Source organism: Nerophis ophidion, linkage group LG16, assembly GCF_033978795.1.
Source record: "Nerophis ophidion isolate RoL-2023_Sa linkage group LG16, RoL_Noph_v1.0, whole genome shotgun sequence".
Lineage (NCBI taxonomy): Eukaryota > Metazoa > Chordata > Actinopteri > Syngnathiformes > Syngnathidae > Nerophis > Nerophis ophidion.
In genome coordinates, this window is record NC_084626.1 from 11,710,960 (window position 1) to 11,783,048 (window position 72,089).

The 72,089-nt window shown below is 41.5% G+C and overlaps 3 protein-coding genes and 1 long non-coding RNA gene across 9 annotated transcripts; 3 read left to right on the top strand and 1 right to left on the bottom strand.

Annotated features, from left to right (window-relative positions):
- Window positions 1-428: 428 nt before the first annotated feature.
- fbxo42 (F-box protein 42) lies at window positions 429-22,564 on the top strand. Of its 5 annotated transcripts, none has more exons than XM_061874239.1 (10): window positions 429-627; window positions 4,698-4,983; window positions 5,057-5,173; window positions 10,309-10,458; window positions 11,479-11,629; window positions 11,703-11,825; window positions 11,943-12,039; window positions 12,118-12,174; window positions 19,919-20,035; window positions 21,034-22,564. In XM_061874239.1, exons 2-10 carry the CDS (start codon window positions 4,707-4,709, stop codon window positions 22,084-22,086), a joined length of 2,142 nt encoding a protein of 713 aa, XP_061730223.1. In that variant the 5' UTR covers window positions 429-627; window positions 4,698-4,706; the 3' UTR covers window positions 22,087-22,564. The 5 variants fall into 5 exon arrangements, with proteins under 5 accessions (XP_061730223.1, XP_061730225.1, XP_061730226.1 ...); XM_061874241.1 differs by having other exon boundaries at window positions 431-627; window positions 11,479-11,632; window positions 11,715-11,825; XM_061874242.1 differs by having other exon boundaries at window positions 431-627; window positions 10,309-10,443.
- A 1,721-nt stretch (window positions 22,565-24,285) lies between these two features.
- Window positions 24,286-39,769, top strand: slc25a34 (solute carrier family 25 member 34). Of its 2 annotated transcripts, XM_061874245.1 has the most exons (7): window positions 24,346-24,395; window positions 28,138-28,236; window positions 31,356-31,888; window positions 31,956-32,021; window positions 37,400-37,552; window positions 37,639-37,773; window positions 38,859-39,769. In XM_061874245.1, the coding sequence occupies exons 3-7, from the start codon at window positions 31,457-31,459 to the stop codon at window positions 39,045-39,047; spliced, it is 975 nt and encodes a 324-aa protein (XP_061730229.1). In that variant the 5' UTR covers window positions 24,346-24,395; window positions 28,138-28,236; window positions 31,356-31,456; the 3' UTR covers window positions 39,048-39,769. The 2 variants fall into 2 exon arrangements, with proteins under 2 accessions (XP_061730228.1, XP_061730229.1); XM_061874244.1 differs by lacking the exon at window positions 28,138-28,236 and having other exon boundaries at window positions 24,286-24,395.
- On the bottom strand, window positions 28,181-37,782 carry LOC133534922 (uncharacterized). The gene is made up of 2 exons (XR_009802099.1): window positions 37,446-37,782; window positions 28,181-32,018 (listed from the first exon to the last, which is right to left on the bottom strand). It is a non-coding gene; the product is annotated as an uncharacterized LOC133534922 (long non-coding RNA).
- A 16,755-nt stretch (window positions 39,770-56,524) lies between the features above and the next one.
- On the top strand, window positions 56,525-68,159 carry LOC133535714 (transmembrane protein 82-like). The gene is made up of 5 exons (XM_061875653.1): window positions 56,525-56,559; window positions 57,150-57,327; window positions 57,384-57,801; window positions 62,776-62,960; window positions 68,024-68,159. Exons 1-5 carry the CDS (start codon window positions 56,525-56,527, stop codon window positions 68,084-68,086), a joined length of 879 nt encoding a protein of 292 aa, XP_061731637.1. The 3' UTR covers window positions 68,087-68,159.
- The last annotated feature ends 3,930 nt before the right edge of the window (window positions 68,160-72,089 follow it).

The window sequence follows — 72,089 nt, forward strand, 5'->3', positions numbered from 1 at the left end:
AAGTTCATGAATCTAGATGGATCTCTATTGCAATCCCCAAAGAGGGCATTTTAAGTTGATGATTACTTCTATATGTAGAAATCTTTATTTATAATTGAATCACTTGTTTATTTTTCAACAAGTTTTCAGTTATTTTTATATATATTTTTTCCAAATAGTTCAAGAAAGACCACTACAAATGAGCAATATTTTGCACTGTTATACAATTTAATAAATCAGAAACTGATGACATAGTGCTGTATTTTACATCTTTATCTCTTTTTTTCCACCAAAAATGCTTTGCTCTGATTAGGGGGTACTTGAATTAAAAAAATGTTCACAGGGGGTACATCACTGAAAAAAGGTTGAGAACCACTGTTGTAGAGGACCCACCCTAACCGGAGATGGGGCCGCACGGAGCCCACCCACCCACCGGCTGTGTGTGTGTGTGTGTGTGTGTGTGTGTGTGTGCGTGTGTGTGTGTGTGTCTCTGTGCTGCTGAAAGACGCGCATTTGCAGAGTGCAAGATGGCGACTGTTCAGTGGCTGCCGAGGACCCACCGGAGCTGATAACCGTGGACGAGCGGACCTTTAACACGCCACCACGGAGGAGCACGTCTTTAAAGGCAGACCCGTCGACGCTCCGACGGTACAAAAGGGGCTGAAAGTGACAACGTCACGCTAAGAAAGCTCGTCTAAAAAAGAGCGAGCTAATTAGTAGCTAACGGTAGCGTACATGAGCTGAGCGGAATGAAGGAAGGGAGCGTCCGTCTACTCGCTCGCTAGACATCGCCATGTCATCGACATCAGCGAGTGGTCAGAACATCGCATTATTAACTTATTGTGAAATGTTCATATTTTGTTCATGTTTGCGCGGATACTCCCAGCTGATAGCTGCGATGCTCGGCAGGCTAGCCATCTCAATTAGCATAACACTAGTGGGGCTTTAGCCTTAAAAATACTTATATGACGCCACCCCGCACGATTTCGTAATTAACTGAAAACCTAACAAAATCAACCGAATAATCCCTGCAGTTGTGTTTTTTTGTTGGCTCATTGCAAAGGGCACCCCAACATACCCGTTATGATACTATAGGCTAGGCTAATGTGGCTAACTATATAGTAGAATGGATGTGAAAGACAGAAGAAGGGCGTTTCGAACAATGAAAACATTTAACATGATAGCGAAAGGTTATTCTGAGTCCAAGATGGTTGTTGTCATTTAATATAGCAATGTATGTTACGTTATAATAAAACGCTTAAAATGGTTTGTTGCACCTGTGCTGGCTTCAATGATGCCGATGCAGCCTGTACTGTTAACACACCACCAACATGATTTATTTTACGATACCGGTCCTTGTAGCGTCAATAACATCAGCTTCAAATACAGTGAGTCTGGTTACATGCTAGGACTGGGCGATATGGCCTTTTTTAATATCTCAATATTTTTAGGCCATATTGCGATACACGATATATATCTCGATATTTTGCCTTAGCTTTGAATTAACTCTTGATACATATAATAACAGCAGTATGATGATTCTATGTGTCTACATTAAAACATTCATCTTCACACTGCATTAGTATATATTCATGTTAAACTTTCATGCAGAGAAGGAAATCAGAACTAAGTCAATTGACCAAAACTGTATTTATTAAACAGTTATTAGCGGGTAACTTTTGAAATTATGCTACTTTTGATAGCAATGCTTGTGCCCCACACTTGACAAATTAAAGTTGTCTATTCGACATCTTCCGGCTTGAAGCCAAACCACCGCCAGACGATGTTTTTTTTGGGAATTAATTTTTCCTTCATTTGTTACCAGATTTCACACCTTCTTTCTCTCGTATTACCACTCGCACGGCTTCGCTAACATCACAGCTAACGTTATCCATGCTGCTACCTCTCCGCTCTGCGAGGGGGTATACGTATGTGACGTATGACATGACAGTATGTGACATATGTAAGAACCTGCGCCTGGTGTCTGTGAGAAGGAGACACAAGAAGGAGTGGGAAGAGCCTGTAGTGTAATGCCCGCAGCTAAAAGCAACTGCGTGAGAACGTATACTCGAATATCACGATATAGTTATTTTCTATATCGCACAGAGACAGACCCGCGATATATCGCCCAGCCCTATTACATGCACATTTCCAAATGTTTTTGGTCGCCTGCTTATGTGCGGATGAACCGCTTTGTACTGCTGGGGTACAACTGTCCACAACCGTTTAAACACGCATGTATCCACCAGAGACCTATTTACTCTTGACGTCAGATGGAACATCATCCTGTTTCCGGGATTACGGCGAGTGACACTTCAACAGTGGGGCGGGAGAGACATGAGAACGAGGAAGAAGGACAGATAAATACAAACAAACAGCATGGCGAGCCAAAGTCAGCATTACTGGTGTGACGAGAGACTACAATCTACCATAGCATTCTTAACATTATGGCGTGTATAGATGGACAAAAGCACAGGACCGGTGACATTTATAAAAAAAAGTGTGTGAAGACTTGCGCGATACTGGCTATGTTCGGACAATCGAGCAGGTTACGTATCGTTGGAAGACGCTCAAGACGGCATACTATGAGGCCAAAAAACAGAACAACACCAGCGGCTGTAATCCTGCCGGTTTTGTCCATTACCACCTAATGAATGAATTATTGGGGAATAGACTGCTGACCGGGCAGCATGGTGGAACAAGGGTTAGTGCATGTGCCTCACATTACTAAGGTCTTGAGTAGTCCTGAGTTCAATCCTGAGATCGGGATCTTTCTGTGTGAAGTTTGCATGTTCTCCCCGTGACTGCGTGGGTTCCCTCTGGGTACTCCGGCTTCCTCCCACCGCCAAAAAACATGCACCAGGGGATAGGCTGATTGGCAAAAATAAATTGGCCCTAGTGTGTGAATGTGAGTGTGAATGTTGTCTGTTTATCTGTGTTGGCCCTGTGATGAGTTGGCTACTTGTCCAGGGTGTACCCCGCCTTCCGCCCAAATGCAGCTGAGATAGGCTCCAGCACCCACCGCGACCTCAAAAGAGACAAGCGGTAGAAAACAGATTAATGGATAGATGGAAGAAAGCATAGGAACGGTGACATTTATAAAAAAAAGTGTGAAGACTTGCGCAATGCTGGCTCTGTTCGGACAACCGAGCAGGTTAAGTATCGTTGGAAAACGCTCAAGATGGTACACTAAGGCTAAAAAACAGAACAACACCAGTGGCTTGAATTCTGCTGGTTTTGTCCATTACGACTTAATAGATGAATTATTGGGGAATAGACCGCTGACCTTGGCAGCAGAGGAGTCACGCGGATTGGATGTCTGCTTCGACCCCTACTTCACATGTAAACGGCATACGCTAGTTTGCATGCAAATACCGTAAACCTAACAATTGGAAAACTGATGACCTCTGAGGGAAAACTGATCAGCAGGGGACAAAAAATGTTTGGAAATGCCAATCTAACCGCAGTGACTGATTTAGTCGACAAGCCATCCATGTTGAACAATTCATCATGTCCAGTTCCACAGAGTTGTTATCATTAAAAAGGGCCCGCTTAAGTCTACATACATGGTCGACCGCCTTTGTGGACATCGAAATTCAGACCCATAGGGATCATCATTCCTGTAAAATAAATAATCTGTATGTCGATAGGGGCAGCACAGTGGACCAGGGGTTAATGCATGTGCCTCACAATACGAAGGTCCTGAGTAGTCCTGGGTTTGATCCTGCGCTCAGGATCTTTCTGTGTGGAGTTTGCATGTTCTCCCTGTGACTGCGTGGGTTCCCTCCAGGTATTCCGGCTTCCTCCCACCTCCAAATACATGCACCTGGGGATAGGTTGATAGGCAACACTAAATTGACCCTAGTGTATGAATGTGAGTGTGAATGTTGTCAATCTGTGTTGGCCCTGCGATGAGGTGGCGACTTGTCCAGGGTGTACAACGCTTTCCGTCCGAATGCAGCTGTGATAGGCTCCATCACCCCCTGCGAACCCAAGTGTTAGAAGATGGATGGACAGATGACATGTCGATATGTGTTATATTGTTTTAAGCTTCCAAATCATCAATCATTGTTTTCTGTGACAATGTAGCTACTGTCTCGTTGCTCAACGTTAAAACATACTAGGTGACTTTCTGCTCAGTGCAAAGTAAGCTTCAAAATAAAAGAATGATCAAATTAACCTTGATTTGACACAATTTTATTACATTTTTTTGATTGAAAAATAGATTTGTACAAAAGCTAGACCTACAAGCAAATTAGTGCAGCACATCAGTTCGACAAGGATATATAATTTTGTCATGTTGGCAAAATGATGACAAGGAAGGATGACTGCACAAATCAGCATTTCATTGACTTGCACAGAATAGATCTTTATTTACCTTAAAAGCAAATCGTATTCCAAACCTTGGTGCGGCCAACGCAGCTCAGTCACTCTTCTCTCTTGATCTGGTGCTAACTAGCAGGCAAACATCTCAACTACTGAGAACCATACACAATACTTCCGTCACTACAATATCGTATTCAAACAAAAGATTGTTCTTAAAAATGAAAATCCTCTATCAGCCATTCTCTTTATGTCTCTGGCCAAAGGCACCGTATGTGCAAACAGGTTAGTTTCAGTTTCTACGACGACCTATGTCAACGTAAACCTGTCAGCTCGAGATGTGTGTAGATCAGTGGCTTTTACTGCATCACCCATCTTGTCTTCTGTCCCAACAGATAACAATTATGTCCCATACAACTGACCATGATGATGGTTGTTTCGTTGCCATGGATACAGAAGACAATGCTGCAGATCCTGCTGGAATAACACAGGTGGCTGAAGCAAAGATGGGGTCCTATGGAGAAGGAGAAGGCAACATGGACACTTGTGCCAAAGTTGGAGGGAGAACCATGGTAGAGCTGCCAGAAGAAGTTCTGGAGTACATTCTGTCTTTTCTGTCACCTTACCAGGAGCACAAGACAGCTGCGCTTGTATGCAAGCAGTGGTATCGCCTCATTAAAGGTAGCTGCTTGTTATTTGAGCTATACTGTACTTGTTAACAAATTGGATATTGACCTTTTTCCCCAATGACTAGGTGTTGCTTATCAGTGCTACCATGGCTTCTTGAGAGCCGTCCAGGAGGGAAACATCCAATGGGAAAGTCGGACTTATCCATATCCTGGAACTCCCATTACTCAGCGCTTTTCACACAGTCAGTATACACGCACATCAGTCATCCATGACAACTTAGTTGTTCATTTGCAAAATGCAACCAGCAGATCATAAGGTCAAGCACATTCCATTCGGGGGTTCTGGTTGACCTTTGATTTGTTCATATTGTAAAACGCTTGCCATAGGAAATTATGTAAGGTGAATTATCCCGTTCCAGGCTTGTGATCACCGTAAAATGTTTATTAAGGGAAGTCACATTTTAACGTTCTTAACTGTCATACATGTGTAAGGATAAATTAACCATTTTAGAAAGTTGTATTGCTAAGTTGATCTTTTTTTTTTTTTTAATTGCTGGGATGTTACTGACGTCACGTCTATCTCACGTACCGCCCAATGAATACATGTGGTAGTCAAACTAGCTCTTTCAATGGGTACTAGGCACCATTTAGCCTTTCTCAAAGAAGAAAATGAACATGTGCTTGTGTTGTTTACGGCTGTACAAATCATTTAAATCGCTAAAAGGATTAAAAAAAATTCTGAGTTAGTTCCTCAAGAGATAAATAAAAAGGGAGGAAAGGTGCCAACATTTTACGAAACGACTATGAAAAAAGCATGCAGCTCACATTTCAGTCCAAGGGAGCAGAGTCGAATAATGCATGAGTTTGCAGTGATCATTCCGTTTAAGGTTCGTTTGATATATTTTTATTGTTGATTTCCCATTTAAGTATTATCTTAATAGCAGTTGTATTTCTTAAACATGTTTTTCCTAAGAGTGTTTTTAACAGCGGCCCTGCGATGAGGTGGCGACTTGTCCAGGGTGTATCCTGCCTTCCGCCCGATTGTAGCTGAGATAGGCGCCAGCGCCCCCCGCGACCCCAAAAGGGAATAAGCGGTAGAAAATGGATGGATGGATGGATGTTTTGAACAGCACCAACTTAAGAGTTAAGCTTTTATGAAAGACAACAACCATGAATGAAGCTTTCAACACATACACAATGTTGACATCTATAGTTATATTTTGATAAAGATGGGGAAAATACGCTACTCATAAACGGCGCGTAAAACAGCATTAGTAGACGTGAAGTTAAATTATGAAATGCGACCATAGACGAGCAAAAACCAGGCATGATATATGCGGGAGACTTTATATTACTTTCCTTGGCCCAACCACACACAAAGAAATTGAATTGTAGACCTGCATGCTTTTCCAAGTTTCCATCGGTTTTGTCATGTACAATGTCGTTAGGAGCACAATAGTTTGATATGTCTGAGAACGTGACCGATATATAATGCTTGATAACACTCAACATTTTTTTGATAAAGTATAGGGATGTATTCCTTTGCAGAGTTATATTTTTTGCTCGTATCTGCTTTTTGCAGGAAGATTTAAAGGCCTACTGAAATGAGATTGTCTTATTTAAGCGGGGTTAGCAGGTCCATTCTATGTGTCATACTTGATCATTTCGGGTTATTGCCATATTTTTGCTGAAAGGATTTAGTAGAGAACATCGACAATAATGTTCACAACTTTTGGTCGCTAATAAAAAAGCCTTGCCTGTACCGGAAGTAGCAGACGATGTGCGCGTGACGTCACTGATGTGAGGGCTCTTCACATCCTCACATTGTTTATAATCATACCCACCAACAGCGAGAGCGATTCCGACCGAGAAAGCGACGATTTTCCCACTAATTTGAGCGAGGATTAAATATTCATGGATGAGGAAAGTTACAGTGACGCAGCAAGAGCGATTCAGATGTTATAAGACACATTTACGAGGATAATTCTGGAAAATCCCTTATCTGCTCATTGTGTTAATAGTGTTTTAGTGAGATTATAAAGTCATACCTGAAAGTCGGAGAGCTGCGGTGAATGCCAGTGTCTCAGAGAGAAGTCAATGGAGGAGCCAAGATCACAGCTGCCTTTTTGACAGCTGCAGGAGGAGGTCACATAATCCGCTGAAGTCTCCGGTAAGAGCCGACTTAATATCACAATTGGTTGACATGTGGTAGAGAAACATGTTCGCTTGACCGCTCTGTGTTTTAGCTTCACAACAACAAAAGACACACCGGCTGTGTTTTGGTTGCTAAAGCCAGCTGCAATCCACCGCTTTCCACCAACAGCATTGTTCTTTATAGTCTCCATTATTAATTGAACCAATTGCAAAAGATTCAGTAACACAGATGTCCAAAATACTGTGTAATTATGCGATGAAAAGAGACTTTTAGCCGTCAGTGGTGCTGGGCTCAAATGTCCGCTCCAACCAATAACGTCACAAGCACGCGTCAACATAAGCGTCATCATTCCGCGACGTTTTCAACAGGATACCTCGCGGAAAATTTAAAATGGCATTTTAGTAAACTAAACAGGCCGTATTGGCATGTGTTGCAATGTTAAGATTTCATCATTGATATATAAACTATCAGACTGTGGTCGGTAGTAATGGGTTTCAGTTGGCCTTTAAGCCTGTTTTGTACTCCGATAGCTTGTGTGATGATTGCTGTACAACAGCCACCATAGCTTGGTTGTCCACCACTGGTTTTCACTTCCGAGAAGAAGTCGCGTGTCAAAATACAACCACTAATACTCTTACTGGTACAACATCCACGATGATGATTTGGTACTCTGGGTGCATCTGTTAAAACTGGATTCAGAAACCTTGGGGTTGTGTTCAATCAGTCAATGTGTCTGAAGGGTCACTGTTGTCAACTGACCAAAAACTGCTTTTTTCACCCGAGAAATATCTCTCAAGTGAGAAATTTTTTGTCAAATTCGGATCTCTAAATTATCATTCACATGTTCATTTCGTCTTGTATTGACTATTGCAATTGTCTTTTCACTCTGAACAAGTAAACGCTTAAGATACTTGCTTTGCATGGTGGGGCTCCTCAGTACATCACTGATACCTTATGTCCCTACACTTCAGGGTGCAGCCTTCAGTCTTCAGTTCAGGTTCTGCTAAAGATTCCAAAAAGTCATTTTCAAACCCGTGGAGACCTGGAATTCCATGCTGTAGTCACCATACTCCGGAATTACTTGCACCAGTCCCTCCATTAGCTTGACTGTGTTGGCACATATAATAAAACATTTGAAGACTTATTTTAGTAAATGTTTTAGTCAGTGAACCTCCATCCATCCATTTTCTACCGATTGTCCCTTCTGGGGTCGCAGGGGGTGCTGGAGACTATCTCAGCTGCATTCAGGCGGTAGGCGGGGTACACCCTGGACAAGTCGCCACCTCATTGCTGGACCAACACAGATAGACAACACTCACATTGACACACTAGGGCCAATTTAGTGTGGCCAATCAATAGCTAATGAACCTTTTCACTATCATTTTTAATCCACTTTTTATCATTTTTATGATGTTGCTCCTGTTGTTTTAATTGAATTGTGGTTTTAGTTAATCTGCTTTGTACGGCGCTTTGTGAATTTATCTGTGAAAAGGGCTTTGTAAAAATTTTTTACTTACAATTAGAGGCTGGAATCTTTGGGCTCCTCACGATTAGAAAACGATTACAATTCCTGTTCAGATTTTTGTTTTAGACTTCTTTTGAACCTTCCAGTTGTCTCTTTTTCACATTCTTTTTGATGTTCTTTCTTCCTTATGTCAAATGTCTTCCCCGTTTCTCCAATCTATGATATTTTTGCATGATTAACACAGGATTTCATAAATCACATTGCATATTTTGTTTTGTTTTATTATGTCCGTTGGTAGTACAAGTAACTGTTGTTTTTGTTTGAGGTTTAACTGTTGTGTTTATTTTGTGTTTTTTCATGACACACCGTATTGGTTCTGTCATTCTCCTAATGTGTGGTAAGGTTATGACCTTATTGTTCTTTATTTCACATTTTTCTCTGGGTTTTTTCTTTGTTTTTTTACTTCTCCCCCTTTTTCGATGGCCCAGTTTTTGAGTGCATTTTTTATGTTTCTCTTCTTTTTTGTCTTCTTCTGTTATGATGTTGGCCCGTTCATAGTGTTCTAACGACCGTCTCGTTTATTTCCTCTTTATGTGTGAATTTGATGTTTCCAGTCTTGTCAATACTGTTGAGGTGGTCTGCAAGATCCTGTGTGTGTCCCATTTTTATTTTCTCTGGAATATCCACATATCTTCTCCAATCTGCAGTGTACGGGTGCTGTGTTGTCAGCGGTATTTTCCAGGTCTTCCATGAAGAAACTCCTAATTATTGCTGATGAGTGATCTCCCTTTGCAAATCCCTCTTTTTGTCTGTATATTATTCCTTTGTATTGAATGTATATGGATTTTGCAACAAAATTGAGTAATATGTGTATGTCTTCGGGTATGATGTTTGTTCTTGATTTTAGAGTCCTGTTTTTTGTGATGAGTTTATTGACGATGTGCAAGGTGACATTTACTGGGGTTTTGGTGAACAATGAAATGACGTCATGTAAAACAAACGTTTCATCTGGTTCCAATTTTGTGTTGAGATCCCGTGCGAGTTTAGAATTTTTACAGTGGTATTCTGTGAGCCCAACGAGGGTTTTTTTCATTTCAATGAGCGCTTTTGATAATTTGTATGTCACGGAACTTAATACTGTGTACTATTGGGCTAGTGGGGTAGCCAACAACACTGCACCTATACACTGCAGACCCACCTTCTGGAGAAGATACGTGGATGACATTCTGGAGGGAAAAAAATGTGACACCACCTCAACAGTATTGCTAAGACTGGAAACATCAAATTCACAAATGAAAATTCACACATAAAGAGGAAATAAATGGGACCATAACTTTTTTGGACATGAAAATACACCATAAAGATGACAGCAGTCAAAACATTACTAGTATATGCTGTGGACCTCCGAACATCCTACAGCACACAGGCTATCAGTAGTGACACCCTATGAACGAGCCAGCATCATTACAGATGAACGGCATAGCCCATTGGATGTTTTTTAAGGCAGAACAAAACCATGAGTATTCTGATAATATCAGTAATAAGAATATTGTGCGTTTAAAAAAAAAATGCAAACGTGTGTCTAAACATATTGTGTGGGTACATACGCAAAGAAATATATTTCCGAGAGAATAACAATGTCAATTCTAAGCAAGAAAATTGCGAGAATCTTTTCAGAGAATGGTGCCGCCCTATTGAATCGTTCTTTTGATCATTGTGTCTTTAATTGTCTTGTTCTCCATCTGCTGTTTTTGCAGGTGCTTGTTATTATGACTCCAACCAATCCATGTACGTGTTCGGAGGATGCACCCAAAGTAGCTGCAATGCTGCCTTTAACGATTTATGGAGATTAGACCTGAACAGCAAAGAGTGGATTCGCCCTCTAGCTTCAGGTATGACTACTTCAGGTGCGGACACTAATAAAAACAAGATGTTTTTCTGTCCTTCCCTCGGAAAGTAAAACTGAAGGAAATGTTTTTTCTCCCTTAACAAACAATCTCATATGCTCAGGGAGTCGAGAAATACATTTTCTCTGCTGATTTAAGTTGAAACTAAGCAACTTGTGCAGTCTCTTAGCAAGCTGATGCTTTAGAGTTGTATTGATTTGCAGTTCCGGTTTCAGTCTCAGCCCCGACTCAACTACTTGTCTAGCAAAGAGGTGTATTCATAGTGTCCTCAACTATTCTGTTGCAATTTTACATGTTAACAAAGAAGGCAAACCTGATAGAAAACGCTCAATCATAAAAGTTCCACTTTTTAAAATGTGCTAGCTCGATGCTAATTTATTTTGAATATGCCATATTCATGCTACTGATTAGAATTAGTTTTTTTACAATTGGCATTTACATTTGATGTTACAATCAAACAGCTGGTGTTTAATAAGTACAATATTTGGCTCGACAAGACTGGCACGTTAAACTTAACAGCAAAGACTACTTCCGGACTACGCAATACACTGAGGACAAAATTAAATGAATGCATAGCTGAAAACAAGACTAAGATGTGTAAGAAAACAAAATCAACGGCACCATTATCATGATCATCTCTGTTAGATACTGAATAAAACAATAGATTCTATGATAAAAAAAACCACATTCATAACCACATGAACACAGACAAAAGTACTGAATATGGGAAACCTTGATTACCCGTATCAATTTCCAGGTACCAGTTAGTGGTAACATCGGTTCAAATGTAATCACGGGTAAAGCCTTTTTGCGCATGGCTCCTAAATGTGACATGCATTATTGTCGACTCTTTTAACTGTGTCAAGGTTAAATTCATGTGATGTTATTTGCTGCTTAGTTGGGTAGAAACAACTTGACCTTGTATCACATTGATGTCTTTCCCACTGCTATTGTCTCCACTTGCCTTGATTATTTTATAATCAAATGTGAGTTATCCTGGAAGGATTCTCCTCTCTGCAGGTTCTTATCCCTCCCCCAAAGCTGGAGCAACTCTTGTGATGCACAAAGATCTGTTGGTGCTGTTTGGAGGCTGGACCCGCCCCAGTCCTTACCCACTGCACCAACCGGAGAGATTTTTTGATGAAATCCACACCTACTCTCCATCTAAGAACTGGTGAGTTTGAAGAAAATGTGCCGTTTGAAATTAAGCATCATTTGACATTTATTTTTGTTTATCTGCATTGCTGCTGCCCTAGGTGGAACTGCATAGTAACCACACACGGCCCGCCACCCATGGCAGGCCACTCTTCATCGGTCATTGGAAACGTCATGGTGGTCTTTGGAGGCTCTTTGGTGGCACGGCAAATGTATGCAGTTACCTTGTATTTATTTGCCTCTTTCTCACATTTTACACCTCATCTTTGGTGTCTTTTACAACATGAACCTTTTCTTTAAGTATTATTATTTCCATGTGTACATTTTAGGAGTAATGACGTCTGGATCTTGGACCTGGAACAGTGGTCCTGGTCCAAACCAGCTATATCTGGCCCATCCCCACACCCGAGAGGTGGCCAGTCACAAGTAAGACATCCTCAGTTAAATAAAAAAAAATTCTTAAATGTAATATAAGTTATGTCTGCAATAAAAATTTTCCGCCAGATTGTGATTGATGATCAGACGTTACTCATCTTGGGAGGGTGTGGAGGCCCGAATGCTGTGAGTGTTTATTTCTCTATACTTGAATCACTTTCAAATTCAAAACTTTTATCCATTATCTCTTTGCTGTAAATTACACTTTTATTTCTCTCCCATTTGGCATTTAATTGATCATAAGCTTTCTTTTAAATACCAAATCCGAAAAAAATGGAAAACGTACTACAGTCTGCTCCCCACTTGCCAACACTAAGTTAAATATTTCAGAATATCTTAAAGGTATTTTATTGGGAACTACCATATTTTTCAGAGTATATGTCGCTCTGGAGTAGAAGTCGCACCTGCCGACAATGCATGATAAAGAAGGGAAAAAACATAAATAAGTCGCACTGGAGTATAAGTCACATTTTTTGATAAAACCCAACACCAAGAATTGACATTTGAAAGGCAATTGAAAAAAAAAAAAGAATAGTGAACAACAGGCTGAATAAGTGTACGTTATATGACGCATAAATAACCAACTGAGAACGTGCCTGGTATGTTGACGTAACATATTATGGTAAGAGTCATTCAAATAACTAAAACATATTTCACACACAAGTCGCTCCTGAGTATAAGTCGCAACCTATGAAAAAAACTGCGACTTATAGTCCGAAAACTACGGTATATACAATGTTAAACAAACTGCTTTAGTGGAGCATTTACATAGAATTTAGCCCAAAATGATTCATACCCTGACCAAATTTGGAGGATTGAATTGTTAAATGGGTATCTTTTCAATAGAAATGATACAAGACAATGGAAAAATACAACATTTATTAGCACAGGATAGATGTAATTAATCTCAGATTGAATAAAGTCCACATTTGCGGTGTAGAATTTACATGCAGCATGAAACCAGACAGCAGCAAACATGCCTTTGTAAAATTTGAGTTTTTTGCGCAAAATTAAATACAAGCATGAAAGGTAATACAATGAAAGTTGGAAAATCACACTTAGTTAATGATGGGTCAAACAATACTGAACCATTGATGCATTATAAAACAAAGCGCAATACTGAGTCACTTTAAGAAAAAAAAACATGATGGAACTGCTGTGTGTTTTATCTGTGACTTTCCAAGCGGTTTATCAGGAATAGCTTCTTTCGGCTCATGAGCTATGACACGTACTGAAAAAAGTAAGAGGAGTGGCGTGCAATGTTTGTCATCGTTTTTGGTTGCTTTCAACGGTCGAAATGGAACAGAAAAATTAAAAATTCAGAAGTGTAGGCTAATTTAAAATTATAGCGCCAAATAAGGTATATTTCTGTTTACTATTTGGCTTATGTTTTATGCATGTTTAATTTTGCTTGGATGTTTCTGACGTCCCTTTCGGCTCACATCCCGCCCTTTAAATGTACGTTGTGGTCAAACTAGCTCTGTTCTCAATGGGTACGATTGAAATCTCAATTTAGCCTTTCTTGAAGAAAAAAATGTCCTATGCTTGCGTTGTTTTCGGCTGTAAAAATCTTTGAAATGGCATAATCATTGATTTCACTTGACAAATGTCTTTTTGATTAAGTATGGAGGAATTGATTATATTGCAGAGCATGCATTTGCTCATATCTGCTTTTTGAAGGAAGATTTAAGTTTATTTTGCCTTAAGAAAGTTTGCACACTGCTTGCTGTAGAACAGCCCATCTGGCTTTCACTTCTGGGAAGAAGTCACGTGTTGGAATAAAAGCATTTGACAGTGGGTTAAACAGTTTAGAGACTGGCTGCTTGTGTAAAGGAAAGAGCCCTGGAAGACCTCGATGACATAAAAGATTAAATAACAGCAGCAATCAACACGATGAATTGCGACATCGTGTTTGGGAGAAATTCTCCGCTGTCGTATTTTACGCTTCATAATGCGCCACACATTTTCGATGTGAGACAGGTCTGGACTGCAGGCGGGCCAGGAAAGTACCCGCACTCTTTTACTACGAAACCACGCTGTTGTAACAAGTGGCTTGGCATTGTCTTGCTGAATTAAGCAGGGGCGTCCATGATAACGTTGTTTGGATGACATCATATGTTGCTCCAAAACCTGTATGGACCACTCTGCATTAATGGTGCCTTCACAGGTGTAAGTTACCCATGCCTTGGGGACTAATACACCCCCATACCATCACGGATGCTGGCTTTTCAACTTTGCTCCTATAACTATCCGGATGGATATTTTCCTCTTTGTTCCGGAGGACACCACGTACACAGTTTCCAAATATAATTTGAAATGTGGACTCGTCAGACCACAGAACACTTTTCCACTTTGCATCAGTCCATCTTAGATGAGCTCAGGCCCAGCCAAGCCAGCGGCGTTCCTTGGTGTTGTTGATAAATGGGTTTACTTTGCATAGCAGAGTTTTAACTTGGACTTACAGGTGTATCAACCAACTGTTGTTACTGACAGTGGTTTTATGAAGTGTTCCTGAGCCCATGTGGTGTTCCTGAGCCCATGTGGTTTTGGATGTAGTACCGCCTGAGGGATCAAAAGTCCGTAATCTCATCACTTACGTGCAGTTATTTCTCCAGATTCTCTGAACCTTTTAATGATTTTACGGACAGTCGATGGTAAAATCCCTAAATTCTTTGCAATAGCTCGTTGAGAAATGTTGTTCTAAAACTGTACGACAATTTGCTTACAAAGTGGTGAACCTCGCTCCATCCTTGTTTGTGAATTACTTAGCATTTCATGGAAGCTGCTTTTATACCCAATCATGGCACCCACCTGTTCCCAATTAGCCTGCACACCTGTGAGAGTTTCCAAATAAGTGTTTGATGAGCATTTCTCAACTTTAGCAGTATTTATTTCCACCTTTCCCAACTTCTTTGTCACGTGTTGCTGGCATCAAATTCTAAAGTTAATGATTATTTGCAACAAAAAAAATGTTTATCAGTTAGAACATCAAATATGTAGTCTTTGTAGCATATTCAACTGAATATGGGTTGAAAATGATTTGCAAATCATAGTATTCTGTTTATATTTACATCTAACACAATTTCCCAACTCATATGGAAACGGGGTTTGTAAAACATGAAGCAGTTTGGCCAAAAAAGATAAAAAAGCTTTGTTCTTCTCTAACAACGCCTCCTTTTGTTTCAGTGCAACAATTTGGCCAACAGAAGTAAACAGGAGTGATACCTCTCACAAACAATTTGGCCAACAAAAGTAAACAGGAGTGATACCTCTCACAGTGAATACACAATCTTAACAGCCTACGTTCAATTCGATGAGATGACAAAACATTATAGGTAGTATTGATGATATTTGAACGCTGACAAAAGTTGCAGTTCAATAAAGGACAAGTGAGATCCATATAAACAAACTAAGGACTTTATAAAAAAAGTTAAATGCTGCCTGTTTCCTCACATCAACTCTGTCACAGCAACTAATGGATGCTGTATTGAGAAAATAAATGCAACATCAAATAGTTTTCTCTTTCGCTGTATACTTTTAGTGTGGGACAAATGAGTTTGTCTCCAATATTGTCCACACCTATAGTCATCTTAAAACCGCAAAGCTCTCTTAAACGCAAGGTGAAACTCTATGAAAATGAAGCGAGGGAAAAGGAAGTTGAACCAAGTGCTCGGCTCTGTTTACTACCGAGGGGAAGTCTCCGTTGCAAAGTCTGCCGTTGTTTCCCGCCATGTTTCTTCAAGCCGAATTACGCATGCCCTGACTCAGTATCCAGGAAGCAAGCAGTGTTGCCTAATTGCATTAATAAATGACGATTTTTTATTTTTTTTTTGGTAATTAAATATTTAAACCAGGGGTCTCAAACTCAATTTGCCTGGGGGCCACTGAATGCAGAGATTTTAAAAAATAAATATTTTTAAATGTCTTTATTTTTATTTTCAACACAAAATAAAATCAAAATATAAATGAACAAAATGAGAATTATGTAAATAGATAAGTCATAGGTAATAACAATAATAAATCGATTCCTCCAGTCAGCAACAATGTATACACATACTTACTGTGATTTTATGAACTAGGGAATATAAGAAGTACACTACCCCAGCATGCAACAGAAGTGACAAGCATGCACGGTAGCTCCAGTGAAGTTTGTATGTCGCCATGTCGGCAGCTCGAATGTGGTTATGAGCACGCTATGGATTTTACAGTTACGGTTACACAATTAGCCCCGAACGGTCTAACATCACGACTAATGTGTTACACGTCCGATTAGCGCAGCGACTCTGTCGGAATATCGGCGCTTCGGTCCAGTGCACCACAGTTTTGTATTGTCGCTCGGTCATTCGGCGGAATGCGTCGCAAGCTACCGGACCACCTCAGAGAGCGAGAGAGAGACGCACACACAGTGACAGAGAGAGCTCGAGAGAAAGCGAGCGAGCGAGCGAGGGAGGAAGAGCGCTAGCGAGTCTAGTGGAAAAGCGGCAAAACATTTCTCTGCTTGTGTGATGCAAGTGACGTCAATGTTCCGTTCTTGAGAGCCATATACCACCACACCTTGATTGGTAGATTCCTTCAGCTCCGCACACAACGCTGTCAAACATTAAACTTTCGTATTAAGGTGGGGGCCGCAGAATAACGTCTCGCAGGTCTGAGACCCCTGATTTAAACTGTATTACTAACCGTCAGGAATTCTACCGCAGTTTATTACTATACCGTGTATTGTTACATCTCTAATATATAGATATACTAAACAAAAATATAAACGTTTTTGCTACCATTTATAAAGAGTTAAACTCAAAGGTCTAAAACTTTTACTATATACACAAAATACCTTTTCCCTTTATATATTGTTCACAAGTCCTGCTAAGTTTGTTACTGAGCATTTCTTCTTTGCCAAGATAATACATCCCACCTCACAGGTGTGGCATATCAAGATGCTGAACAAACAGCATGATTATTGCATAGGTGTGCCTTAGGCTGCCCATAGTAAAAGGCCACTCTGAAATGTGCAGTTTTATCACACAGCACAAAGGCACAGATGTCGCAGGTTTTGAAAGACCATGCAGTTGGCATGCTGACTGCATGAATGTCCACCAGAGCTGTTGTATGTGAATTGAATGTTAATTTATTTTCCATAAGCCGTTTCCAAAGGCGTTTCAGAAAATTTGGCAGTACATCCACCCGGCCTCACAACAGCAAACCATGTGTAACCACACCAGCCCAGGACCTCCACATCCAGCAGGTGCACCGTCGTATTCCTCTGAGACTAGCCACCCGGACAGCTGCTGCAACAATTGGTTTGCATGAGCAAATAAGTTCTGCACAAACCGTAAGAAGACGTCTCAGTGAAGCTCATCTGCATGCTCGTCGTCCTCATCAAGGTCTCGACCTAACTGCAGTTTGTCATCGTAGTCGACGTCAGTGGGAAAATTATCACTTTTGATGGCGTCTGGCCCATTGGAGAGGTATTCTCTTCACGGATGAATCTTGGTTTTTACTGTCAAGGGCAGTTTGCAGACAGCGTCTGTGGTGTCGTGTGGGAGATCTGTTTGCTGATCTCAATGTTGTGAATGGAGTGGCCCATGTTGGGGTTATGGTATGGACAGGTGTATGTTTTTATGGACATCGAACACAAGTGCATTTTATTGTTGGCATTTTGGATGCACCATGACAAAATCCTGAAGCCCATTGTTGTGCCATTCACCCGAGACCATCACCTCATGTTTCAGCATGACAATGCACAGCCCCATGTTGCAAAGATCTGTACACAATTCCTGGAAGCTGAAAACAACCCAGTTCTAGCATAGCCAGCATACTCACCGGACATGTCAGCCATTGAGCATGCTTGGGATGCTGTGGATCGGCGTGTAGGACAGTGTGTTCCAGTTCTTGCCAATATCCAGCAACTTGGCACAGCAGTTGAAGAGGAGTGGACCAACATTCCACTGGCCACAATCAAGAACCTGATCAACTCTATACAAAGGAGATGTGTTGCAGTGCGTAGGGTAATTTGTGGTCACACCACATACACACCCCGCCCCCCCATACCCCAAATAAAGCAAAACTGCACATTTGTGCAACCTAAGGCACGCCTGTGCAATCATCATGCTGTTTACTCAGCATGTTGATATGCCACACGTATGAGGTGGGATGGATTATCTTGGCAAAGAAGACTTGCTCACAAACAGATTTAGACAGATTTGTGAACAATATTGGAGAGGAATAGGTATTTTGTGTATATAGTATAGTATATATATATATATATATATATATATATATATATATATATATATATATATATATATGTATGTATGTATGTTCAACTCGAAAGCAAAAAAGTGTTGCGTTTATATTTTTGTTCAGTATTCATATATGTTTGTATATCTGTGTTTATATGCATGTATGTATGTGTGTGGCCAAATATGCACATGTTTATGTATATTTGGATGTAATATATATATATATATATATATATATATATATATAGTGTACATATATATATATATAGTGTACATATATATATATATATATATATATATATATATATAGTGTACATATATGTATGTGTTTCTGTGTATATACACATATATGTGTGTGTGTGTGTATATATGTATGTATATATGTGTACATATGTGTATATGTATATGTACATGTACATGTGTGTGTGTATATATGTACATGTATATGTATATATGTGTATGTATGTTTATATGTATGTCACTCAAGTACAGCCATGCTATGCCTTGTCAACAAACATGAATGTACCGTATCAACAAAACATCAAGTTAAAATGTGAAAATTATAATTAAATAAGTGCATTGTATAATTACAACTCTCATTATAACTGAAAATATATTACTAATAAATTTCTAAAATAGGACAACAAAACTAAATAAAAACAATAAACTATTAATAACAAAGTATCATTACAAAGTAAAAAAAGTAACATCAATTATTTGAGATATGTATGTACACTGTACATATGTGTATACATGTATGTATGTATGTATACAATATATATATATATATATATATACGTATATATATATATATATATATATATATATATATATATATACACACACACAAACCGGTGTGTAAGTGTGTAACTTTTTAATTTTATTTGCAGTCCATATGTAGTTTTTTTTTTAATGATTCCCGGGCGCGGCAACGCTGCTGCCCACTACTCCCCTCACTTCCCAGGGGGCGATCAAGGGGATGGGTCAAATGCAGAGGACAAATTTCACCACACCTAGTGTGTTTGTGACAATCATTGGTACTTTAACTTTAACTTAAAGACTTCTGCTGCTTAAAAAGCTGCCCCAAATTCAGTCGCAAAGAAACGTGTGCACAAATTACAGTTCAATCTAAATTTGAAATAAATGTCGGAGCGGAGTATAATGTTTCCACAAACTTGTCTGATAAGATCTGGGATAGGAATCATTTTGGGCTGAACAGTTTGTTACAATTATCTTGGCACTCACTTGCATTGCCAGATATTTAGTCAATAATATCTTGGTGTGATTTATATTTTTCAGTGGATCGTAAATCATCCATTATGGGGATGGCGTGGTGAAGTTGGGAGAGTGGCTGTGCCAGCAATCTAAGGTTTACTGGTTCAATCCCCACCTTCTACCGTTCTAGTCACGTCCGTTATGTCCTTGAGCAAGACACTTCACCCTTGCTCCTGATGGGTCATGGTTAGCGCCTTGCATGGCAGCTCCCGCCATCAGTGTGTGAATGGGTGAATGTGGAAATACTGTCAAAGCGCTTTGAGTTCCTAAAAAAGGTAGAAAAGCGCTATACAAGTACAACCCATTTACCATTTACTGTGCTTGATATCGTTATGATACCCGGTGTTATGTCTCAGCTTCTCAAAGATGCCTGGCTGCTTCACATGGACGCACCTGCATGGAGATGGCAGCAGCTCCAGGTGGAAAACGAGGATCATGGAGCACCAGAACTTTGGTGTCACCCTGCTTGTAGAGTAAGTTGGGAATTACAGTTTTTGCTAAAGAATGCGAGTACACACATTTTTACCAAATCTTCTAACAGGACAATGTTGTGAAAAGTAGGGGTGCTAAGGTACTGGTAACCCACAGTACCTTGGTTGGGGTCCACGGTTACAGTTCATTGTAATATTTTCGGTATTTTTTCTTATCAAAGTACCTCTTTGTATTGCCTGTTGTCAGCAAATACATCATTTTGCAGTAAAAAAAAATATCACTGGTGTAGTGAATACTTTAAGACTTAAGTTACCAGTAACTATATACTTTCAAATGACAACTCTTAAAGCGTTTGTTCACACATGCACAAGTCTTTATTTTGGTGGATAACCTAAAACTAAACCAAATGAGTGTAGAACTCGGGTTAAAGCGGCTGTGCTTGTATTTTGAAGATATTTTTGCACTAAACAATAGATTGCTCTGCTATACTGTGTAAGTAGATAAATTAGCAGTACCTCAACACATTACACAAACGAGATAATCTTTCTTTTCTGTTGACTTAGGCGGGGCACCTTTTGATTACACTAAACTTAATTGGCTTTACTCTATAGTAGAAAATAAATTCTAAGGCCGCCAGATGACACCAAACCAATCAGAGCGCTCTATTCCGTATCGTGGTTACTGATTGGCTCAGCCTTAGGTAGCATTATTATTTTGTATTAAAAGAATGTAAAGGTTACTTATGTGGGTGTTAATTAATTTTTAAAAGGCTCTCATAACATTAAGAATTGTATCTAGAAGGGCGCTAACAGTACTTCATGCTCTAGCTATAAAAAATATAAGATTTGTAATAAATAAATCCTACTTTGCTCACCAACATAGTTGGTCTGGGGACATTAGCGGGTTTCACTATTGGCCTTTGACAAGATGAATAATAAAACGGTTACAGAAAAGTACTCACTTTTTGGAGATAATTGTGTTTTTATGAGGCAGAAATTTGTTTAATTTTATATTAAGTATTGCTCATCTCTCTTTCAAGGTGGGCCAGTGTGTGGTGGTCTTCTCACAGGCTCCATCTGGCCGCGCCCCACTCAGCCCAAGTCTTAACTCCCGGCCCTCGCCCATAAGTGCCATACCCGCCCCACTGGGCCCGGAACCGCCTTCTTTGCGATCACATTCTCCCGTCCGCAGCGGAGCGGCCGGTGTGGTTCTGGGAGCTCTGGAAGAGGCTCCCTGTGTTAACGGGCGATGGGGCACCTTGAGACCCCGACCTACGGGCAGAGTTGGCGCCAGAGACGGCAGCCCGTCCTCTTCCCAACAGCAGTCCCCTTCACAATGCCCTGACAGCCATCCTCTCGCGCCGCACCCGCCCTTACTGAACGGCTCCTCCCCTTCACCGCGGACCAGTCCGGCGCAGGCTGCATCGCCACCCCTTCGCCCCCACCCACCCACCTCCACAGACTATGGCTGGGAGTCCGCACCTTCAGCCGCTCACCTCCCTGAAGTGCCCAGCACTAACGGCGTCCACACACCTCCCATGGGGTCGCCACGCACCCCGCCGGGGGCAGTGTCCCCCGCTGCCTTACGACGAGGCCTGGAGGCAGTCAAAAGCACATCTTCCTCGTCTTTACCATCTTCATTATCATTGCCTTCCCTTCAAACGCAGGGAGCGTCTCCCGGTGGAGGAAGCGTGGGTGCTGGAGCGGGGCCCCCTGCCATCCCGCCGTCCTCCAGCCCACCACAGGCCGCAGGAGCAGACGGACACGCCATTCCTCCGATTGCGCGGCGCCTCGGCCACCATCCCCCTCAGAGTCTTAACGTAGGTAAACCTCTGTATCAGTCGCTGAATTGCAAGCCGATGCAGATGTACGTGTTGGATGTGTCCCGCGCCAAAACCACCGGCACCGTGTCTTGGAGAGTTTATGGAAACGGGACTCCTGCCGCTGTTCCGGGCCCACCGGAGACCAGCCTCCACACTGTGGTGCAGGGCAGAGGAGAGCTTATTATATTCGGGGGTCTAATGGACAAAAAACAGAACGTGAAGTACTACCCTAAAACTAACGCCTTGTACTTTGTGCGTGCAAAAAGGTAATGGAGTCGGCAGGATTGGGCCTCAGCCTGTGACCAAACAAGGGAATTGACACACTCTGCTTTTTTCTCATAGGAAGGATTTATGGGGAATCTTTGTTAGATGTTCCACTTCACAACATCCCCACCACTAATGGCTTCTGCAAAATACAACATATTTGCCACATTTTGATATACGGGAAAAAAAAAATTCACCGAGAGGACATGGTTCTAATCACATCTACAGGTGTTTTTTCTGCTGCTTCTGTCATTCTCTTATAGACTCAAACAATCGACGCTGTTGACAAACAATTCAAACTACCTTGCTTTTGGTATCACTCTTAAAGCCTGCAATGTTTACATCAAAAACTGTGTGAGAATAAAGTGTGCGTGTGTGTGTGCGCGTGCGAGTGAGAGTATGTGTGTTAATGCACAGTCGCGGTTAAAAGTTGTGAGGGATGTGGCACTATAAACATGGTAAAACAATAAAAGTCCTCCATGTCTTTTGCTTTTTTTTTTTTTTTAAATAAATCAAAAGTCCCTAAACTATTTCTTCATTTGATTTAAATAATAGAAGTACTGCAACATTGATTTATTTATTAAATAACTCAGAAAGTTACCTACGAAATATAGAAATAGTCACAGCCACACTGATAAATTTGATTTCAATAATACAAGAAAAATAATAGTCATTAACATATTTTGTTTGAATAAATTTATTTTAGATAGTATCTACCTTATTCCATCTATCCATCTTCCGCTTATCCGAGGTCGGGTCTCGGCGGCAGCAGCCTAAGCAGGGAAGCCCAGACTTTCCTCTCCCCAGCCACTTCGTCCAGCTCTTCCCGGGGATCCCGAGGCGTTCCCAGCCCAGCCGAGAGACACAGTCTTCCAAACGTGTCCTGGGTCTTCCCAGTGGCCTCCCACCGGTCGGACATGCCCTAAACACCTCCCTAGGGAGGCGTTCGGGTGGCATCCTGACCAGATGCCCGAACCACTTCATCTGGCTCCTCGCGATGTGGAGGAGCAGCAGTTTTACTTTGAGCTCCTCCTGGATGGCAGAGCTTCTCACCCTATCTCTAAGGGAGAGCCCCGCCACCCGGCGGAGGAAACTCATTTTGGCCGCTTGTACTCGAGATCTTGTCCTTTCCGTCATAACCCAAAGCTCATGACCATAGGTGAGGATGGGAACGTAGATTGACTGGTAGATTGAGAGCCTTGCCTTATGGCACAGCTCCTTTATTGTGAAATTAATTTCTATCGAAATTAGTCAAACTTGATTTTTGATTGATTGATCGAAACTTTTATTAGTAGATTTTACAGTACATATTCCGTACAATTGACCACTAAATGGTAACATCTGAATAAGTTTTTCAACTTGTTTAAGTCAGGGTCCACGTTAATCAATTAATGGTAAACGATTAGCAAAAGTGCTTAATATTGGAATTTTGAATAGAGCAAGAACTGAAACGCTAATAGATTTACATGAAAAAAAATTGTGAACACTTTTTATTCATACTTTGAAATGAGGAAAAACTGATCTATTATTAAATTTGCATTGATTCAATTTACAATTAATTTAATGATTAAATGATAAATGGGTTGTACTTGTATAGCGCTTTTCTACCTTCAAGGTACTCAAAGCGCTTTGACACTACTTCCACATTTACCCATTCACACACTGATGGAGGGAGCTGCCATGCAAGGCGCCAACCAGCACCCATCAGGAGCAAGGGTGAAGTGTCTTGCTCAGGACACAACGGACGTGACGAGGTTGGTACTAGGTGAGATTTGAACCAGGGACCCTCGGGTTGCGCACGGCCACTCTCCCACTGCTATCCGTTAATATAGAAAACTGATTTGAGATAGAATCCAGCGACCCTGAAAGGGACAAGCGGTAGTAAAATGGATGGATGGATTTATTTTAAGCATCGCCCTCTAGTGGCTGGAAAAAAATACACCGGACTCAGTAACATTTTTGATCAGAATCCGCTTCATTGGTTATGAAGACATTTTATCAGTCAACCGCATAGTTGAATGATAGTTCAGGCAATAAATAATATTTATTTTCATAATATCTTCAGGGTCATTGGACACTTTACTAACCCCCTCCCCCCGACCAACGGTAACCTTTTACCCAGAGAGGGAGGGGGACTCGTTTGAGCATTCTGCACACTGATTGGTTGACATTGATGGGCGGGTGAGGTACCGGACAGGCATGTATGCCTATTGGCTGCTTCCCGAGGTGGTGGGCGGGGTCAGTGACAATGACTTTGGAAGTGGACACATGTTTACATTAGAGGGGAAGAATGGACAATTTGACGTGATCGCCAAGTAAGCATTGAGAGGACGTGTGGTTTATCATGTGATTGAGCGCTAGTTTGAATTGTTGTATACTGCTAATGTCTTAATACCTTAGAAGCACTTTGGGGTACCAATATGATTGTGGGACTCTTGTTGGCTGATCGTTTGAAACTCGGTCCAAGGTTTTTAAAAATGTCCATTATTTAAAAAATTCCCTGTATTGCAAGGTGTTTACACGAAGATTTGCATTTACCTGCACTATCTCCGTTTACTCCTGTTACAGGGAATGTGTCTCATATGAGGACCTCCTAAAATAACATTAAAAAATTAGGGGTTCTAATGAGAAAATAAAATACATAAAAAATGTTATTCTTAAAAAGGATATCAAAGGGTTAGTTTAACGTTGTGGACTGTTTGGGACATGAGGGTGAAAGGTTTAAGGATGGTTTTTGTATAGCACAGACCTGGGAAAATTAAGACCCGGGGGCCACATGCAGCATTCAATCTGGCCCGCCGGACATTCCCAAATAATTTTTTTTAGATGTTTTAGATGCAAACTGAACAGTTGTGATCTAAATTATTCAACCCCCACACAATTTTGGTGTTTTAGCTAGTTGGACATTTATTCCGTATTTTGTTTATGGTCATATCAAATAAAGATGTGTCAAATAGACAAATGCAACTTAAATTGTAACACTGTATTTTACAAAATACCAAAAAAGGACATTTTTCTTAATGTCTCATTGACAAAATGATTCAACCCCCTAGTTACATGCATCTTTAGTACGTAGTAGAACACCCTTTGGCAGTAATTACATCCTTCAAACGTGATACATAACCGGACACAAGCCTCTTGCAACGATCTACAGGTATTTTAGCCCATTCCTCTTGGGCAAAGGCCTCCAGTTCATTCATATTCTTGGGCTTGCGTGCTGCAACTGCCTTCTTCAAGTCCCAAAACAGGTTTTCTATAGGATTTAGGTCTGGCGACTGTGAAGGCAACTCCAGAGTCTTCCAGCCCTTCTTCTGCAACCACTCTGATGTTGATTTGGAGGTATGCTTGGGATCGTTGTCCTGTTGGAAGGTCCAACGTCTCCCAAGCCTCAGCTTTGTCAGTGACTTCATGACATTTGCAGCTAATATATCCTGCTGGATCGTTGTCCTGTTGGAAGGTCCAACGTCTCCCAAGCCTCAGCTTCGTCACTGACTTCATGACATTTGCAGCTTATATATCCTGCTAGGAAATAGAATTCATAATGCCTTGAACGCGCTGGAGATTCCCGGTACCTGAGGCAGAGAAACAGCTCCAGAGCATGCTTGACCCCCCACCATGCTTAACAGTAGGCAAGGTGTTCTTCTCTTTGTAAGCTTAATTTTTTCTCCTCCAGACATAACGTTGATTCATAGGCCCAAAGAGTTCCAGTTTTGTATCATCACTCCATAGAACAGTTTCCCAAAACTTCTGGGGTTTGTCCAGATGATTTTTGGCATACTGGGGTCTATTTTTCTTGTGCCTGATAGTCAGAAGTATGGTGTGCCTGGGAGTTATGGCATGGAGGCCTTCATCTCGTAGTGTGCGCCTTATTGTCTGGGACGAAACCTGCGTTCCCCCCTCTGCAATGTCCTGTTGTGGTTCCTCAACTGTTACCCGGGGGTTTTTCACCACTGTACGCTTCAAATACCGGACAGCAGTTGCACACAGCATCCTCTTTCTACCACGCCCAGGTAGTGTTTCCACTGTGCCTTTACCTTTAAACTTGCGAATTATTGCTCCCAACTGTTTCTTTTGGAATGTGTAATGTCTTTGCTATTTTCATATATCCATATCCTTTCTTATGAAGAGAAATTACCTCCTCTCTTGACTTCTTTCACCACTCCCTGGACTTCACCATGTTGCAAATACACCATTGACCATCTCCAAGAAGCTGAGCGTCACAGTCTTTTTCAATTAGTTTAATTGTTGCTCGTTATGGTTCTAATCACATCTACAGGTGTTTTCAGCACCTGATTGAAAAGACTGTATTCAAATTCTGTTCTTAAGAGTTATGATCTTCAAGGGGTTGGATAATTTTGTCAATGAGATATTAAGAGAAATGACACTGTTTGGTATGTTACAAAATATAATGTAATTCAAGTTGCATTTGTCTATTTAATGCATCTTTATTTGATATGACTATAAAAAAAATACGGAATAAATGTCCAACTTGCTAAAACACCAAAATTGTGTGGGGGTTGAATGATTTTGATCACAACTGTAGCTGCCATTATGATGTGCAGTGATGTTTTTAAATGACCGTCTTCAACTATACCAAGTATTTCAATGCTTGGAATCTTCGCTTTTTTGCATGATATAGTAGTTACTATAGTAATTAATGAGTTACTATGGTAATCTAAGTCACAGCAGCTTAGACAAGGCACCGAGCAGTGGGGGTACGGAGCGTTTCCACAGAGTGTCAGCCTGAAATGTGGGTAACAGGGACAGACGTGGCAGAAGATTTTCACAACAAAGTTCTAAAGCTTAGTTATATATCAGATTGTATATTGTATTTTTACCCTTTGCGTTCAAATATCGCAGTTTGTCGCAAATATCGCAGTTTGTCGCATTTTTGTCGCGTTTTGCTTGATTGTAAAATATGTCGATCGAGAGGGGGTGTGATGATATGTTGTCAATATTCAGTGTCTTCTCGTTCATAGAAAAATTTAAAATTTCATTCCGTTTTTTTAAGGATGTCTTTCAAAACATTTTTAGCATTCAATCAGACATTATTGTGAGGTTTTGTATTAGTGTTCCTAAAAATAGATATACCGGCCCTCAGACACATTTCTTTCTCTAAATTTGGCCCCCTTAGTCAAAATGATTGCCCAAGCCTGGTATAGCAGCTAAAAAATATCCATCTATCCATTTTTTACCCCTTGTCCCTCTCGGGGTCTCTGGGGTGCTGGAGCTTATCTCGCAGTTTTAAAATGAAAACATAAAACAACCATATGATTGTGTTCATGTACAAAGGGGAAATACACTTTTTTTGGAATTATGTCAATCTTTCCCAACAATTATGAGAGACAAGGATTTTAAATATGATAAAAAAAACGCTTGAAAGATGCAATAATGGGAGTCACCGTTGTAGCCTTCAAAGCCCTCCAAAACAACCTCAAAACCCCCCAACATTTTACAAATAAATACACACTGCAAGTGTATATATATATAATGTAGTAACAGACACGTTCATAACAATGTGTAATATGTTCAATGTTTACCGTAATTTGATCATTTTACGCAATGCCAGTTTCTGATTTCTTCAGCGCATTGATTTGTGTTTCCAGCTGTGTGTTGCTACTTTCGGGCAAAAAAGGGTGTGTGTGTGTGTGGGGGGGGGGGGGGGGGGCGTGCGTGTGTCCGTGTGTGTGTTCTGGCAATGCTTACTTAATGGGGACATCGCTCTGTTTACACAGTCACCTTTAGGGGACCTCTGACGGTATAGGGACAAAAAAACAGGTCTCCTAAAGGGAAACCTTTTTAATTGATAGTCAGATCCATTCTGAAGATGTGTACTAGTTAGTTTGAGTGACATTTGCATAGGAACCTCCTCATCGGGCTGTACCTGGTACTGCATTCGCTGCTCTGCTCACGCTTCTTCAACCTGTAGAAAGGGTGGTCCCCACAAGTGATGATCAAAAACTTGGTACCCATTCCAAATGATAACCAGTATGTGTGTGTGTGTGCGTGTGTGTGTGTGTGTGTGTGTGTGTGTGTGTGTGTGTGTGTGCTCCATAGCACAATCGATAACAGACAACAAAGATGACTATTTTTGGACAAATGAGGATTCACAACTTTATATTTTTGAAGCTGAATATACTGAGGCTTATAGAAAAGGTGAGATGTTGGAGCAGACAAAAGAAGAGTGAGTAAGATGAAACTGACTTTGTAAATGTGGAACTTGGAACCATGCTAATTTGTCATTATTGGAGTGCTTACCCAAATAAACTGGAAAAAACGTTCCTGGCCAGCTAGAACAAACGCACAACTGTCCCATCGATTGAGTCGTACTTTAATATAGTTCATGTTACATGCAGAACGTCATGCGTGTTATTGAATCTACAGTACATACGGTGTCTGGCTATATGTGTACAAACAAAACATGAAATGTGGGCTAATACTTTACAGAAACTGTAATATGAGTGTTCCTGTTTTTCAGTCGGCACAAATTAATGTCTTATCACAGTGTTGTGCATTACAAAGTCAAATGCGTTTTGTGTAGTCGTAGAAGGCAGCTTGTCTTTTTCCGGCTTTTATGGCTTATACCGTAAAAGAGTTTCTCACTGTTGGCTCTTACAATAACAATGTCGCTAAAGCTTGGGTATTATACAGGTTATGGAAGGTAAATGAAGTATTGAAGGCATTTTTAAAATGATTAAGAGGTAGAACTGATTAGCTGAATTACTAGCGACTGAGAACGAGCCATTTTTTACATATTAGAATGCAAAAAAAAAAAAAAAAACCCTTTTGTTTTGTCTCTCATAACGATTGTGAACGATGGGCAAAATTCCCCAAAAAGTACAGTTCCCCTTTAAAATAGCTAGAAATTAGAATTGTAATTGCCAACTAGCGATTTGTGCTCTAGTTGCCAGCTAGCAATTTGCAGACTATTTGTCAGCTAGCGATTACCGTGCCAGTTGCCTGCAAGCGAAGAGTACTCTAGTTTGCCAGTTAGTGATTAGCGCTCTTGTTACTAGTTAGTGATTAGTGCTGTAGTTTATAGCTAGCGGTTTGCACTCTCATTGCTAGCTAACTATTTGAGTACTAGTTGCCAGCTAGTTATTAGCGCACTAGTTGCCAGTGAGCAATTAGCGCATTAGTTGCTAGCTAGCGATATACATACTGCTATCTATTTGAGTACTAGTTGCCAGCTAGCGATTAGTGCACTAGTTGCGTAAGCGTCTGTACGTGTGGCTTTTAAAAGACAGTGCCTGTTGCCTCGTGACGTGTGACGTCAGCGGGTCCACGGTTAGTCTGAGTCTCACAGGCATAGCTTGATCTGTTTTTGTTAACTTAACAAGCTAGCATCAGCAGTTTGTCGGATCTGATGTCAGCTCATTTGAGTCGTTCACTGGTTTATGTTAACCTCTGCTTAATGAATATATTGAAAGTGCTTCTATGGCCGTAGGTTCTTGTCAACAAACGGGGTATTGTTTGGATGGCAAGTTTGTCACTTCAAACGTAGTTGTTTCTGTCAAGTTTTAAGGTGGTGAAAATTGGGCCCCATTCAGCAACCGTTCTTAAGAACACATTTTGTTCTTCGGCCCTTTTACAAAGTTTTTAAGGAGATTTTTGTATTTACCAATGTTTTCTTAGCTCAGATTTGTTAATAGGTAAGAGCAAAATCTACAAGTGCTCCAGAGCACCCTTAGGGTGGCCTATTTTTAGTTAAGTGTGACAAGTTCCCTTACTTCTATTGTCTAATGTTAAATTAATATAATAGATAAATAGATAAATAGATAGATAGATAGATAGATATAGATATATATAGATAAGTCCGACAGTCAGACAGACATAGAAAAAAATCAGCAATATATAGACATGTCAAAGTACCGAGTGCGTGCACGCGCGCATGCACGCGCGCATGCACGCACACAATGGCAATGCATTAGCTGCTACTGCAATATGCCGCAGATCGTGCCCTGGGAGCGCATATTTCACGACCATGTAGACCTATTTTCCCAAAGTAACAAATATTTATTTGGGCGCTTTAGGTTACGCCAGCAGTCCCTCCTTTCTTAAACTTACGTTTTGACATTCTGTATTCCCCCTGTGGGATAATACGAATTTATTTTCTGTAATCTGTGTTTTCTCCTTGTGTTTGATGTCTGGCTTTTCTGCCGGACACCAAGCATGCATTTCTATAGCTCTTGTCTCAAAGTAGGTGTACTGTCACCACCTGTCACATCAAACCGTGACTTATTTTGAGTTCTTTGGTGTTTTCCTGTGTGTAGTGTTTTAGTTCTTGTCTTGCGCTCCTATTTTGGTGACTTTTCCTCTTTTGTTTGTATTTTCCTGTAGCAGTCTCTTATCTTCCTTGAACGCTATTCCTCGCACCTGCTTTGTTTTCGCAATCAAGACTATATTAGTTGTGCGTACACTATCCTTCTTTGTGGGCACATTGTTGATTGTCATGTCATGTACGGATATACTATCTGAGCGCCGTCTGCTCTACACCCTGTAAGTCTTTGCTGTCGTCCAGCATTCTGTTTTTGTTTACTTTGCAGCTAGTTCAGTTTTAGTTTCCTTTTGCATAGCCTTCCCTAAGCTTCAATCCCTTTTCTTAGCGGCACTCGCCTATTATTTGTTTTTGGTTGAAGTGTTAGATACATTTTTACCTGTACGCTGCCTCCCGCATATTGTGATCGCGACAAACCATGTTCCGACATCTACAAAGCAATTAGCTACCTGCTGCCACCTGCTGATATGGAAGAGTATTACATAGTTACTCTGCCGTGCCCTAGACAACACAGACACTCAACAACGGCACATTATTTGTGGATTATAACTACTGGTTTGCAAAAAATATTTTTAACCCAATTAGGTGAAATTACATAATCTCCCACAGCACACCAGACTGTATCTCACGGTACACTAGTGTGCCACGGCACAATGGTTGAAAAACACTGCCTTAGAGATGTCATATTTGTGCCAGTATTACAGCAGACGTCATGTCAGTCTGACACTCTTTGCACTAGTCATCATTGGAAATGTGGTCTTCCTTCTGGCAAAACACTACCGCTTTGGTCCACTGGTGCCGCCAAAATTAACCAAAACTGAAAGCATTTAGTTGGGCTTTAAGGCAGCTGTAATTTTTTTCGTAACATATTTTTGTGCATGGAGACAATGAAAGCAATACTTTGTCTTGCAGAGGACGCCTGTCTTAATGAAGGAAAGCCAAGGTGGAAAAACAGTATGACTGACAGCATTCTTGTTTTACTTCCCTCCCTGTGTAGATACACACACACACTCGCTTATCACCAGGAGGACAAAGTGTCAGCTGTATGAGATGACAACAAGTCCACTCCTGCTGATTTCTTAGGCCTGTCGTCACACAATGGCGTCCACCGTGTCGCCTGTAACCGCCAGCATTTTCGTCCCCTCGCCGCCCCGTCCGACCGTCTGGCCTCCTCTGGACTTTGCCCTCGGTGCCTTGGCGTGCTGCGCCGCCTGCGTCTTCACCAACCCTCTAGAGGTGGTCAAGACGCGCTTGCAGCTTCAAGGAGAGCTGCGTGCAGCTGGAACCTACCAGAGGCACTACCGCGGGGTCCTCCAGGCTCTGTGGGTGGTGGGGTGCACAGACGGGCTGCGGGGTCTGCAGAAGGGGCTCTCAGTGGGGTTGGTGTACCAGGGGGTGATGAACGGGGTGAGGCTGGGCTCCTATTCTTATTGCGAAGCCCTGGGCGTCACCTCGTACCATGGAGGAAGTGTCCTGTCAGGCGCGGGGGCCGGAGCCCTCGGAGCGGTCGTTGCTTCTCCTGCTTACCTGGTAAGTTGGTCTCCCGCTCGTTTTTCAACCTCTTATGTGCACATTTTTAATGTTTTGTCTTTGGAAGGTGAAGACGCACCTGCAGGCTCAAACAGTGGAAGCAATTGCAGTCGGCCATCAGCATAACCATCTGGTAGGAACAACACACTAATTACTATGCAATACACACACTGTATCTATATGTACTCAATACACTACTGATATGTACACAATACACTTCTAGTATGTCTCTCTGTACACACTACACTACTATTATATCAAAATGTACTCAATACACTACTTCTATATCTACATGTACTCAATAGACTAGTACTATATCTATATGTACACACTACACTACTATTATATCAATATGTACTCAATACACTACTACTATACACACAATACACTTCTAGTATGTCTCTACACTTACTTACTTCTCTCTGTACACAATACACTGCTACTATATCTATATGTACACCATGCACTACTACTATATCTACATGTACACACTACACTACTCGTATATCTATATGTACTCAATACACTACTACTATAGCTATATGTACACAGTACACAACTACTATATCAATATGTACTCGATACCCTACTACGATATCTATATGCACACAGTACACAACTACTATATCTATATGTACAAAATACATTACTACTATATATGTACACAGTACACTACTACTATAGCTTTACATACACACTACACTATTATATCTATACTAGTATTTCTCAATACACTATTAGTATATCTATCTGGACACTGGCCGAGAGTGGAGTCAGCTGTCTTGGTTGCTTTTTTGGGTCTGCTCCTGTCTCTGGCCATCCTCCCTCCACCCCAGCGGACGATGGGGTGGAGGACATTAATGTCTTTAATGTCCTCTGTGTTCTTTGATGTTTAATGTTTCCCTCTTACACACATGTAAGAGGGATGTGTACTATGGCTATGAGTTGTTTTTTCCCCTTGGCCTCAGTCTGCACCCCCTCTCCGGGGCCCAGGCTAAGACCGATTTTTTTATTTTATTTTAATCTTCTATTTTTTTCTCCCATTCCCCCACCCTTGTTTACCTGTGTCTCATCTTTTTTGTAAGGGGCGCTGGAAGCCGGCAGACCCGTCAGCGATCCTGTTCTGTCTCCCTGTAATGTTTGTCTGATCTTGAATGGGATTGTGCTGAAAATTAAAATTTTCCTGACGGAATAAATAAAGTACTATGTAATCTATCTAATGTACAAAATATACGACTGTTAAACTGTATCTATTTGTACAAAATACCCTACTAGTATGTCTCTCTGTACAAAATACACTACTACTTCATCTATCTGTACACAATACACTACTACATCTATATGTACACAATATACTACTAATACATCTATCTGTACACAATACACTACTACTTCGTCTATACTTGTATTTCTCTCTGTACACGATAGACTACCACTATATTTATATGTACACAATACACTACTATTATATCTATACTAGTATTTCACCCTGTGCACGATACACTACTACTATATCTATACAGTATGTACACATTCCCCAACACTATAAATAACATACACACTACTACTACTACACTACTACACGATACACAACTATTTTGTCTGTACTAGTATTTACAGTATGTCTGTACACAATACACTACTACTATAGCTTTATGTACACACTACACTACTATTATATCTATACTAGTATTTTTTTCTGGACACAATACACTATTATTATATATATGTACACAATATACTACTACTAAACTGTATCTGTATGTACACAGTACACTACTAGTATGTCTATCTGTACACAATACACTACTACTTGGTCTATACTTGTATTTCTCCCTGTACACGATAGACTACTATTATATCTATATGTACACAATACACTACTACTATATCTATACTAGTATTTCACTCTGTACACAATACACTACTATATATACTGTATATATACTGTGTGTGTGTGTATATGTATATATATATGTATATATATATATATACACAGTATATATATATATACAGTATATATATATGTATATATATATATATATGTACACATTCCCCAACACTATATCTAAATTGTACACAATACACTACTCATATGTCTGTACTGGTATTTACAGTATCCCTGTACACAATACACTACTACTTAAGTTAAAGTTAAAGTACCAATGATTGTCACACACACACTAGGGGTGGCGAAATTATTCTCTGCATTTAACCCATCACCTTGTATATCTTTACCAGTATTTCACTCTGTACACAATAAATTACTACTATATCTATATGTATACAATACACAACTACTATAGCTTTATGTACACACTACATTACTATTATATCTATACTAGTATTTCTCTCTGTACACAATACACTATTAGTATATCTTTGTACACAATATACTACTATTAAAGTGTATCTATATGTACACAATACACCTTAGTATGTCTCTCTGTACACAATACACTACTACTTCATCTATCTGTACACAATACACTATTAATATATCCATCAGAATTCTTCAGACAACACTATTTCAACTGAAGAACTGCAAAAAGCAGTTTTATCAAGCTTTTAGTGCACTTTCCCCTATAATACTCAGAATGTTAAATGATTCTTTCGTAAACAATAAACTTCCAAGCTCTTTGTATGAAGCCCATATATGTATAATACCAAAAAAGGGGAAAAAATCCACTCGATCCAGCCAATTATAGACTCATCTCCCTGCTTAATTTAGACCATAAGATTCTAACTAAGGTACTCGCAACAAGGTTAAGCAACCACATAACAGAAATTATTCATCCGGATCAGGTCGGTTTCATCCTGGACAGACCTTCCTTTGGCAATGTACGGAGATTACTGAACGTGTTGTACTGAGACTGCATAGGAAACAAAAAGGCTGCCGTCCTGACTGGATGCTCATAAAGCTTTTTATTCAATTGAGTGGGCTTATCTTTTTTATGTTCTCAAATTATTTGGGTTGGGAGAAAATTTTATAAAATGGGTTAAAATAATTTATTTTGCACCAAAATCATATGTCATAACTAATAATGTAATGTAATATCGGATAGTTTTGAATTACATCGCGGCGTGAGACAGGGTGACAGCCTTTCGCCCTTACTTTTCAATTTTGCCCTCGAACCACTGGCTTTTGGTTTAAGAATGAACTCTAATATTAAAGGATTTTCAGTGGGCTCATCAGAGAGTCTCATCTCACTTTATGCAGATGATGTTCTTGTTACACTTACTGAGCCAGAAATTGCATTACCACTTCTTTTAGAATATGTAGACTCTTTTGGTAGACTATCTGGTTATAAAATAAACTGGTCCAAAAGTGAGCTTATGTTCCTAGGAGATAATGTTAAGATCAGTCAAAATCCAGTTAAAGTCGCAGAAAATTACATATCCTATCTTGGCTTAAAAATATCTAAAAATTATGAATCATTATTATAGTTGAACTTTACTGAAGCCTTTGAGAAACTGAAAATGTTTATTGAGTATTTGAAGACCCTACCTCTCTCTATGTTAGGTAGAGTGAATGCTATCAGAATGAGCACTCTGCCAAAATGTATTTATCTTTTTCAAAATTTACCAATTCTAATTCGTGCAGAATTTTTCCAAAAACTTGAATCCTTAGTTCTAGATTTTGTGTGAGGATGTAAAAAACGCAGAATATCCAAAAAGCACTTATTTAGATCTACAAAGGAATGTATGTATATAAAAAAGGGTATTTCTGTCTTTCATTCAGTTGTACATTTTTTGTCCTTTTATGGAAAGTTTTTTGGTAAAGAATAAATGATGAAAAAAAACACTTAATTGAACGGTTTAAAAAAGGAGAAAACACGAAAAAAAACATGTCATCGCGCCAGGATTAAATAAATAAATGGGTTGTACTTGTATAGCGCTTTTCTACCTTCATGATTACCACCATGCAATCTGCGTGGCGACCGGCCGGTCACATTTTGGATGCGACCTCCATCTGGATGCATACGCTACTGCAAGGCATACTTGCTCAACAGCCATACAGGTTACACTGAGGGTTGTGATATAAACAACTTTAACACTCTTACTAATATGCGCCACACTGTGAACCCACACCAAACGAGAATGACAAACACATTTCAGGAGAACATCCTCACTATAACACAACATAAACACGACAGAACAAATACCCAGAATCCCATGTATCCCTGACTTTTCTGGGCTCCATTATACACCCAACCCCGCCCACCTCAACCGACGCACGGAGGGGAAGGGGGGGGGGGGGGTGTTTGGTTGGTGGTAGCTGGGTGTATAATGTAGCCGGAAGAGTCAGGGATACATGGGATTCTGGGTATTTGTTCTGTCGTGTTTATGTTGTGTTATAGTGCGGATGTTCTCTTGAAATGTGTTTGTCATTCTTGTTTGGTGTGGGTTCACTGTGTGGCGCATATTAGTAAGAGTGTTAAAGTTGTTTAAACGTCCACCCTCAGTGTGACCTGTATGGCTGTTGAATAAGGATGCCTTGCAGTCTCTTACGTGTGACTGCAATAGCCTCGTCAAACAACTCTTTGGGCTGGCAAGTTACTTGTACAAGCTGTAGAGGTCACTAGCGGTAGTGCAATCATTGGGTGAACACCAGCGTACATCCGAGAGAATAGTTACTCTGAAAGTCGGGAGTCTCCCGGGAAAATTGGGAGGGTTGGCAGGTGTGACGCTGTCAAGCGGCAATCATATAAAACTTGCGGGCCGCACTAACATTAAATGATCATATTATGGTGTGGGCCGCGTGTCTGAGACCCCTGGTTTATACATAGCACAAAGCAAAAAAAAACTCTGTATGCAGTATTATTTCATTATAAATTTCAAAAGAGTCATGTGGCTCCCATTGTTTTCTTTACTTTGTGAAACGGGTCAAAATTTTGAGTGGTAAAGGTTGCCAACCCCTGCTGTAAACCTTGAGTTGTTAACGTTCGAGTGCTCCTCTCTCAAGTGTGTATGTAGATAGATAGTACTTTATTGATTCCTTCAGGAAAATTTAAATTCCAGCAGCAGTGTACAGAGTTGAGATCAATTGAAATAAAAGTAAAAAGTAAATAATGGGGGTTTAAATGGAAACAAAAGAGAAATATTTCAATAAGAATATGTGGGAGTGTATGAGTGGATGTGTGCCTGTATGAAGGGTTTGCGTGAGCAGAGAATGACTGTTTAGTGTCATTTTAACTGTGAAATCTAACAAAATATATTTTCCCCAAAAAACAGTGGGCTTTATAACAATTGGGAAGGTTTGTGTCATGTTTGTCCTCAAACAAAAAACATACCAAAACCCCAAAAAATATTTCCCCCCCACCTTTTTCCTTTTTTTTTTTAATTGCTCGAGGCAGCTACTAGAGCGGTGCTAAAGAGCCGTGGGTTGCTGACCCCGGCCTATACAGCAACAACACTAGCCAAAGACCCTTGATGAGATTCTGCTTTTTAAGACGTTCATTAATAAAAGAAAAAAAAGCACATCAAAGAAATTCTCTTTTCACATTGCAGGGAGCGTCCAGTGCCTTTGTCACCATATACAGAAAAGAGGGCTTACTCGGACTCTGGAGGGGTGTGAACGGAGCCGTGCCTCGAGTCGCCGTCGGCTCAGCTGCTCAACTGGCAACCTTCACCTCGGCCAAGGAGTGGGTCACACATTCCCAGGTGGGCGGCAGGCTCAACGGCTGCCATTTTTGGAGCGCACGTGATTGAGCGGCTGCTCGCTAATCTCTCTCCCTTCGTTCTCGCAGTGGTTCGGCCCTGGCAGCTGGCTCACGGCTTTGATGGCTGCCAGCATCAGCGGGGTCGCTGTGGCCATCACAATGACACCTTTTGACGTCATCAGCACGCGACTCTACAATCAGCCGGTGGATGAGTTTCACGAGGTGGGTTGTGCTGTGTCAACATTCAAGCGTAAAAAGAAATTGGCGAATTGATCGGTGACTTACTTTATGCCGCTTCAGCCATATTGTGCTAGGGAGCCAGGACAGGGAGCGTGCAGGGAAGGGGAAAGTGGGGCTGTTGTATTGGGACCCCAAACATAATTAGGCTTTTTTTTATTTAGAATATGAAAAAACAAAAACATTATAAATTAGGGATGTCTGATAATGTCAGACTGCCGATATTATCGCCCGATGAATGCTTTAAAATGTAAGATCGGAAATGATCAGTATCGGTTTCAAAATTATCGATATCTGTTTCAAAAAGTAAAATGTATGACTTTTTCAAACACCGCTGTGTACAGGGTGAAGCACAGCGCGACAATAAACCTAAAATGCACTTCCTTTGCGTGACGGCCCAGTCACATAATATCTACGGCTTTTCACACACACAAGTGAATGCAAAGCATACTTGGTCAACAGCCATACAGGTCACACTGAGGGTGGCCGTATAAACAAGTTTAACACTGTTACAAATACGCGCCACACTCTGAACCCACACCAAACAAGAATGACAAACACATTTCGGGAGAACATCCGTACCGAAACACAACAGAACAAATACCCAGAAACCCTTGCAGCACTAACCCCCCCCCCCACCTCGCCCCCGCCCCCAACCCCACCCATCTCAACCTCCTCATGCTCTCTCAAGGAGAGCATGTCCCAAATTCCAAGCTGCTGTTTTGAGGCATGTTAAAAAAAATATGCACTTTGTTACTTCAATAATAAATATGGCAGTGCCATGTTGGCATTATTTTCCATAACTTGAGTTGATTTATTTTGGAAAACCTTGTTACATTGTTAAATGCATCCTGCGGGGCATCACAACAAATTTAGGCATGATAATGTGTTAATTCCACGACTGTATATATCGGTATCGATTGATATCGGAATCAGTAATTAAGAGTTGGACAATATCGGAATATCGGATGTCGGCAAAAAAGCCATTATCGGACATCTCTAATCTTTTCCCCCCTCTGTGCTCTCACACCCTGCTCCAAAAATGTGTTTGTCCACTCTGCTCCTCTCAGGGCCGCCTCTACCGGGGCTTTTGGGATTGCATGCTGAAGGTGTGCCGGGCTGAAGGCCTGCTGGGTCTATACAAAGGCATGGGTCCGGTCTTCCTCCGCTTGGCTCCTCACACAGTTCTCAGCATGCTCTTCTGGGACGTATTGAGGGAACAGACCGTAAAAGAACAGCAGGGCCCGGGGTCGGACTGAACAGGACCCAAACACTACATCAATATTGCATACTTTTGAAGGAAAAGAAAACTTTCTCGACCAACTAAATAATGATGCTGCTCGGCTTTGAGAAGCTCCTGTAAAATGCATGAAGTGTGATGATATTAACTCAAGTTGTTAATCAGTGGCATTAACGTCTGCCTGAATGATGACAAAGTCATATTTTGTACTTTTTTTTTCCAACGGCAGTTTTAGATATGGACCACATTGGCAGCATTCTTTAGGGGGCGCCGCAAGGATGAGGGGTAAGAAAAGTTCCTATTTATTGGTATTCGGCGCTTATTTGGCACTCTGTGTGGGCCGGATAGCAAAGCAAGTCACAAAAGTTAGAAGACTTTCAATATTAGTTCAAAGAGGGGTCTGGCACAGGGCGCCATTGAAACTAGAACCAGTACAGTAGGCAACCTGTATCCTACAATCAGTCCGATACAGTTTGGTACTTGATATGAACTTACAGTACTTAGTGCCAAAGTGAAGAATAAGAAAGATTTTGGACTGGTTGTCACGTGACTAAGATTATGTTTTAGCGATACTGCACATTTTGGTATTGATCTGACACCAAGTAAATAAAGGGACAGTATTGCCGATACCGATAGTTTTACTTAGAAATTTTTGTAATTTTTTTGTAATTTTGCCTTTCTTTTTTTATCATGATTTTAATCACTCAAAGATTTTAGGCAAATACAAATGTTTTGATCAACCGACTGTGTTGTGAGTAATTCAACAATATTCGACAGTGTAACAATATTTATTATTCCCTTTTTTTACTATTCAAAATTGTTTGAGCAGATTGAACTTAAATTGCGTAAAGAAAAGCAAAAACTGAAAATGATTTCATTAACGTTATGTTTGGCCACAAATCATGCAGTTTCCCTGAGTTTGAGTGCAATATAACATTTTATACCTCTGCAAAACATAACAAAACATAGTTTTGAAAATGAACATCAAGACAAATGAAGAATATCAATGGCACCATGCTAGTATCAACCCAATACTCATCATTCCTCTCAATATTTGACCAAATACTTCAAATTTTGGAATCGATCCAACATAAAATTAATAAGCAGCAAGTATTACTGATCCTTTTTACCTTGATCCTTGAATGATTTTGTGATTTATATGTTAATCATAAATGATTATAATCAGAATAAAACACAAGACACATATTGTAGACAAACAAATTTACAGTATTAAAACAATGTAAAACAATAACCAATCATTCAATGTTTATTTATATACTGTAGCCCTAAATCACAAGTGTCTCAAAGGGCTGCACAAACCACAACAACATCTTCGGTAGAGCCCACATAAGGGCAAGGAAAACTCACACCAGTGGGACGTCGGTGACAGTGACAATGATGACTATGAGAAACTTTGGAGAGGACCCACGCCACCAGGGGACCGAAAGCAATGGATGTCGCGCGGGTCTAACATGATATTGTGAAAGTCCAATCCATAGTGGATCTAACACAAGTGGGAGAGTCCAATCCAAAGTGGATCCAATATGGTAGCAAGAGTCCCGTCCAAAGTGGAGCCAGCAGGAAACCATCCCAAGCTGAGGCGGATCAGCAGCGCAGAGATGTCCCCAGCCGATACACAGGCGAGCGGTCCATCCTGGGTCCCGACTCTGGACGAGCGGTCCAACCTGGGTCCCGACTCTGGACAGCCAGTACTTCATCCATGGCCACCGGACCGGACCCCCTCCACAAGGGATCGGGGGACAGGGGAGAAAAAGAAAAGAAACGGCAAATCAACTGGTCTAAAAATGGGGTCTATTTAAAGGATAGAGTATACAGATGAGTTTTAAGATGAGAATTAAATGCTTCTACTGAGGTAGCGTCTTGAACTGTTACCGGGAGGGCATTCCAAAGTACTGGAGCCCGAATGGAAAACGCTCTATAGCCCGCAGACTTTTTTTGGGCTCTGGGAATCACTAACAAGCCGGAGTCCTTTGCCGGGAAATACGGTACAATACAATCGGCAAGATAGGCTGGAGCTAGATAGTGTAGTATTTTATACGTAAATAGTGAAACCGTAAGGTCACATCTTAAGTGCACAGGAAGCCAGTGCAGGTGAGCCAGTACAGGCGTAATATGATCAAACTTTCTTGTTCTTGTCAAAAGTCTAGCAGCCGCATTTTGTACCAACTGTAATCTTTTAATGCTAGACATGGAGAGACCTGAAATTAATAAGTTACAGTAATCGAGACGAGACGTAACAAACGCATGGATAATGATCACAGTGTCGTTAGTGGACAAAATGGAGCGAATTTTAGCGATATTACGGAGATGAAAGAAGGCTGTTTTAGTAACGCATTTAATGTGTGACTCAAACGAGAGAGTTGGGTCGAAGATAATACCCAGATTCTTTACCGAGTCCCCTTTTTAATTGTTTGGTTGTCAAATGTTGAGGTTGTATTATTAAATAGAGGTCGGTGTCTAGCAGGACCAATAATCAGCATTTCCGTTTTTTTTGGCGTTGAGTTGCAAAAAGTTAGCGGCCATCCATTGTTTATTTTCATTAAGACACGCCTCCAACTGACTACAATCCGGCGTGTTGGTCAGCTTTAGGAGCATGTCGAGTTGGGTGTCATCAGCATAACAGTGAAAGCTAACACAGTATGTGCGTATGATGTCACCTAGCGGGAGACGCACTGCATCCTGTCAGTGAGATAAGAGTTAAACCAAGACAGGGCTAAGTCTGACATACCAATTCGTGTTTTGAGACGCTCTAATAAAATATTATGATCGACGGTATCGAAGGAACGAGGAGCAGCAACATAGATACGATTCAGAATCCATCGTTAGCAATAGATCATTAGTTATTTTTGCGAGGGCTGTCTCCGTAGAGTGATTTGCCCTAAAACCGGATTGAAAGGTTTCACATAAATTGTTAGACGCTAAGTGTTCATTTAACTGCTCTGCAACATTTTTTTCGAGGATTTTTTAAATACAGGGAAGGTGAGACACCAGTAGGTAGTTTACCATGAGGTCAGGATCGAGGTTAGGTCTTTTAAAGAGAGGATGAATAACCGCTTTTTTGAATGCTAGGGGAACAGTGCCAGAGGAAATTGATAAGTTTTAATTATTTAGCACTGATGGACCTAATAATACAAAGAGCTCCTTGATCAGTTTCCCAAGAAGTGGGTCAAGTAAACATGTTGTTTGTTTTATTCCATTTACACGTTGTAACAGTTCTTCTGTTTTTTCATAAAAACGAGAGAAGCTATTTTAGAGGGCAGCATCCGCCGTAAATACAGTCGTATCTGTGTTAATAGAACCCAGTTGTAGCTGGGATGCATTGTCTTTAATCTCCTTTCTAATGAGTAAAATTTTCTTATCAAAGAAATTCATAAAGTCATCTGCCGAGTGGGTGGAGCTACTGGAAGGAGTCCCTGGTTGGGTTAGCGATGCTACCGTACTAAATAAAAATTTAGGATCGTTTTTATTAAGGCGGATGAGATGTGAGTAATATTTAGCTTTAGCTAAGGTAAGCATGTGTTTATACGTTTTTAAACTATCACTCCATGCTTGATGGAAAACCTCAAGTTTAGTTGCGTGCATTTGCGTTCCAGCTTTCTACATGATAATTTCTGAGCTCTAGTTTCTTCTGTAAACTATGGAGTACGCCTTTTTGGAGCCTTTTTTAACTTCAGCGGTGCTATACTATCAATGGTTTCGCGCAGAGCATAGTTAAAATTGTTAGTGAGGTTATCAATAGAGCCCACATACTTTGGGAATGGTCCCATTACCGAGGGCAGTAGGTCAGCAAGAGTTGTCGTTGTGGCAGCACTAATGTTGTGGCTGCTATAGAAGTTATAATTATTATTAGCTTGCCGAACATGAGTCTGAACCTCAAATTTTATAAGGTAATGATCGGACATTACTTTAGTATACGGGAGTATCATAACTTTGGAAACGGTGATGCCCCTGACAAGCACTAGGTCTATCGTATTACTGTTGAGATACGTGGGTTCATTTATTATTTGTGTAAGACCACAGCTATCAATTATAGTCTGGAGCGCCACGCACGGTGGGTCCGATGGGGTATTCATATGGATATTAAAGTCCCCCATTATAATTATATTATCGGCGTGCGTCACTAGATCAGCAACGGAATTCATTGATAAAGTCCAAATAGGGTCCTGGGGGGTAGTAGATAACACCCAGGTATAGAGGCAGGGGTGTGACAGACCTCATAGTAAGTACCTCAAATGATTTATATTTATTATTTAGGTTAGGACTAAGGTTAAAGTTTTCGTTGTATATTAGTGCGACCCCTCCACACTTTTTAAGGGGACGGGCAATATCCGCATTCGTATAGTTAGGAGGAGATGCCTCATTTAGTGCAAAAAAGTCGTCTGGTTTAAGCCAGGTTTCGCTGAGACCGATGACGTTAAGATTGTTGTCTTTAATGACCTCATTAACTAATAACGTTTTGGGAGACAATGATCTTATGTTTAAAAAGCCCATACCATAGGTAGTGGGCTGTTTTAAGGAGTTTTTGGTCAAATTATCCGTAGTAGCAATATTAATAATGTTGCGTTTATTATGCGTAGTGCACTTAAAAGAATTCCGACCATATCTAGGAATTGATATGACGGGAATTTTCCGATTGTTTGTTTGGTGCTGCGATAAACTGAACGCATCATAATTTGCCACCTCAGTAGAACGATTGATTGATTGATAAAACAATAACAATATATACAACAAAACACGATATATGTGAAAATAAACTGTAGAAATCGACGCTGATACCACACTTAGTATCCTATCCTCTATGCCATCATATTGCAAGTGAAACTCGAGTCTTCCTTAACCCGGGAGTCGGTAAAACTTGAGTAAGTGAACGAGTTAGCGAAGACGAGTACCTGTGGGTCCTTATTCAGTAAAAGACTGGCGAGTTTTGAACAACTCGTCAATTACTCGCTGTTCCACCCTCACTTTAGCATGAACTGATTAACGTGGACCACGACTTAAACAAGTTGAAAAACTTATTCAGGTCTTACCATTTAGTGGTCAATTGTACGGAATATGTACTGTACTGTGCAATCTACTAATAAAATGTTCAATCAATCAATCAAAAAACTATATGTGTTGAGGTTATACAGCTTGGCAAACACATAAAAAAACAATCCAAGACGTTCCAATTAAGTTCCAAAGCAGATGAATCCCTTTGGGCTCTTTATTGTTGTTGATCTTGTCTTGTCTTTGTTGTATCTTTACTTTTGTCTTGCACTGGACTTTTATTTTGCACTGTACTTTTATGTAAAACTGAAATACACACAATGACACATGTATAATCTATGTGATTCAAATAATATACTGGAATGTAATTCACAAAATGTAAATATGAGCTTTACACAAATATACAGCATTATCATTAAACAAATACTGCTGAGTGTTGAAACTATTTCGATGGTGGAAATATACGACTGGCAGCCATTTTAAGTCCTCAAAACATCCATTAAAACAGTGCACACAAATTGTTTTTCAGTAATTCCCCTAGTATCAAATTTAACCACTTTCCACCTTTATATTGAGTTACATAAACAAGTTAAACAGTTTACTTACAGACTTATCTTTTCCAAGGCTTGTAGGAGCTAACACAACTTGTCTACTTCTCAATTGTCTCATGAACTGAACTGACATAGTCAACCCGAAAGTGCCCAAACAAATGAAGTGTAGTATTTTCCTATCGCCACAAGATGTCAGTAAGAGTCTACAATTAAATGGGCATAAGCCATGCACTTCCTGCCTTACAGGAAGTGCACGGGTTCCCTAAAATGGCGGTCGGTCAGGTAAATTGGCTAATTTTCAAGAGCTTATTTTTGGCCATTTATATGGAGGTTCATTTGTGTCTTTATTCTGAAAGATTTTTTGGACACTGAATTCATGTTGTTTTGTGCTTAATTTTTGTGAACTGAAATGTTTTTTACGTTAATTTACGCTGACAGTTCCATTGGAAAAAAAAAAGGTTTATAAAAATTAAGTGTAAAAAAAAACCAGTGTATAAAAATTAAGTTAATAAAACTTCAGTGTAAAAAAATCAGTGTATAAATCCATCCATCCATTTTCTACCGCTTATTCCCTTTTGGGGTCCCGGGGGGCGCTGGCGCCTATCTCAGCTACAGTCGGGCGAAAGGCGGGGTACACCCTGGACAAGTCGCCACCTCATCGCAGGGCCTCAGTGTATAAATATTCACTGTAAAAAGAATCAGCGCTGAAAAATTCACTGCTTCAAAAAGCAAGACTTCTGGTAAAATAAGGCTCAAGCAATCGATCATATCTCAGAACGAGCCAATGAGGTGTCAAGTTTAAAGTCACGTGACACGGGTCTTGCAAAACAGCATCAAAAAGCAGTTAACTGGGCTACCTTGGCATAATACAACATGATTAACATTTCTATGCTGATTTAGTAAAACCGTTTTTGAGATGGTCTTTTGTTTTTGTTTTTTTACTGAAAAAACACTCAGAATGTTCATGAATACACATAAAGTGGGATTTACAATTTTAACTATGAACAATAAAAACACTGAATATTGAGAGTATATAAACGTTGCTCCTCGACTGCAGACCACCTTCTTCCTTGAAGGACATCTTTTATGATCGAGCAAGAGCAACAAAGATGTAAAAAATAAATAAATAAAAATAAAATAATACAAAAAAATCAAATCAAATAAATACGTTAATAAAAACAAACACGGCGCAACATAAACACAAAGGGTAAAAAGCCTCTGCAAATATGATATAATGTCAATGTTCTTTGCCTCAGTCTGACACTTCTCATGTTTGAAACAAGCCCCGCCCCATCTGCGCCACTCTGTTCTTGCAGAGCTTCGTATGTCACTCACAAATGCAGATTCTAACCATTGCAATCATTTATATAGTTTGAAAATATCCAGCGGGCAGCAATGAAGTGTTAATGATGTTGTCTTGTGCCCAAGTAACCCAGTTACCTGCCTTTTTCATGCTACTGAGGTCGGAGAGCCAACTCTAGCTTGTGGTGCCCAAGACCAGACTTGAAACCAGGGGAGACAGGGCCTTCTCTGTGGTCAGCCCTAAGCTCTGGAACACTCTGCCCGTCCATGTGTTTTAAGTCTTGTCTTAAGACCTACTTTTATTATTTGGCTTTTAACACTACATGAGTTGTTTGGTCCTCTGTGTTTTTAAAATTTTGATTTGTATTTATTGTTTTAATTGTTTTTACCTAGGAGTGTGGGAAAAAATCGATTCGAATACGTTGTGCAATTCAGAATCGATTCTCATTTTTAAAAAATCGATAATTTGTTTGGGATTTTTTTTTTTTTTTAATCAATCCAACAAACCACTACATAGCAATACCATAACAATGCAATCCCATTCCAAAACCAAACCTGACCCAAAAACAATCAGAACTGCAATAAACAGAGCAATTGAGAAGACACAAACACACACAAACACGACACAGAACAAACCAAAAGTAGTAAAAAATGATTATCAACAACAGCATCAATATTAGTTATAATTTCAGCATAGCAGTGATTAAAAATCCCTCTTTGACATTATCATTAGACATTTATAAAAATTTAAAAAAAGAACAATAGTGTCACAATGGCTTACACTTGCATCACATCTCATAAGCTTGACAACACACTGTGTCCAATGTTTTCACAAAGATAAAATAAGTCATATTTTTGGTTCGTTTAATAGTTAAAACAAATTTACATTATTACAATCAGTTGATAAAACATTGTCCTTTACAATTATAAAAACTTTTTTTTTTTTTTTTAAATCTACTCTGCTAGCATGTCAGCAGACTGGGGTAGATCCTGCTGAAATCCTGTGTATTGAATGAATACAAAATAGTTTTGAATCGGAAAAATATCGTTTTTGAATCGAGAATCGAATCGTATCGAAAAAATAGATATATTATCGAATCGTGACCCCAAGAATCGATATTGAATCAAATCATGGGACACCCGAAGATTCACAGCCCTAGTTTTACCCTTTAAAATGGTTTTTAATCATATTTATTTTATATTGGTTTTACAAACCCCGTTTCCATATGAGTTGGGAAATTGTGTTAGATGTAAGTATAAACAGAATACAATGATTTGCAAATCCTTTTTAACCCATATTCAGTTGAATGCACTACGAACACAAGATAATTGATGTTCAAACTCATAAACTTAATTTTTTTTTTCAAATAATAATTAACTTACAATTTCATGGCTGCAACATGTGCCAAAGTAGTTGGGAAAGGGCATGTTCACCACCCTGTTACATCACCTTTTCTTTTAACAACACTCAATAAACATTTGGGAACTGAGGAAACTAATTGTTGAAGCTATGAAAGTGGAATTCTTTCTCATTCTTGTTTTATGTAGAGCTTCAGTTGTTCAACAGTCCAGGGTCTCCGCTGTCGTATTTTACGCTTCATTTTCGATGGGAGACAGGTCTGGACTGCACGCGGGCCAGGAAAGTACCCGCGCTCTTTTACTACGAAACCACGCTGTTGTAACACGTGGCTTGGCATTGTCTTGCTGAAATAAGCATGGGCGTCCATGATAACGTTGCTTGGATGACAACATATGTTGCTCCAAAGCCTTTATGTACCTTTCAGCATTAATGGTGCCTTCACAGATGTGTAATTTACCCATGCCTTGGGCACTAATACACCCCCATACCATCACAGAAGCTGGTTTTTGAACTTTGCGCCTACAACAGTCCGGATGGTTATTTTCCTCTTTGTTCCGGAGGACACCACGTCCACAGTTTCCAAATATAATTTGAAATGTGGACTCGTCAGACCACAGAACACGTTTCCACTTTGCATCAGTCCATCTTAGATGAGCTCGGGCCCAAGCCAGCGGCGTTCCTTGGTGTTGTTGATAAATGGGTTTTGCTTTGCATAGCAGAGTCTTAACTTGCACTTACAGATGTAGCAACCAACTGTAGTTACTGACAGTGGTTTTATGAAGTGTTCCTGAGCCCATGTGGTGATATTCTTTACACACCGATGTCGGTTTTTGATGCAGTACCGCCTGAGAGATGAAAGGTCCGTAATATCATCGCTTACGTGCAGTGATTTCTCCAGATTCTCTGAACCTTTTGATGATTTTACGGACTGTAGATGGTAAAATCCCTAAATTCCTTGCAATAGCTCATTGAGAAATATTGTTCTAAAACTGTTCAACAATTTGCTTACAAATTGGTGACCCTCGCCCCGTCCTTGTTTGTGAATTACTTAGCATTTCATGAAAGCTGCTTTTATACCCAATCATGGCACCCACCTGTTCCCAATTAGCCTGTACACCTGTGGGATGTTCGAAATAAATGTGTTTGATGAGCATTTCTCAACTTTATTAGTATTTCTTACCACCTTTCCCAACTTCTTTGTCACGTGTTACTGGCATCAAATTCTAAAGTTAATGATTATTTGCACAAAAAAAAATGTTTATCAGTTTGAACATCAAATATGTTGTCTTTGTAGCATATTCAACTGAATATGGGTTGAAAATGATTTGCAAATCATAGTATTCTGTTTATATTTACATCTAACACAATTTCCCAACTCATATGGAAACACGGTTTGTATATTTATTTATTTTTTGTTTTTGTTCAGACCCGTGTCATGTGACTTCAAACCTCATTGGCTGGTTTTGAGACAGCATTGCTCCAGTCTTAATTTACCCAAAGTGAGTCTTGCATTTTGAAGCAGCACATTTTTCGACACTGAGTTTTTTTTTTACACTGAATTCTTAAACAATTTTTTTTCCACAAAATTTATGTTCACTGAATTTTGTATGCTTAATTTTTTACAGTACATTTTAAAACACTTTTTTTCTTATGAAATTGTCTGCATAATTCAGTTCACAAAATTCTAATTCAGTTACACCAGCAATCATGGCATTAAAACAAACAAATAAAGACAACTTCTGATTGTTTTCTGTGTCTTACTTTGGCCAAAAAATTAAAACAAACACATTCTGAAAATATTAGGAGAAAAATACCGGCAGCAGTAAAATGTAGATCCATGAAGGAAAGAAGAAAGTGAATGCATGTTTATAACTGAATACATTTACATGTGCATAAAAATTTATTTTCTTTTGTATTATTTTTTCAATGAATTAAGTAAGGTTTATGACAACTTTTTTTCAAAACACAATATAATGCATGCATTTATCATTTGTTTTCAAAGCGCTTACAAAAAAGTGGGACCCCGGTGACCTGCGTCTGGGTGAGGGAAACCTCGGTCCTCGATACTGTCTATTAATAAAAGTCTTTGAGCTCAGTTTGGTCCGGTCCCTCACCTACGACCTGTTTGTCATGGGAGACCCTTCCAAGGGCATATAGAAGACCCGGACAACATAGCTCCTAGGATCTAAAAGGAGATATTGTATGTTCTCATCTAAACATGTTAATCCCATTTTTTTTGTCTAAAACTTTATTAAACCCATCCATCCATCCATTTCCTACCGCTTATTCCCTTTTGGGGTCGCGGGGGGCGCTGGCGCCTATCTCAGCTACAATCGGGCGGAAGGCGGTGTACACCCTGGACAACACAGATAGACAGACAACATTCACACTCACATTCACACACTAGAGCGATTTTAAGGTTGCCAATCAACCTATCCCCAGGTGCATGTCTTTGGAAGTGGGAGGAACCCACGCATTCACAGGGAGAACATGCAAACTCCACACAGAAAGATCCCTCGCCTGGGATTGAACCCAGGACTGCTCAGGACCTTCGTGTTGTGAAGCAGACGCACTAATCCCTCTGCCACCATGAAACCTTTTACATGTTTTAAAAAAAAAAACATTTTTTCTAGTGAATGTAAACATACAATGTTGGGTTTTTTTTGTGGTTTGGGGGAACTTAAAGGGCCCAGGATTTGGTGCTACGCCCCTGGTTGCCATTTATGCAGGAGTATCAAAGTCATTTCAGCTCAGAGGCCGCATGGAGGAAAATCTGTGCACAAATCATGGCATTAAAACTCCAAAATAAAGACAACTTCAAATGGTTTTATTTGTCTTACTTTGGCCAAAAATAGAAGAAACACATTCTGAAAATATTACAACAAAAATATTAAAAAAAAAAAAAAATACCGGAAGCGGTAAAGTTTAGATGCATGGAGGAAAGAAGAAAGTGAATTAATTTTTCTAACTGAATACATTTACATATGCATAAAAATGGGTTTTCTTTTGTATAATTTGTTTAAATGTATTAAGTAAAATTTATGACAACCATTTTTTTCCAAAACACAATATAGAATGTAGATATAACAGGATAATGCATACATTTATTATTTGTTTTTAAAATGCTTACAAAAAAAGTGGGACCCCATTTTTATGACTTGATGGGGTCTTACTTTGAAAATTCCTAGCGCCAACACTAATCAAATTTCATCCTGGAGGCCATAGATCATTCATTCACAGGCCAGATCTGGTATCAAAAAAAGTTTTCATGATAAAAAAACAAATTAACCGTCCTACTTATATTTAATTCAAACCCATTGAACAGTTCTAAAGCTTTAACAGGTTGTCAAATAGTCTAATTCATCTATTCTCCCCATATTTTTTCAATGAATAAGCATAAAACATTCAGTAATAAACCAAAGTGATTCATCTTGGTGGCCAAGCGGTACATTTGATTGTTTTTATTTGAGGGAATTTTCTCTTTAATCAAGCACTGATTGGATTGACAGTCCGAGTGAAAGCTCTTCTGACCTTTGGACGTTCAGTCAGAGAATGTTCTCTGTGATCAAGCAGCAACAAGGAAACTTCATCTTTGGCTTGAAGCTTACAAATTCTATACAGGAATAATACATAGACATTTAGCATTACAGTGCTTGTGGCAATATTAACAACAATAACAATAACACACACACAAAGAAATGTTTTTTTCTTGGATCTTTGCGCTGAATCCTTTTGAGTCCAATCCAGTGGACTGTTTTTTGCAAGGTGAGTTGATGTGGATTGGGAAGTCCAGTAGTGCTGTTCTATCATTCTGTTGATGTTTTAAAGGGGTTGTTGGTGCGTGTGGAGTATCGGTCTTATGCAGCCTGATGAGAGTCTACTACTTCACTCAAACCTGCAGGTGAGATTTTTAACACGGTATAAACCATCGGTGTGGAAACGTTTTCTAGCTGAATTCTGATTGGATACAAACTAAAACTAAAAAAAACAGCGCTGGAAGGAACATAATATGACATGAAGAGACTATGAATACTTTAAGATATTTAGGGAAAGTAAATTTAAAAAATATGTATCTTTAAAGGCATACTGAAATGAGATTTTCTTATTTAAACGGGGATAGTAGGTCCATTCTATGTGTCATACTTGATCATTTCGCGATATTGCCATATTTTTGCTGAAATGATTTAGTAGAGAACATCGACGATAAAGTTCGCAACTTTTGGTCGCTAATAGAAAAGCCCTGCCTGTACCGGAAGTATGTGCGCGTGACGTCACGAGTTGCAGGGCTCCTCATATATTCCCATTGTTTATAATGGGAGCCACCAGCAGTAAGAGCAATTCGGACCGAGAAAGCGACAATTTCCCCATTAATTTGAGCGAGGATGAAAGATTCGGGAATTAGGATATTGATAATGAAGGAATAGAAAAAAAGCAAAAAAAAAGCGAAGGCTCCGGGCGACGGCAGTGTGAGCGTTTCAGATGTTAATTAGACATATTTACTAGGATGATTCTGGAAGATCCCTTATCTGCTTATTGTTTTAATAGTGTTTTAGTGAGATTTTAAAGATTGTAAAAGATTGTAGATGGCTGCGGTGAACACAAAGTGTCTCAGAGAGAAGCCGAGGAGACAAGCTCACAGCTGCCGCTGCTGCAGGAAGACGAATAAGCCAATGATGTCTCCGGTAAGATATATATCACATTTTCTTCATCCAAAAACATGCTGGTTGACGTAGAGAAAACATGTTCCCTTGACCGCTCCGCTTCACAACAAACAAAGAAACATCAACTGTGTCTCGGTCCTAAAGACAGCTGCAATACACCGCTTTCCACCAACAGCATTGATCTTTATAGTCTCCATTATTAAATGAACCAATTGCAAAAGATTCAGCAACACAAATGTCCAAATTACTGTGTAATTATGCGGTTAAAGCAGACGACTTTTAGCCGCGAGTGGTGCAGTTGCTAATATTTCCTGACAGTCTGTGACGTCACGCATACGCGTCATCATTCTGCGACGTTTTCAACAAGTAACTCGCGGAAAATTTAAAATTGCAGTGTAGTAAACTAAAAAGGCCGTATTGGCATGTGTTGCAATGTTAATATTTCATCATTGATATATAAACCATCAGACTGCGTGGTCGGTAGTGGTGGGTTTCAGTAGGCCTTTAATTATGATCATGATTTCTGGTTATGTTAGGCCACATATAAACAAGTGATAGGTTTTTGATATCGGTCTTGAGAGGGGGGGGGGACATATTTTTTATAGTGTGAAAGTCCAGTCCATACAGCACAGGGGATCATCTTGAGTGGGGAAAAGTCAGCAGTGCAGAGATGTCATCAACTGACGCACAGATGAGTGGTCCACCCCGGCTCCCTACTTTGAACAGCTAGCAACTCATTCTTGGCCACCTAATAACCTCTCCACACAGGAGGCAGGGGCAGAGCAGAAAAGAAAGGGCAGATCAATTGGTCTAAAAGGGGGTTCTATTTAAAGGCCAGTATATACAAATTAGTTTTAAGATGGTACTTAAATGCTTCTACTATCTACGCTATATTGCCAAAAGTATTTGATCACCCACCCAAATGATCAGAATTGTGGTGTAGGGTTGTTTTTCAGTAAGTAGGCTTGGCCCCTTAATTCCAGTGAAAGGAACTCTGAATGCTCCAGGATACCAAAACATTTTGGACAATTCCATGCTCCCAACGTTGTGAGAACAGTTTAGAGTGGGCCCCTTCCTCTTCCAACATGACAAGGTCCATAAAGACATGGATGACAAAGTCTGGTGAGAATGAACTTGACTGACCTGCACAGAGTCCTGACCTGAACCCTATAGAGCACTTTTGGGATGATTCAGAACGGAGACTGAGAGGCCTTCTCGACCAACATCAGTGTGTGATCTCATCAATACACTTTTGGAAAAATGGTGGAAAATTCCTATAAACACACTCCGCAACCTTGTGGACAGCCTTCCCAGAAGAATTGAAGCTGTAATAGGTGTAAAAGGTGGACCGACATCATATTGAACCCTATGAGTTAGGATTGGGATGGCACTTCAAGTTCATATATGAGTCAAGGCAGGTGGCCAAATACTTTTGGCAAAATAGTGTGTGTGTGTGTATATATATATATATATATATATATATATATATATATATATATATATATATATATATATAAACGTATTTAGTCAGCCACCGATTGTGCACGTTCTCCCACTTAAAATGATGACAGATGTCTGTAATTTTCATCATAGGTACACTTCAACTGTGAGAGACAGAATGTGAAATGGGAAAAAAAAAATCCAGGAATTCACATTGTAGGAATTTTAAAGAATGTATTTGTAAATTATGGTGGAAAATAAGTATTTGGTCAACCATTCAAAGCTCTCACTGATGGAAGGAGGTTTTGGCTCAAAATCTCACGATACATGGCCCCATTCATTCTTTCCTTCAATCGTCCTGTCCCCTAGCAGAAAAACAGCCCCAAAGCATGATGTTTCCACCCCCATGTTTCTCAGTAGGTATGGTGTTCTTGGGATGCAACTCAGTATTCTTCTTCCTCCAGACATGACGAGTTGAGTTTATACCATAAAGTTCTATTTTGGTTTCATCTGACCACATGACATTCTCCCAATCCTCTGCTGTATCATCCATGTATCCACATATATTACAATCAAGCGAAATGCTCCAAAAATGCAACAAACACAGAGAAATATGAACGTGAAGAGTAAAAATAAATCCACCTACAATCTGATACATCACTAAGCTTTAGAACTTTGTTGTAAAAATCTCCTTCCTTGTCTGTCCCTAACACCCGCATTTCAGGCTGACACTCTGTGGAAACGCTCTCCACCCACACAGCTTGGTGCCTTGTCTGAGCTGCTGTGACTTAGATTACCATAGTAACTAATTATATTACCATAGTAACTAATTAGATGACCATAGTAACTAATTAGATTACCATAGTAATCATAGTAATTTTGTATATCATGCAAAACCACAGATTCCAACCATTGCGGTACTTTGTATAGATGAAAACTTATGATCATTTGAAAACATCACTGCTACACTTTCCATCTTAAAGATCTAAAAAACATTTTTGGGAATGTCCGGCGGGCCAGATTGAAGAGTTTAACGGGGCGCATGTGGCATGTTTGCCCAGTTCTGGATTAGATACTTTTTAGAACTTTACCTCACCTAAAAGTGTTTGGCACAATAAAACGTACTACATTTCCATGCAAAACAATTTTGCACACAAGAACATAGAAACAAATATATCTAACAAATAATGTGAATTTATTTGAAAAATATAAATAAAATGAGGACAAATTCTGAATGCAAAATTGTAATACCCTACCTGTTGCGCCTTGGGTAAAGATTTGACCCCAGTATGCAGAGAGTTGAATCACAAAAAAGATAGTCTTTAACAGGGGCGGTTCTAGGCATGCTTATATGAGGGGGCAGTCAGGAATGTGAAGGTGGCATCATGTGTACACATCATGCCCCAGCACTTTTTTTTCTGTGCTTATAGTAACGATGCTTTCTTCATTGAAGTGGGTCTTTACCTATGTGTCCAACCCCAACCTGGAGGAGTGGATTGCACTTTGTCAGGCCTCTACCTTCAGACCTGTCCAACTTGGGTGTTCCACCTGAAGACCAAGCTCCTGCTGGTATAGCTCTTACGGTCACTGAGGCACGCAAACCCCCTGACCACAATAAGGTGGCAATCTCTCAGGGGGGAAACATTAACAGCGCTGCCATATTTCCGACAGGGGAAACAGAAGCAGGCGTCTCGCACCACAGAATACTCTAGCCATGGTTGTGTGCAGTACCAGGCAGGATTGAATGATCTTAATGTTGTACCAAATGCACGCTTTGGGCAGCCACCCAGTGTTGGCTGAGATGGTGCGTTGCCATTTAAGTCACTTGGTAGCTGAGCAGGCTGGTTTGAGGGAGCGCTTGTTGGGGGCACGGATGGAGCTGGTGCAGGAGAAACAGTGCTTGCTGGTGCTAAAGGTGCAGTATTGCTAGCTGCTGTCCCTGATGTACTAGCAGTAGCGTCATTGCTACAACTACATGCAGGAGCAGGACTAGACTTTTTAAATGCTCTGAAAAATGGATGCATTACAGAGCATTAACTTTCTCTTTGTGAGCTGCGGGAAGCTGGAGCAGAAAATAAGTAAGCTTGAACAACAGCAGAAAAAACCCGCTGTGATTACATGAAGAAAAACAACAACAGTACAGGACTACAGCCTGGGGCGGGGCTTTACGTAGGGGTCTGTCAGACCCAGGTCCCTTGTCTTCAGTTTGTCACATGCAGTGGACGTGAGCACTCATCTGGGCACAAAGTTCATTCACTCCAATGTATGTGTGTTGCCCACTTGCTTGTAAATTGATGAAAACGGCAGTGTTTTTGTTTTTAGGTGTCTTGGTCGTATCAAATGAAACTTATAATTTGTTTATTACAAAATGTAGATTGAACCATTAAAGGTTGACTATGTAGAATTACAAGAAAAACAACAGAAAAATAATTCCAACAGTCGATTGCCAGACCGTTGCTAAGTAAAACGGGCCGTTGCTAGGGACTCCGCTCTGAACGGAGGACAGCAGAGGAGGACTGCTAAGCAGGAGATATACCTTATGTTTCATTTTTACCATCATTAACAGCATAATAAATGACTTGTAGCTTGTTACAGGGACAGTGGAGGCTCTCTGCCTTCCAAACCACTGCTGCTCAGAGCCTCTGCTGTCACTGCTCTCGTCAAGTTGTAAAAAAAAAAAAAAGGAACTCCGTAGCACCGAAAGTCTGCGACGATAAACGTGTTTATGACAGATAAACCACACGAATACACCCACCCTAATAACAAGTATATGATAAATGTAGACAACTTTTCCTTTTCTTTTACTTTCATACTGCAACAGTGATTGGATGTTTACTGAGGGCTGAGTGGTGTGTGCGGGTGTGTGTCTGCTGCGGAGCCTGTGGAATGTTGAATACACGCACAGTGGAGGGAGGGACGAGAGGGAAGCCGACACTACTATATCGTGTGTGTCCCTTTTTCGGCGGATTTTTCCGCTACTGCAGATAATTTTGTCAACTTGTAATGTAGTAATTTTGTGAGTTTATTAAAATTTGCTTTCTCAAATTTTGATTTGAGGGGGCAAGAAATTTATTTAAGGGGGCTCTGCCCCCTCTTGCCCCTGCGTAGAGCCGGCCATGGTCTTTAATAAGTACAAAAAGGGATAACTCAAGGCGATGGGGCAAAAGTGCACACCATGGAAAGAACTAAACTGAAGAAGGACTCTCGATGGTCAGCAAAAAGGTTCCAACGAAAACTTCTCTCAATTACTGAGGAACTAGGGAACAAAAACACCAGGGATAAGTAATAATGATAAGAAAGAGAAAGCACGCATCGAGTAGATTGGATGCATGTCGGGCATAAGCGCATGGAGAGCACAGGTGTCAACAACTGCCGAGGAGCAGCTGACTGTGATGAACTTATATAGTGCCGGATAGTGAGTAGTCGCAGGTGTGCCTCGTTGGAACTAATGGATAGAGGAGAACTAGCACAAAAGCAATACGGAGAAGACAGGAAAATAAAAAATACACAACACTACCTGCTGATAACTTGCCTTTAAAAGGTTTGCACACATTTCACCGAGTCATACCAAAGACTAAAAATGGGACACAAATGATTCCCGGGTGCGGCCACCGCTGATGCTCACTACTCCCCTCACCTCCCAGGGGGTGATCAAGGGTGACGGGTCAAATGCAGAGAATAATTTCGCCACACCTACTGTGTGTGAGACAATCATGGGTACTTTAACGTTTGAATTTGTCTTAAAAACCTCACCACGTCACTGACGGTCGGCAAACTTTTTCTTCCATTTCTCTGAGCAGTGAAAGTGAGAGCAAGGAGAAGGTCTCTCCACCAGGACTATTGACAGCCACCTGGAAATATTTCGTCCACTTCTGGACTTTGACCGTCCTCCTGTCCTTAGTGGGCTCGCGTGTTTCTTCTCTGATTGTTCTGGAGTTTTCCCTGCGAGCCATCTCCGCCTTTGTTTCCGCCCGACTGGTGAGTTCACACACATAGGATATAAGAACTCTGTTAACATCTTTCTGGTGTTGCAGGACGATAATGGCAGAGGTCTTCAACTTCTCCTGATCCAGAGCCACTTCTCCTTAGGATCTGGCATCACCTGCACTATCTCCTTCCTCCACCAGGGGGCGGCACACAGCTCCCTCGGCGTCTTCCTGGCGGCCGCTCTCAGTTGGGCCTTGGCAGGCTTCTGCAGGTCTCTGTGGGGTCACGTGGCCCGACTGTACCCCCTGCACAGCACACAGCGCTACTGTGGGAAGTGCATCACCCTGCTGGCCTCCGGACATTCCCTGCTGGCCTGGCTGCAGAGACTGGTCCTTCTGGTCTTCGCAGCGGCGGCCGTGGCCTCCTTTGCCACGGTTTGTGACCACTTTCTGTCCCAGAAGCAGGCGCTGAAGTTTTGGACTCCGCTCACGCTCTGTTACACAATGCTGGTGGTATATAATCAAGGTGGGGATGTGTTGCTCTTTTTAGGACTTTATGAATCAATTAATGTATTTTGTTATGCAAATTTAAATATGTCAGAGGTTTATCAGGTAAGCTCGACTGGGCAGACGGCATCTTGTTTGTCTTTAACTTTGATGCTAATGAGCTTTGTTTGCTCCAAGAAGCACTATCCATCCATCCATCCATCTTCCTCCGCATATCCGAGGTCGGGTCGTGGGGGCAGCAGCCTAAGCAGGGAGGCCCAGACTTCCCTCTCCCCAGCCACTTTGTCCAGTTCCTCCCGGGGGATCCCGAGGCGTTCCCAGGCCAGCCGGGTTAGGGTTAGGATTACCCTAACCCTAACCCAAGAAGCACTATTGTGTACTTTATTCCACTTGTATACACAGCAAGACCTCAGAGTTGCTTTTTAAGCTGTGTAGCAAAGCCTCCATTTCACAAAGAATTACTTTTTCCATGTCAGCAACGCTAACATAGCTATGCGAGTTAACATGCTAACATTATTCATTTTCACAGCACTGAAGAAAAACAACACAGTCCAAATGACAGCTTTCATGTCTGAAAATTAGTGATAGTTTGCAAAAATGTATTATAAAGGCCTACTGAAATGAGATTTTCCTATTTAAACGGGGACAGCAAGTCCATTCTATGTGTCATACTTGATCATTTCGCGATATTGCCATATTTTTGCTGAAAGGATTTAGTAGAGAACATCCACGATAAAGTTTGCAACTTTTGGTGCTGATTAAAAAGCCCTGCCTGTAGCGGAAGTCGCAGACGATGACGTCACAAGGGTGAGGGCTCCTCACGTCCTCACATTGTTTTTATTTGGAGCCTCCAGCGGCAAGAGCTATTCGGACCGTAATAAAGTTTCACCTCCAGGAATTTTAAACAAGGAAACACTGTGTGTTTGTGTGGCTAAAGGCTATAGCTTCCCAACTCCATCTTTCTAGTTTGACTTCTCCATTATTAATTGAACAAATTGCAAATGATTCAGCCACACAGATGTCCAGAATACTGTTTAAATGCGCGATGGAAAGAGACTACTTTTAGCCGGAAATGGTGCTGCGCTAATATGTCCCCTGCTACCCGGGACGTGACGTGCACACGTCATCATTCCGCGACGTTTTCAACAAGAAACTCCGCGGGAAATTTAAAATTGCAATTTAGTAAACTAAACCGGCCGTATTGGCATGTGTTGCAATGTTAATATTTCATCATTAATGTACAAACTATCAGACTGTGTGGTCGGTAGTAGTGGGTTTCAGTAGGCCTTTAAGATTTGTAGTGAATCATTTTTTTATTACAACGTCAATCAATCCATTATTCAAAGTTTATTTACATGGAAAGTTCACGGTTGCGTTTAAAGATGTGTAGCAAAGCCTTGTTTTTTTTATTTTTAGAGTTAATCAATCAATTATTCAAAGTTTATTTATATAGCCTTTGATCACAAGTGTCTCAAAGGGCTGCAAAATCTGTTTCAACACAATCAAACTGACAGTTTTCATGTCTGCAGATGAGTGACAGTTTGCAAAGATTTATTTTAAGATGTGTAGTGAAGCCTTTTTTTACACAGGCAGTTGGTCTACACAGGGAAAGTTCACGGTTGCGTTTTAAGATGTGTAGCAAAGCCTTGTTTTTTTGTTTTTTTTAAACGTCAATCAATCAATTATTGAAAGTTTATTTATATAGCCCTTAATCACAAGTGTCTCAAAGCGCTGCAAAGTCTGTTTCAACACAATCCAACTGACAGCTTCCATGTCTGAAGATGAGTGACGATTTGCAGAGATTTATTTTAAGATGTGTAGCAAAGCCTTTTTTTTTCTTTTTTTTTTTACACAATCAACAATCAATCAAAGTGTACTCATACCAGTGTTTTTCAACCTTTTCTGAGCCGAGGCACATTTTTTTTCATTGAAAAAATTCTGAGGCAGAAAAAAAAAAGTAATTCTCGCAATTGTTTGATATGAGTTCAAACCCTAACCAACCATGCGTCACTAAAGCTTGTCTCAAAGTAGGTCTACGGTCATATCCATCGTGACTTATTTGGAGTTTTTTGGTGTTTTCCTGTGTGTAGTGTTTTAGTTCTTGTCTTACACTCCTATTTTGTTGTTGATTGTCATGTCATTTACGGATGTACTTTGTGGACGCCGCTGTGCTCCACAAGCTGTATGTTTTTGCTGTAGTCCAGCATTCTGTTTTTGTTTACTTTGCAGCCAGTTCAGTTTTAGTTTTGCATAGCCTTCCTGAAGCTTCAATGCCTTTTATTTGCGCACTCGCCTTTTCTTTATTTTTGTTTTAAGCATTAGACACCTTTTTACCTGCAAACCATTGTCGTCGTTCCCTAACATCTACAAGGCAATTAGCTTCCTGCTGCCACCTACTGGTATGGAATAGTATTACACGGTTACTCTGCCGAGCTCCAGACAGTAGACACTCAACAACGGCACATTAACGGATTATAATTACTGGTTTTCAAAAAATATTTTTAACTCAATTAGGTGAAACTACATAATCTCCCCCAAGCACACCAGCCAAAATGTAACTGTACACTAGTGTGTAATTACCAGTGTCTCAAAGGGCTGTAAAGTCTGTTTCATCCACTTTTGACATACATTGCCACTCTGGGCCTGTCCTAATGTGACAGACGCCATACATCACATAACACAGCAGGGACAGGGGGAAACACACATTAAAGTTAAAGTTAAAGTTAAAGTATCAATGATTGTCACACACATACTAGATGTGGCGAAATTATTCTCTGCATTTGACCCATCACCCTTGATCACCCCCTGGGAGGTGAGGGGAGCAGTGGGCAGCAGCGGTGCCGCGCCCGGGAATCATTTTATGGTGATTAGTGACTCTAGCATAGCTATGCGAGCTAACATGCTAACATTGCACATTTTAACAGCAATTTCATACTAGGTTAGCCTATTCACTAAAGAAAAACAACGCGATCAAACGGACAGCTTTCATGTCTGAAAATGAGTGACAGTCTGCAGAGATTTATTTTAAGATGTGCAGTGAAGCCTTTTTTTTTTTTTTTTTACAAAAGCGGTTGTGTACACAGGGAGTGGTCACATTTGTGTTTTAAGATGTGTAGCAAAGCCTCTTCTTTTTGCTTTTTACAAAGTCAATCAATCAATCAAAGTTTATTGATACAGCCCCTAATCACAAGTGTCTCAAAGGGGTGCAAAGTCTGTTTCCTCCACTTTTGACATACATTGTAACTCTGGGCCTGTCCTAATGTGACAGACGCCATACATCACATACCACAGCAGGGACAGGGGCAAACACGCATTAGAGACTCTAGCATAGCTATGTGAGCTAACATGCTAACATTACACATTTTAACAGCAAAATTTTGCTACGTTGGCCTGTTCAATCAGGAAAAACAGCACGATCAAGCGCACAGTTTCCATGTCCGTATTTGAGTGACCGATAATTTGTGGTAGGTTTATACTGATCTGTAGTGAATCCTTTTAAAACAAAAGATTAAAGGCCTACTGAAACCTACCACATAGTCAGATTTGTATATCAATGATGAAATATTAACATTGCAAAACATCCCAATACGGCCTTTTTAGTTTACTAAATTGCAATTTTAAATTTCCTGCGAGTTTCTTGTTGAAAACGTCGCGGAAGGATGACGTGTATGCGTGAAGTCACGGACTGTAAGGAAATATTAGCTCAGCACCAAACTTGGCTAAAAGTCGTCACTTTTCATCGCGTAATTACACAGTATTTTGGACATCTGTGTTGCTGAATCTTTTGCAATTGGTTCATTTAATAATTGAGACTATAAAGAACAATGCTGTTGGTGGAAAGCAATGGATTGCAGCTGTCTTTAGGACCGAGACACAGTTGATGTTTCTTTGTTTGTTGTGAAGCGGAGCGGTCAAGCGAACATGTTTTCTCTACTTCAACCAGCATGTTTTTGGATGGGGAAATTGTGATATATATCTTACCGGAGACATCAATGGATTATTCGTCGTCCTGCAGCAGCTGTCATGTCAAAAAAGGCAGCTGTGAGCTTGGCTCCTCGTCTTCTCTCTGAGACACTGCGTGTTCACCGCAGCCATCCGACCTCGAGGTATGTTTTTAAAATCTTTAAAATCTCACTAAAACACTTTTAAAACAATAAGCAGATAAGGGATCTTCCAGAATTATCCTAGTAAATGTGTCTAAAAACATCTGAACCGCTCACAATGCAATCATCTTTTTTTTTCCACTTTATTTATTTATTTATTTTATTCTAGTCATTCGCTATCAATATCCTCAGCCATGAATCTTTCATCCTCGCTCAAATTAATGGGGGAATTGTCGTTTTCTCGGTACGAATAGCTCTTTTTGTTAGAGGCTCCCATTATAAACAATGTGAGGATGTGAGGAGGTCTCACACGGGTGACGTCATCGTCTGCGACTTCCGGTACAGGCAAGGCTTTTTTATTAGCGACCAAAAGTTGCGAACTTTATCGTGGATGTTCTCTACTAAATCCTTTCAGCAAAAATATGGCAATATCTCGAAATGATCAAGTATGACACATAGGATGGACCTGCTATCCCCGTTTAAATAAGAAAATCTCATTTCAGTAGGCCTTTAAAGTTACTTTAAATGACATGGTTGAGGTTCAGAAGTGATTTGAAGACACTTGACAAAGATGTTCTCCGTGTGAAGTGGTGGTTGTATGCATGGGGAGAGCTATTGGTGGCATTTTTAAGATGTGTAGCAAAGCCTGCTTTTTTAAAGGTGTACTTCATCCACATTTTACATATACTTTGTAACTCTGCACTTGTCTTGAAACAAAGTGTGTCACTTTGCCATCCATTAAGTCAGCCAGAATGTGTTTTAAGATGTGTACTGAAACCTGTTTTTTTTTTTTTTTTAAAGCACCAACGGCCTCTATGGACACATATTATTGTTAAAACTTTGTTCAATAAAATCACTAACAGTGTAAACTTTTATTTTGTTTCATCCAGAGGATCAACAACGTCAGAGGGGCACTGAGGCCCTGGTGCACACCGTGGTGCTGCGCCTGGGGGCCCTGCTGGTTCTGATGCTGACGGTGGGAAACTGGTCTGATGTCCTCCACGTCCTCTTCACTTTCTTTGGGGAAGCTGTCTGCCTGTTGTTCTCGCAGGATCTGCTGCAGATCATCTTAAAGGTCCGTGCGCAAAATGCTGAATTATTATTAGAATAGAATAGAATAGACTTTATTGTCATTATATTTGCATATAACGAGATTAAAGACTCCAACTTAAGGTGCGGTTCTGGGAACAAATATGGGGTAAAATCCATCCATCCATCCATCTTCTTCCGCTTATCCGAGGTCGGGTCGCGGGGGCAACAGCCTAAGCAGGGAAACCCAGACTTCCCTCTCCCCAGCCACTTCGTCTAGCTCTTCCCGGGGGATCCCGAGGCGTTCCCAGGCCAGCCGAGAGACATATTCTTCCCAACGTGTCCTGGGTCTTCCCCGTGGCCTCCTACCGGTTGGACGTGCCCTAAACACCTCCCTAGGGAGGCGTTCGGGTGGCATCCTGACCAGATGCCCGAACCACCTCATCTGGCTCCTCTCGATGTGAAGGAGCAGCGGCTTTACTTTGAGTTCCTCCCGGATGGCAGAGCTTCTCACCCCATCTCTAAGGGAGAGCCCCGCCACACGGCGGAGGAAACTCATTTCGGCCGCTTGTACCCGTGATCTTATCCTTTCGGTCATGACCCAAAGCTCATGACCATAGGTGAGGATGGGAACGTAGATCGACTGGTAAATTGAGAGCTTTGCCTTCCGGCTCAGCTCCTTCTTCACCACAACGGATCGGTACAACGTCCGCATTACTGAAGACGCCGCACCGATCCGCCTGTTGATCTCACGATCCACTCTTCCCCCACTCGTGAACAAGACTCCTAGGTACTTGAACTCCTCCACTTGGGGCAGGGTTTCCTCCCCAACCCGGAGATGGCATTCCACCCTTTTCCGGGCGAGAACCATGGACTCGGACTTGGAGGTGCTGATTCTCATTCGGGTCGCTTCACACTCGGCTACGAACCGATCCAGTGAGAGCTGAAGATCCCGGTCAGATGAAGCCATCAGGACCACATCATCTGCAAAAAGCAGAGACCTAATCCTGCGGTCACCAAACCGGAACCCCTCAACGCCTTGACTCCGCCTAGAAATTCTGTCCATAAAAGTTATGAACAGAATCGGTGACAAAGGACAGCCTTGGCGGAGTCCAACCCTCACTGGAAATGTGTTCGACTTACTGCCGGCAATGCAGACCAAGCTCTGGCACTGATCGTACAGGGAGCGGACCGCCACAATAAGACAGTCCGATACCCCATACTCTCTGAGCACTCCCCACAGGACTTCCCGAGGACCACGGTCGAATGCCTTCTCCAAGTCCACGAAGCACATGTAGACTGGTTGGGCAAACTCCCATGCACCCTCAAGAACCCTGCGGAGAGTATAGAGCTGGTCTACAGTTCCACGACCAGGACGAAAACCACACTGTTCCTCCTGAATCCGAGATTCGACTATCCGGCATAGCCTCCTCTCCAGTACACCTGAATAAACCTTACCGGGAAGGCTGAGGAGTGTGATCCCACGATAGTTGGAACACACCCTCCGGTCCCCCTTCTTAAAGAGAGGAACCACCACCCCGGTCTGCCAATCCAGAGGTACCGCCCCCGATGTCCACGCGATGCTGCAGAGTCTTGTCAGCCAAGACAGCCCCACAGCATCCAGAGCCTTAAGGAACTCCGGGCGGACCTCATCTACCCCTGGGGCCTTGCCACCGAGGAGCTTTTTAACTACTTCAGCGACCTCAGCCCCAGAAATAGGAGAGTCCACCACAGATTCCCCAGGCACTGCTTCCTCATAGGAAGACGTGTTGGTGGGATTGAGGAGGTCTTCGAAGTACTCCTTCCACCTATCCACAACATCTGCAGTCGAGGTCAGCAGAACACCATCCGCACCATACACGGTGTTGATAGTGCACTGCTTCCCCTTCCTGAGGCGGCGGACGGTGGTCCAGAATCGCTTCGAAGCCGTCCGGAAGTCGTTTTCCATGGCTTCCCCGAACTACTCCCATGTCCGAGTTTTTGCCTCAGCGACCACTGAAGCTGCACACTGCTTGGCCTGTCGGTACCTGTCCACTGCCTCCGGAGTCCTATGAGCCAAAAGGACCCGATAGGACTCCTTCAGCTTGACGGCATCCCTCACCGCTGGTGTCCACCAAGGGGTTTTAGGATTGCCGCCCCGACAAGCACCAACTACCTTGCGGCCACAGCTCCGATCAGCCGCCTCGACAATAGAGGTGCGGAACATGGTCCACTCGGACTCAATGTCCAGCACCTCCCTCGTGACATGTTCAAAGTTCTTCCGGAGGTGGGAATTGAAACTTTCTCTGACAGGAGACTGTGCCAGACGTTCCCAGCAGACCCTCACAATGCGTTTGTCTGTCCAGCATCCTCCCCCACCATTGTAGCCAACTCACCACCAGGTGGTGATCGGTAGAAAGGTCCACCCCTCTCTTCACCCGAGTGTCCAAAACATCCATCCATCCATCCATTATCTACCGCTTATTCCCTTTCGGGGTCGCGGGGGGCGCTGGCGCCTATCTCAGCTATAATCGGGCGGAAGGCGGGGTACACCCTGGACAGGTCGCCACCTCATCGCAGGGCCAACAAAGATAGACAGACAGACAACATTCACACTCACATTCACACACTAGGGCCAATTTAGTGTTGCCAATTAACCTATCCCCAGGTGCATGTCTTTGGAAGTGGGACGAAGCCGGAGTACCCGCAGGGAACCCACGCATTCACGGGGAGAACATGCAAACTCCACACAGAAAGATCCCGAGCCTGGATTTGAACCCAGGTCTGCAGGAACTTCGTATTGTGAGGCAGACGCACTAACCCCTCTGCCACCGTGAAGCCTGTGTCCAAAACATAAGGCCGCAAATCAGATGACACAACTACAAAGTCGATCATGGAACTGCAGCCTAGGGTGTCCTGGTGCCAAGTGCACATATGGACACCCTTATGTTTGAACATGGTGTTTGTTATGGACAAACTTTGACGAGCACAAAAGTCCAATAACAAAACACCACTCGGGTTCAGATCCGGGCGGCCATTCTTCCCAATCACGCCTCTCCAGGTTTCACTGTCGTTGCCAACGTGAGCGTTGAAGTCCCCCAGTAGGACAAGGGAATCACCCGGGGGAGCACTTTCCAGTACTCCCTCGAGTGTTCCCAAAAAGGGTGGGTACTCTGAACTGCTGTTTGGTGCATAAGCACAAACAACAGTCAGGACCCGTCCCCCCACCCGAAGGCGGAGGGAGGCTACCCTTTCGTCCACCGGGTTAAACTCCAACGTGCAGGCTTTGAGCCGGGTGGCAACAAGAATTGCCACCCCAGCCCGTCACCTCTCATTGCCGGCAAGGCCAGAGTGGAAGAGGGTCCAGTCCCTCTCGAGAGAAGTGGTTCCAGAGCCCTTGCTGTGCGTCGAAGTGACTCCGACTATATCCAGCCGGAACTTCTCAACTTCGCGCACTAGCTCGGGCTCTTTCCCCCCCAGTGAGGTGACGTTCCACGTCCCAAGAACTAGCTTCTGTAGCCGAGGATCGGACCGCCAAGTGCCCTGCCTTCGGCTTCCGCCCAGCTCACATTGCACCCGACCTCTATGGCCTCTGCTATGGGTGGTGAGCCCATTGGAGGAGTGACCCACGTTGCCTCTTCGGGCTGTGCCCGGCCGGGCCCCATGGGAACAGGCCCGGCCACCAGGCACTCGCCATCGTGCCCCACCTCTGGGCCTGTCTCCAGAGGGAGGCCCCGGTGACCCGCGTCCGGGCGAGGGAAATCTGGGTTTATGTTTTTTCTTCTTCATAAAGGTCTTCGAACTGCTCTTTGTCTGAGTAAAATGGGGTAAAATAAATAACACAATTGAACTAACAATTGAAATAAACAGACAATCCTGTACAATATACAAAACACTATAGAAATACAAAATACTGTACAATATACAGAACAAGACAAGAGTACCGAAGTAATAAATAACATTCAGTGTCGGACGTATCGCACTCGAAGGGTAGTATTGCACAGTAGGGTATTAGGGCATGATATTGTACAGAGGTGAATTATTATTATTATAAGTTAGAGTTCAACATGGTGACAGCTCTGGGGAAAAAAGCAATGCGGGTGCTGTTGATTCAGTTTGAACAGAGGTGTGCATAGAAAGACTACAGCCAAATCGGTTTCAAAGTTGGTAGCAAACTTGGTGCTCTGTAGTCACACACGGGGCTTTTGACTAATTGTACCGATCCGTTGTGGTGAAGAAGGAGCTGAGCCGGAAGGCAAAGCTCTCAATTTACCGGTCGATCTACGTTCCCATCCTCACCTATGGTCATGAGCTTTGGGTCATGACCGAAAGGATAAGATCACGGGTACAAGCGGCCAAAATGAGTTTCCTCTGCCGGGTGGCGGGGCTCTCCCTTAGAGATAGGGTGAGAAGCTCTGTCATCCGGGAGGAGCTCAAAGTAAAGCCGCTGCTCCTCCACATCGAGAGGAGCCAGATGAGGTGGCTCGGGCATCTGGTCAGGATGCCACCTGAACGCCTCCCTAGGGAGGTATTTAGGACACGTCCAACCGGTAGGAGGCCACGGGGAAGACCCAGGACACGTTGGGAAGACTATGTCTCCCGGCTGGCCTGGGAACGCTTCAGAATGCCCCGGGAAAAGCTAGACGAAGTGGCTGGAGAGAGGGAAGTCTGGGCTTCCCTGCTTAGGTTGCTGCCCCCGCGACCCGACTTCGGATAAGCGGAAGATGATGGATGGATAGATGGAGAGATAATGGCCGGAAGATCTCATAAATGATTGATCAAAATCCCCTCACGTGACTACAGGGTGCCATGTTTGCTACCTAATTTGAAACCAAGTTGGTAATACTCTCTCAATACACGGCTCTGAGTTTCAACTAGTTTTAACTAAAACCACACATTACAGCAGTAAAATGGAAACCAACTCTTTGAAAATATGTAAAAATGGTAAATGGTAAATGGGTTGTACTTGTATAGCGCTTTTCTACCCCTTTTTAAGGAGCCCGAAGCGCTTTGACACTACTTCCACATTCGCCCATTCACACACACATTCACACGGTGAAAAAAAATCCAATTAAAAAAAAGAAGTTAAATAGTTAATGAATCGTTACGTTACATGTCTCCCACTTACAGGAAGAAGAAGAAGAGGACACCAACATGAGAAAATTATCAGAGAAAATGAGAGCACACAAGTAAAACGCAATCGAAAAGCAGCTGATAAAGTCTGCCTCAAATACAATTACCTCAAACGTCAATAAATATACTTTGATAGGCAATTTTGAAAAATGTGAATGATTTCTAACAAAATTTGTGGACGCTCCCTATGGGTGTGGTCAAAATACTTTGGAGGCTATGCCAGCATAGACCTAAAATAGATATCCATCCATTTTCTACCGCTTGTCCCTTTTGGAGTTGCGGGGGTCGCTGGAGCCTATCTCAGCTGCATTCGGGCGGAAGGCGTTGTACACTCTGGACAAGTCACCATCTCATCGCAGGGCCTACACAGATAGACGGGGCGGCATGGCGTAGTGGGTAGAGCGGCCGTGCCAGAAACCTGAGGGTTGCAGGTTCGCTCCCCACCTATTGACATCCAAATGGCTGCCGTTGTGTCATTGGGCAGGACACTTCACCCTTGCCCCCGGTGCTGCTGACACTGGTGAATGAATGATGAATGGATGATAGGTGGCGGTCGGAGGAGCCAAAGGAACAAACTGGCAGCCACGCTTCTGTCAGTCTACCCCAGGGCAGCTGTGGCTACATATGTAGCTTACCACCACCAGGTGTGAATGAATGATGGGTTCCCACTTCTCTGTGAGCGCTTTGAGTATCTAATAATAGAAAAGCGCAATATACATCTAATCCATTATTATTATTATTATAGACAGACAACATTCACACTCACATCCACACACTAGGGCCAATTTAGTGCTGCCAATCAACCTATCCCCAGGTGCATGTCTTTGGAGGTGGGAGGAAGCCGGAGTACCCGGAGGAAACCCACGCAGTCACGGGGAGAACATGCAAACTCCACACAGAAAGATCCCGAGCCCCGGATTGAACCCAGGACTACTCAGGACGTTCGTATTGTGAGGCAGATGCACTAACCCCTCTCCCACAGTGCTGCCCAAAATAAATATCCGTTAAGGTTTATTATTATAAGACAAATGGTTAATGACTTATGGACAAAGACATTCTGCTTGCTCAAATTGAACACATGTGCTTGCCAGGCCCTTGAATTAGGGTTTTTCAACTCGTGTACTGTGATATACATTCTGGTTTGCCGTGGGAGATTATGTAATTTCACCTAATTGGGTTGAAAATATTTTTTGCAAACCAGTAATTATAATCCACAAATAATGTGCCGTTGTTGAGTGTCTGTGCTGTCTAGAGCTTGGCAGAGAAACTGCGTAATATTCTTCCATACCAGTAGGTAGCAGCAGGTATTTGCTATGTAGGTGTCGGGAACAATGACAAGGGTTTGTCGTGATCACAATATGCAAACGACGGCTGGAGGCAGGGTACAGGTAAAAAGGTATCTAATGGTTAAACGAAAAATAAACAAAAGGCGAGTGCCTCTAAGAAAAGACATTGAAGCTTAGGGAAGGCTATGCAGAACAAAACTAAAACTGAACTGGCTACAAAGAAAACAAAAACAGAATGTTGGACGACAGCAGATTTACAGCATGTGGAGCAGAGACGGCGTCCACAATGTACATACGTACACGACATTACAATCAACAATGTCCACACAAAGAAGGATAAAAACAACGTAAATAGTCTTAATTACTTAAAACAAAGCAGGTGTGGGGAATAAAGGTCAAGGAAGACATGAAACTGCTACAGGAAAATGCCAACAAAACAGGAAAAGCCACCAGAATAGGAGCGCAAGACAACAACTAAAACACGACACACAGAAAAAATTCCCAAAACTCCAAATAAGTCACGGCGTGATGTGACAGGTGGTGACAGTACACCGACTTTGAGACAAGAGGTATAGGGATGCATGCTTGGTTATGCTTTGAATTCATATCCAACAATTGCGACGACTTTTTATTGTCAATATCGGCTGCTGAGTTAATTTTTTTTTAATGTTTTCTGCTGGTGGTGTGCCTCCGGATTTTTTCAATAAAAAAAATGTGTCTTGGCTCAAAAAAGGTTGAAAAATACTGCCCTAAAGATTAAACAGGGGGTGTTTTATAGTGTGGGAATTTTTTGAGTAAATCCAACTTGTGGTGTCAAACATTAGCGTTTGACAACAGTGCCACTATGTGGTGTGTTTTTCAGAAAAATAATAGGGGGGAAGTTTCTTTGATTTATTTTCAGTTCAGGAATAGACCACCCGTATTTTCCGGACCATTGGGGGCACCGGATTATATGGCAAATTGCCGATGAGCGGGCCTAGTCAGGTTTATTTTCATACAAAAAGCGCACCAGATTATAGGCCGCATTAAAGGAGTCATTTTATTATATTTTTTTCGGAATGTAAAACACTTCCTTGTGGTCTATCCATCCATCCATCCATTTCCTACCGCTTGTCGCTTTTGGGGTCACGGGGGGTATTGGAGCATATCTCACCTGCATTTGGGCGGTAGTGGTCTACATAACATGTAATGGTGGTTCTTTGGTCAAAACGTTGCATAGATTAAGTTTTACAGGTCAACTTCAAGCCGCTTTCTGACAGTCGCTTCAGGATGCGCCGTTTTGTGGGCGATCTTATTTACGTGGCTCACCTTCGACAGCGTCTTCTCCCCGTCATCTTTGTTGTAGCGTGCAAGGACGGGAGTAGAAGAAGTGTCAAAAGATGGAGCTAACTGTTTTAATGACATTCAGACTTTACTTCAATCAATAACGGAGCAGCATCTCCTCATCCGGAAACAACAACAACGTCGGAAATATGTCCCATGAAAAACCGGCTGACCAGAACTCTCTAATAACTAGAGTTACTTGGGAGAATAATGTAAACTCACTACACCGGTATGTTTTAGCGCGTTCATGGCGAGTTTACTGACAGCTATAAGTAGGAACTTTACAGTGCTTTATATTAGAAATGGCAACAGCTGCAGATGAATGTCTCATAACAAGAAGATAGAGAAAAAGAAGAAGCTTATCGACTACAGCGCTGTCACGGGCTACAAAGGCGGAAGTGCGCATATTTTCAGGACTTATGCAGATCCCAAATACACATTAACAGGTACCAGAAGGTGAGAAAAGTTGCTTTTTGAATAATATTGCAAAACAAAACCATAGATCCATCCATTTCCTACCGCTTGTCCCTTACAGGGTTGCAGGGGATGCTGGGGCCTAATATGTCTTACCTTATACACACACCATAATACTCGTATGTTGAAGCACAGTACAACCCATCAAACGGTGCAGCTTCATAGCTTACTAAAGTCTTACTAAAACATTTTGATAGATTTCTGAGCGCTGTGTGTAATGTTCTATATTCTCAATGGAACATATAACATTTTGGTGTTGTTTACTTGAGTCATATTGCAGTCTACACATGTCTCTTATGTGTGACTGCCATCTACAGGTCACAATTATCATTTCCCCATGTCCATCCTTCCATCCATCCTCTTCCGCTTACCCGAGGTCGGGTCGCGGGGGCAGCAGCCTAAGCAGGGAAGCCCAGACTTTCCTCTTCCCAGCCACTTTGTTCAGGGATCTCGAGGCGTTCCCAGGCCAGCCAGGAGAGATAGTCTTCCAAACATGTCCTGAGTCTTCCCAGTGGCCTTCTCCTGATTGGACGTGCCCGAAACACCTCCCTAGGGAGGCGTTCGGGTGGCATCCTGACCAAATGCCCGAACCACCTCATCTGGCTCCTCTCGATGTGGAGGAGCAGCGGCTTTACTTTCATCTCCTCCCAGATGACAGAGTTTCTCTAAGGGAGAGCCCCGCCACCCGGCGGAGGAAACTAATTTCGGCCGCTTGTACCCGTGATCTTGTCTTTTCGGTCATAACCCAAAGGTCATGACCATAGGTGAGGATGGGAACGCTGATCAACCGGTAAATTGAGAGCTTTGCCTTCCGGCTCAGCTCCTTCTTCACCACAACGGATCGATACAGCGTCCGCATTACTGAAGATGCCACACCAATCCGCTCTTCCCTCACTCGTGAACAAGACTCCGAGGTACTTGAACTCCTCCACTTGGGGCAGGGTCTCCTTACCAACCTGAAGATGGCACTCCACCTTTTT

Excerpts from the sequence above, each read along its gene's own strand:
- fbxo42 (XM_061874239.1), top strand. The coding sequence starts at position 4,707 with ATGTCCCATACAACTGACCATGATGATGGTTGTTTCGTTGCCATGGAT. Across the intron at positions 12,040-12,117 it reads CGAGAGGTGGCCAGTCACAA|ATTGTGATTGATGATCAGAC; the intron begins GTAAGACATCCT and ends ATTTTCCGCCAG. Across the intron at positions 20,036-21,033 it reads GGTGTCACCCTGCTTGTAGA|GTGGGCCAGTGTGTGGTGGT; the intron begins GTAAGTTGGGAA and ends CTCTCTTTCAAG.
- slc25a34 (XM_061874244.1), top strand. The coding sequence starts at position 31,457 with ATGGCGTCCACCGTGTCGCCTGTAACCGCCAGCATTTTCGTCCCCTCG. Across the intron at positions 37,553-37,638 it reads AGTGGGTCACACATTCCCAG|TGGTTCGGCCCTGGCAGCTG; the intron begins GTGGGCGGCAGG and ends TCGTTCTCGCAG. Across the intron at positions 37,774-38,858 it reads CGGTGGATGAGTTTCACGAG|GGCCGCCTCTACCGGGGCTT; the intron begins GTGGGTTGTGCT and ends TGCTCCTCTCAG.
- LOC133535714 (XM_061875653.1), top strand. The coding sequence starts at position 56,525 with ATGGAAAGAACTAAACTGAAGAAGGACTCTCGATG. Across the intron at positions 56,560-57,149 it reads CTGAAGAAGGACTCTCGATG|TGAAAGTGAGAGCAAGGAGA; the intron begins GTCAGCAAAAAG and ends TTCTCTGAGCAG. Across the intron at positions 57,802-62,775 it reads GCTGGTGGTATATAATCAAG|AGGATCAACAACGTCAGAGG; the intron begins GTGGGGATGTGT and ends TGTTTCATCCAG.